This window comes from Triticum dicoccoides, chromosome 1A (genome assembly GCF_002162155.2).
Source record: "Triticum dicoccoides isolate Atlit2015 ecotype Zavitan chromosome 1A, WEW_v2.0, whole genome shotgun sequence".
In the NCBI taxonomy this organism is placed as follows: domain Eukaryota; kingdom Viridiplantae; phylum Streptophyta; class Magnoliopsida; order Poales; family Poaceae; genus Triticum; species Triticum dicoccoides.
Window position 1 is genome coordinate 359,145,158 of NC_041380.1, and position 72,089 is coordinate 359,217,246.

The 72,089-nt window shown below is 47.6% G+C and overlaps 2 protein-coding genes across 2 annotated transcripts; one reads left to right on the forward strand and one right to left on the reverse strand.

The window, feature by feature from the left end:
- The first annotated feature begins 38,987 nt into the window (after nt 1–38,987).
- Nucleotides 38,988–43,378, forward strand: LOC119272967. Its single transcript, XM_037554303.1, has 10 exons — nt 38,988–39,389; nt 40,786–40,890; nt 40,981–41,022; nt 41,104–41,199; nt 41,286–41,378; nt 41,539–41,655; nt 41,762–41,794; nt 42,703–42,753; nt 42,843–42,920; nt 43,012–43,378. Exons 1-10 carry the CDS (start codon nt 39,171–39,173, stop codon nt 43,108–43,110), a joined length of 933 nt encoding a protein of 310 aa, XP_037410200.1. The 5' UTR covers nt 38,988–39,170; the 3' UTR covers nt 43,111–43,378.
- Nucleotides 43,379–67,567: 24,189 nt separating this feature from the next.
- On the reverse strand, nt 67,568–70,569 carry LOC119289517 (translation initiation factor IF-2-like). Its single transcript, XM_037568853.1, has 3 exons — nt 70,032–70,569; nt 69,842–69,928; nt 67,568–67,920 (listed from the first exon to the last, which is right to left on the reverse strand). Exons 1-3 carry the CDS (start codon nt 70,512–70,514, stop codon nt 67,774–67,776), a joined length of 717 nt encoding a protein of 238 aa, XP_037424750.1. The 5' UTR covers nt 70,515–70,569; the 3' UTR covers nt 67,568–67,773.
- Between the last annotated feature and the right edge of the window lie 1,520 nt (nt 70,570–72,089).

Sequence of the window (72,089 nt, forward strand, 5' to 3'; positions counted from 1 at the left end):
AAATTGTCCGGTGCCTCCGGTTGGACGGAGGTCACCAGCTCGGTAGGCTTGCTCCTCTTGGAAGGAGGCTGCCTACCAAAGTCCGGAACCGTTGAAGGTTCCGGCGCGGTGTCCGGCTCAAGGCCGGACTTGGAGCCCTCGGGGGTTCTATCCCCTTTACGCCTGGAGTCCGGGAGGTCGCCTTGCGGCGCCTCCAGGACCACCTCCTCCTGGCTTGGAACCTGTTGGGACGCCACCTCGGCGTTGTCCGTAGGGTTGGGGGAGGTAGCCGTCGGAAGCGAATTCACATCCGACGAATCTAGGGAGCCGCTCGACGACTCGTCGAGCCCGGCCTTGGGCAGACTGCACGGTCATATTCGGCGTAAGGAGGAGCTGTGCAAGAAAAGAACACTATGAATCGCTCTGGTGTCCGAATACTTACAATCTCGCCAGGGGCTTGGCCCTGTGCGGCCACTCCTCTTCGCCGTCGTCGGTGTTGGTGGAGCAGTCCGAAGGAAGGGTCTTCCCCTTCTTGGACCCTTCGGCCTCCCCAGTTGGGGCGGCCTTCCATTTCTTCTCTCCTCCCGCTGGAGGGGGAGAGGCCTCTTCTTCCTCCTCCTCGTCTTCACGGGAGGAGTGCGTCTTGGAGTCGTCGGATGATGAATCCGACACCGCTAGGCGCTGGGCACTCTTTCGAGTCCCCGTGGCCTTCTTCTTGGCCTTCTTCTCTGGCACCACATAGGGTGCCGGAACCAGCAGCTTCGCCAAGCGAGCGTCCGTTGGGCCTTCGGGCAAAGGAGCCAGACAGTTGATCTGTCCGGACATCTCCAGCCAAACCTGTCAAAGGTAAGGGAGCTTAGATCCCGCATGGAGTCAAACTATGAAAAACTAATACCCTGTAAAAGGTAAAAACGGCTTACCGCACTAGCGTGACGCTGCGTGCTAAATCCGCGATCCTTGGTAGCGGATGCGGGGGCCTCGGTGCCCTTGAAAAGCACATTCCAGGCATCTTCGTACGTCGTGTCGAAGAGCCTACTCAGAGTTCAATGTTGCGCCGGGTCGAACTCCCACAGGTTGAAAGCCCGTTGTTGACACGGGAGGATCCGGCGGATGAGCATAACCTGGACTACGTTGACAAGTTAGACCTTCTTGTCCACCAGGGTTTGGACGCATGTTTGGAGTCCAGTCAGCTCTCCTTTTTTACCCCATGACAGGCCCGTCTCTTTCCAGGAGGTGAGCCGCGTAGGGGGTCTGGAACAGAACACGGGGGCTGCGACCCATTCAGGGTCGCGCGGCTCGGTGATGTAAAACCACCCCGATTGCCACCCCTTTAGGGTCTCCACGAAGGAGCCCTCGAGCCATAGGATGTTGGGCATCTTGCCCACCATGGCGCCTCCGCACTCCGCCTGGGTGCCGTGCACCACCTTCGGCTTGACATTGAAAGTCTTGAGCCATAGGCCGAAATGGGGGCGGATGCGGAGGAAGGCCTCGCACACGATGATAAACGCCGAGATGTTGAGGACAAAGTTCGGGGCCAGAACATGGAAATCCAGGCCATAGTAGAACATGAGCCCCCGGACAAATGGGTAGAGAGGGAAGCCCAGTCCGCGGAGGAAATGGGGGAGGAACACCACCCTCTCATGGGGCCTAGGGGTGGGGATGAGCTGCCCCTCTTTGGGAAGCCGGTGTGCGATGTCGTTAGACAAGTATCCGGCCTTCCTCGGTTTTTTGATGTGTCCCTCCGTGACGGAGGAGACCATCCACTTGCCTCCCGCTCCGGACATGGCTGGAGAAGGTTGAGGTGGGGTGTGCGGACTTGGGCGCTGGAGCTTGAGTGCGCGGAAATGGATAGGCAAAGGAGGAAGAAGGCGTGGATGAAAAGGTGGATCCTTATCCCTTTATATGGGCGGACGCGACTATGCGCCCCCACCAGCCTGGTAAAACTCGCTTATCTTCCAAGAGCCGTAATCAATGGCGCGGTTGGGTTACCCACACCCGTATTGATGAGAATCCTGGAATAAGGGGACACGATCTCTGCTTTGACAAGACGTGCCAAGGAAACCGCCTCGCTAAACGCGCTGAGGTGGGACAGTAAAACGATTCGAATGAAGACTTGGCCGTGGTGTGATGTCACGCTAGGGAATATGTCAGCAGATTAGATTTGTGTAAATATTATTCTCTCTATGGCAATGTGTGGAAACTTATTTTGTAGAGCGGGACACTACCATTGTTTTCAAAATCTTCTATGAAGTACTTGGAGGAGGAACCCGCCTTGCAATGTCGAAGACAATCTGCGCGCCGGACTCGTCGTCATTGAAGCCTGGTTCAGGGGCTACTGAGGGAGTCCTGGATTAGGGGGTGTCCGGATAGCCGGACTATACCTTCGGCCGGACTCCTGGACTATGAAGATACAAGATTGAAGACTTCGTCCCGTGTCCGGAAGGGACTTTCCTTGGCGTGGAAGGCAAGCTTGGCGATACGGATATGTAGATCTCCTACCATTGTAACCGACTGTGTGTAACCCTAGCCCTCTCCGGTGTCTATATAAACCAGAGGGTTTTAGTCCGTAGGACAAACAACAATCATACCATAGGCTAGCTTCTAGGGTTTAGCCTCTTTGATCTCGTGGTAGATCTACTCTTGTACTACCCATATCATCAATAACAATCAAGCAGGACGTAGGGTTTTACCTCCATCAAGAGGGCCCGAACCTGGGTAAAACATTGTGTCCCCTGCCTCCTGTCAGTGTCAAAACCGGCGGATCTTGGGTAGGGGGTCCCGAACTGTGCGCCTAGGCCGGATGGTAACAGGAGGTAGGGGACACGATGTTTTACCCAGGTTAGGGCCATCTTGATGGAGGTAAAACCCTACGTCCTGCTTGATAAATATTGATGATATGGGTAGTACAAGAGTAGATCTACCACGAGATCAGAGAGGCTAAACCCTAGAAGCTAGCCTATGGTATGATTGTTCTTCGTCCTACAGACTAAAACCCTCCGGTTTATATAGACATCGGAGAGGGCTAGGGTTACACAGAGTCGGTTACAATGATAGGAGATCTACATATCCGTATCGCCAAGCTTGCCTTCCACGCCAAGGAAAGTCCCTTCCGGACATGGGACGAAGTCTTCAATATTGTATCTTCATAGTCCAGGAGTCCGGCCGAAGGTATAGTCCGGCTATCCGGACAACCCCTAATCCAGGACTCCCTCAATAGCCCCTGAACCAGGCTTCAATCACGACGAGTCCGGCACGCAGATTGTCTTTGGCATTGCAAGGCGGGTTCCTCCTCCAAGTACTTCATAGAAGTTTTTGAAAACAAAGGTAGTGTCCGGCTCTGCAAAATAAGTTTCCACATATTGCCATAGAGAGAATAGTATTTACACAAATCCAATCTGCTGACGTATTCCGTAGCGTGACATCACACTACGGCCAAGTCTTTATTCGAATGGTTTTACTGTCCCACCTCAGCGTGTATAGCGAGGCGGTTTCCTTGGCACGTCTTGTTAAATCAGAGATCGTGTCCCCTTATTCCGGGATTCTCATCAATACGGGTGTGGGTAACCCAACCGCGCCATTGACTATGGCGCTTGGGAGATAAGCGAGTTTTACCAGGTTGGTGGGGGCGCATAGTTGCGTCCATCCATATAAGGGGATAAGGATCCACCTTTTCATCCACACCTTCTTCCTCCTTTGCCTATCCATTTCCGCGCACTCGAGCTCCAGCGCCCAAGTCCGCACACCCCACCTCAACCTTCTCCAGCCATGTCCAGAGCGGGAGGCAAGTGGATGGTCTCCTCTGTCAGGGAGGGACACATCAAAAGACTGAGGAAGGCCGGATACTTGTCTAACGACATTGCGCACTGGCTTCCCGAAGAGGGGCAGCTCATCCCCGCCCCTAGGCCCCATGAGAGGGTGGTGTTCCTCCCCCATTTCCTCCGCGGACTGGGCTTCCCTCTCCACCCATTTGTCCGGGGGCTCATGTTCTACTATGGCCTGGATTTCCATGATCTGGCCCCGAACTTTGTCCTCAATATCTTGGCGTTTATCATCGTGTGCGAGGCTTTCTTCTGCATCCGCCTCCATTTCGGCCTATGGCTCAAGACTTTCAATGTCAAGCTGAAGGTGGTGCGTGGCACCCAGGCGGAGTGCGGAGGCGCCATGGTGGGCAAGATGCCCAACGTCCTATGGCTCGAGGGCTCCTTCGTGGAGTCCCTAAAGGGGTGGCAATCGGGGTGGTTTTACATCACCGAGCCGCGCGACCCTAAAAGGGTCGTAGCCCCCGAGTTCCGATCCGGACCCCCTACGCGGCTCACCTCCTGGAAAGAGACGGGTCTGTCATGGGGTAAAGAAGGAGAGCTGACCGGACTACAAACATGCGTCCAAACCCTGGTGGACAAGAAGCTCAAACTTGTCAACGTAGTCCAGGTTATGCTCATCCACCGGATCCTCCCGTGTCAACAACGGGCTTTCAACCTGTGGGAGTTCGACCCGGCGCAGCACCGAACTCTGAGCAGGCTCTTCGACACGACGTACGAAGATGCCTGGAAGGTGCTTTTCAAGGGCGCTGAGGCCCCCGCATCCGCTACCGAGGATCGCGGATTCAGCACGCAGCGTCGTGCTCGTGCAGTAAGCTGTTTTTACCTTTTACAGGGTATTAGTTTTTTCATAGTTTGACTCCATGCGGGATCTAAGCTCCCTTACCTTTGACAGGATTGGCAGAAGAAGGCCGAACAGATCAACTATCCGGCTTCTTTGCCCGAAGGCCCAGCGGACGCTCGCTTGGCAAAGCTGCTGATTCCGGCACCCTATGTGGTGCCGGAGAAGAAGGCCAAGAAGAAGGCCACGGGGACTCGAAAGAGTGCCCAGCGCCAGGAGGTGTCGGATTCATCATCCGACGACTCCAAGGCGCACTCCTCCCGTGAGGACGAGGATGAGGAAGAAGAGACCTCTCCCCCTCCAGTGGGGGGAGGGAACAAAAGGAAGGCCGCCCCAACTGGGGAGGCCGAAGGGTCCAAGAAGGGGAAGACCCCTCCTCCGGACTACTCCACCAACACCAACGACGACGAAGAGGAGTGGTCGCACATGGCCAAGCCCCTGGCGAGATCGTAAGTATTCAGACACCAGAGAAATTCATAGTGTTCCTTTTTTGCACAGCTCCTCCTTATGCCGAATATGACTATGCAGTCCGCCCAAGGCCGGGCTCGACGAGTCGTCGAGCGGCTCCCTGGATTCATCAGACGTGAATTCACTTCCGCCCGCTACCTCCCCCCACCCTACGGACGACGCCGAGGTGCTGTCCCAACAGGTTCCAAGCCAGGAGGAGGTGGTCTTGGAGGCGCCGCAAGGCGACCTCCCAAACTCCAGGCGCAAAGGGGATAAAAACCCCAAGGGCCCCGAGTCCGGCATTGAGCCGGACACCGCGCCGGAACCTTCAACGGTTCCAGACTCCGGTAGGCAGCCTCCTTCCAAGAGGAGCAAGCCTACCGAGCCGGTGACCTCCGTCCAACCGGAGGCACTGGACAATTTGCTGGAGGTGCTTAAGGGCGCCTCCATCAACGAGGAGCACCGCACTATTATGAGTGCGGTGATCGAGAAGGTTCAGTCCGCCAAGAGCGGACTGAATGAAGCCTGTGCCAGCCTTCTAACAGGCTTTGAGGTAAGTAAAGAATAAAAATATTACCGCATAGACAGTAGCCCCTGATGCTCTGTTGGTGTTCGGAAAGAAAAGCCGAATAGAGGATCTAATAACATTCGCAGGAGTCTAACATAATCAAGTCAATATGCATATACAGGCTTCGGTGCTGGCCTTCGCCGCACTGACTGCCGGAGGTGGATACGCTGAAGCAAAACCTCGCGCGGTCCGAGAACGAGCTCGGCCATGCTAAGAGGCAACTCGAGGAGAAGGAAGGTAAGTAATACCTTGCGCAAGTATATAGAGAAGATGTGGTTGCAAAAATGACATGATCAACGTGCTATTATAGGGGCCACGACCGAGGTGGCAACCCTTAAGCAAGCGTTGTCTGAGGCCAAAAAACAGAGCGTCCGCGGAGCGCATCGAGAGAGGGAAGAAGGAGGCGCGGGTGGAGGAGGTGCAGAAAGAGCTCCAGGCTCTCATGAAAAAACACGAGAGTTTGGAGCTTGACTCAAAGATGCAAGCATCCGAGCTTGCGGCAGCCCTCAAAAGCGCGAAGTCTGCCAAGGCCGAAGCCCAGAAAGCCCTCCAAGAAATGAAGCGATGAAGAAGATAGCGGCGGGTAAGGCATTCATTATGCAAAGCAAGCACGTGAAAGTGAATTACTTGTTACTTACCCGGGTCCGGAGCTCTCCAGGAGCATTTGCAAATTTGCCCCGCAGTGCGTCTGATGCCACCGCCTACTACCGAGCCGAGGAGGGGAGCTCGACGGAGAAGGTGTTCTGGTCTTAGTATGCTGAGGCCAGACACCTAGTGCCTTTGAGCGACCAACTAAAGCAAATGGTCGAGCTCCACAAGGTGGCCGAACAGGCCATCAAGGGCCTCGTAGTTCGGCTTTGGCCTGGAGAGGATCTTCCTGGGAGCTACTTCGGGCTGGTGAGGCGGCTGGTGGATGCCTGTCCACGGCTTGAAGTAATCAAGCGCACCATCTGCATCGAAGGTGCCCGTAGGGCGCTTGCCCGTGCTAAAGTGCACTGGGGCAAGATGGATGAGGAGAAGCTGGTGAAGGACGGGCCGCCGCCGGGCAAGGAGCATCGCGTCCCGGAAGCGTATTATGAGGGCGTCCTGAAGGGTGCCCGCCTTATAGCGGATGAATGCTCCAAAGATGTAATTTTTGAGTAAACTCGCATTTGTGATCCTGTACGCTGAAAACTTGTTCATATGCGCTAAGCAACGCTTTTGAATTTAAAATATTACCTTCTGTGCGCCCGCCCGTTTATCAAATTTGAGAGATGGCGAGTCGTCGGCTTCTGCCCCCATGCCACGAGTGTTGGGGTGTTCGGGATAAACATGAGCGCTCTTTTTCCCATTCTTGGGTCCTTCGAGGGAGGCGCTCAACACAACGAACAAGGCAATTGGACTATAATGCTTGAACACTCTCACTTAGCCATAGAATTCTATAATTTTAAATTTCGGCGAAGCCCCTAGTGTTCGGAAGACCGGGTTCGGGGCGCTATCCACGCCTAGGCCGGACAAAGCCGACTCCTCGCTCTAAGCGGCATAAGTCTTTAGGGACTCGAAAACCTCTCGAACAGCGACCAGCTCTCGCCTCATCATGACGGTCAGTTTTAGCTTTCTCTACTGAGGTGCTTAGCCCAGCTCAACTGGGGCACAATCGCAGTAGTTCTCCTAGTGCTACCTTAGCCGATATAACAGAATGTAAGGTACTAAAAGTGACGACACAGAGGAACTCTCAATGAAAGCACCAATGTCGGTGTCAAAACCGGCGGATCTCAGGTAGGGGGTCCCGAACTGTGCGTCTAGGCCGGATGGTAACAGGAGGCAGGGGACACGATGTTTTATCCAGGTTCGGGCCCTCTTGATGGAGGTAAAACCCTACGTCCTGCTTGATTAATATTGATGATATGGGTAGTACAAGAGTAGATCAACCATGAGATCAGAGAGGCTAAACTCTAGAAGCTAGCCTATGGTATGATTGTTCTTCGTCCTAGGGACTAAAACCCTTCGGTTTATATAGACACCGGAGAGGGCTAGGGTTACACAGAGTCAGTTACAATGATAGGAGATCTACATATTTGTATCGCCAAGCTTGCCTTCCACGCCAAGGAAAGTCCCTTCCGGACATGGGACGAAGTCTTCAATCTTGTATCTTCATAGTCCAGGAGTCCAGCCGAAGGTATAGTCCGGCTATCCGGACACCCCCTAATCCAGGACTCCCTCACCGACACCCACCCAAACACAAGCGACCTTTCCCATATCAGGCAAGAGCCCCAGGAAACAGTACATCACTACTGGGCCAGATTCCTCCTTGCGATGAACAAGGTTAAGGACTGGCGCGAGGAAGACGCAATCTTATTTTTCCGCAATAATTGCATGGACAAGGGAATCCTTAACGCCATAAATCACCGTGAGATAACACACTTCGCTGACTTGGCGTCCATAGTACGAAAGTACTGTGCGATGGAAAGTGCCTGGAAAACCGAAACAAACTTTTGGGATAATCCGGCCCTGAACACAAATCCAGTCCGAAATAAAAGGGTGCATTATCACAATACACCCGGGTTAACTACCAAAAAGAAAAACCCTCTACGGGGCAAGGAACCGTACTGGAGGGATGGCTCGACGGACCCTGCAAAATTCATAGTACGGCGGATACAATACCAATGCACAGCCTTAGAGCATGTTGGATACTCCGGCAGGTGGCCAAAAGTGGTGAGGATCTACTTCTCCCAAATACCACAGAGCACCATCCCGTGGACAACAATACGGTGTTAATGGTCTTTGAGACCTTCCCGTCGAATAATAGACGCAAGCGAACACTCCGCAGCATGGCCGAAATCTGCCACGTAGCAGTAATAAATCCATGGAGTGACACGGCTATTACCTTCAATGCCAGTGACGAACCTAAATTCTGAACAGCCCGAGCACTAGCCGCACTGGTCCTCAGTCCAATCGTGGATGGCTTTCGACTCACCAAGGTACTCATGGATGGCGTCAGCGGATTAAACCTCATCTATGAGGAAACTCTTCAAAAGATGGAAATAGACTGGAGCCGCATTGAGCAAAGTAGCACAACCTTTAGAGGAATCATCCCCAATCAGGAAGCACGCTGTGCTGGGAAAATCACACTAGATGTGGTATTCGGCACGCGGATAATTACAGGTCCGAAGAAATTACATTCCAAGTGGCCCCGTTCAGTAGTGGTTATCACACTCTTTTAGGACGGGAGGCATTCACAATCTTCCAAGCCGTACCCCATTACGGGTACATGAAGCTCAAAATGCCCGGGCCCAACAGAATCATCACTCTCGCCAGTGATCCGGACACAACACTCCACGCCGAAAACAAAACAGCCACATTGGCCCTCGAGGCACTATCCGAAGACCTCTCGGCCGAGGAATTAACTATGCTACGCTCCATAGTGGACAGGGACGACGTGATACTCGACAAGAGATCCAGGTCCATCTCTTTTAAACCAGCGGATGAAATAGTCAAATTCCAAGTCCGCCCAACGGACCCTACCAAAACAGCCTCCATCGGGGCATAGTTAAACCCCGTTGTGGATGCTGCACTATGAGAGTTCCTGCGCCAGAATTGGGACATATTCGCCTGGCATCCTTCAGACATGCCAGGAATCCCACGCAGGCTGGCCGAGCATAGCCTCAATATCCTAAAGGGATTCAAGCCGGTCAAGCAAGCTCTTCGGCGTTTCTCCGAACCTAAGAGACAGTCCATGGGAGAAGAACTAGCCAAGTTATTGGAGGCCGGATTCATCAGAGAAATAAAACATCCGAACTGGCTAGCAAACCTAGTGATGGTACCAAAGAAGGACAAATCCTGGCGCCTTTGCGTCGATTTCAAAGACCTCAATAAAGCTTTCCCAAAGGATCCCTTCCCCCTCCCACGCATCGATCAAATCATTGATGCTACCGCAGGACACGAGTCATTGTGTTTCCTCAACGCATACTCGGTTACCACCAAATCAAGATGGCGGAGTCCGACCAAGCCGCAATAGCATTCATCACACCATACGGTCCCTTCTGTTTCAACACAATGCCTTTTGGGCTCAAAAATGCCGGCGCAACATATCAGTGCATGATTTAGACATGCCTAGAGAAACAAATTGGCAAAACAGTAGAGGCATACGTAGATGATGTGGTCGTCAAAACCAAACACGTCGACTCTTTGATAGACGACTTGAGGCTCACATTCGACAACCTCCGAACATATGACATCAAGCTCAATCCGGAAAAATGCGTCTTCGGCGTACCAGCCAGAAAGTTCCTGGGATTTATTGTCTCCAGTAGAGGTATCGAAGCTAATCTGGCCAAAATCCGAGCGTTGTCACAGTTGGCTACCCCAACAGACCTCAAACAAATCCAGAAGCTAACTGGATGCGTGGTGTCTCTAAGCCGCTTTATCTCCCGCTTGGGAGAAAAGGCTTTACCCCTTTATCGCCTCCTTCGGTGCACCGAACACTTCGAGTGGACAGACGCGGCCACAGCCGGATTGGAAGAAATAAAGGCCATTCTGGAAACCAACCCGATCCTGACCGCACCAAACATCGGCGAACCAATGATGTTGTACATTGCGGCAACTCATCAAGTTGTAAGCTTGGTGCTCGTTGTCGAACGGGAAGCGGACGGACACAAATTCCCTCTTCAAAAGCCGGTATACTATGTATCCACTGTCCTCACTCCATGCAAATCACGGTATCCGCATTACCAAAAAATAGCATATGCGGTATTCATGGCATCGCGGAAATTGCGATACTACTTTCAAGAGTGTTCGATTGTAGTAGCCTTGGAAGTGCCACTTAATGATATTATCAACAACCGCGGTGCCATGGGCCGGATTGCCAAATGGGCCATTGAGCTCCTCTCATTCGACATAACATACAAACCTCGCTGAGCCATTAAATCGCAAGTACTAGCCGACTTCGTCGCCGAATGGACGGAGGCCGAACTCCCTAAAGAGTACGGCGCATACTCCAATTGGATCATGCACTTCGACGGTTCTAAAATGCTGGCCGGTCTAGGGGCTGGCATCGTCCCGACGTCCCCAACCGGAGATACCGTTCGGTACATACTGCAAATATTGTATACAGATTCCAACAATGTAGCCGAATACGAAGCTCTGTTGCATGGTCTTCGGATGGCAGTCTCCATGGGCATTCAACCCCTGGAGGTGCGTGGGGCTTCAAACCTCGCAATATCCAAAATACACGGAGATTTCGACGCCAAGGATCTAAAAATGGCGACCTATCGAAATGCCGTCCTAAAAATGGCAGCTCGATTCGAGGGACTCGAATTTCACCATGTGGCTCGGGAAAACAATCAGGCGGCGGATATCCTCGCCCGCATCGGCGCAAAACGCGACGCGGTCCCCCCCCCCAACATATTTCTGGAAAGGCTCTTCAAGCCATCCGTAGCATGGGAAGGGGACACTGGTAACAATAGTCTGGACCCGGCCAAAATACCCGATTCCGAACTCTCTGACATAATCGGAGGCTCCGCCACCGAAATAATACCTTCAGCCCACGAAATAATGGCCATTATTGCCCCGTGGACAGAACCATTCCTGGCCTACCTAACTAGACAGGAACTTCCGGAGGACCAAAATGAGGCACGCTGCATAGTGCGGCGGTCCAAGGCCTACAGGGTCCATGAGGGAGAATTGTACAAGAAAAGCACTACCGGAGTCCTTCAAAGGTGCATCTCCGAAGAGGAAGGGCGGAATCTTTTGGCAGAAATTCACGCCGGACTCGGCGGTCATCACGGCGCAGCCCGAGCTCTTGTAAGCAAGGCCTTCCATACAGGATTCTATTGGCCAACGGCCCGGGCAGATGCACAGGACTTGGTCCAACGTTGCGCCGGTTGCCAGCTCTTTGCAAACCAAAGCCACATGCCACCCACCGCCCTCCAAACAATCCCCATTACATGGCCCTGTGTGGTCTGGGAGCTTGACATGGTTGGACCCCTTAAACAGGGAACCCACAATAAAAAATACTTATTGGTCATGGTGGATAAATTCACCAAATGGATAGAGGCAAAACCGGTTAAAACAGCCGAATCCGGACCGGTGATAGATTTCATATCCGAGGTTGTACACCGTTACGGCGTCCCCCACAGCATCATCACTGATAACGGCACGAACTTCACGGCCGACGAGGTAAAACTCTGGTGCAACAAAATGGGCATCAAGCTCGATTATGCTTCAGTCTATCACCCACAAACCAACGGTCAAGTCGAACGAGCAAATGGTCTTGTAATGAGCGGCATTAAACCCAGATTAGTGCGTTCCTTAACGGAGTCTGACACGCACTGGGTAGAGGAGCTCGACTCCGTACTCTGGGGGCTGCGGACCACGCCGAATCGTAGTACCAGATATACACCGTTTTTTATGGTGTACGGCGCAGAGGCAGTCTTGCCCTGTGACATAATTCATGACTCACCTCAAGTGCGCATGTACGAAGAAAGAGAAGTCTAGCTCGATCGACAGGATAGTCTGGACACCTTGGAGGAGGAGCGCGACGTAGCCAAAGCCCGTTCCGCATTTTATCAAAAACATGCTCGCAGATACCAAACCAGAGAAGTACGGTCCAAAACTTATAACGTTGGCGAACTAGTTCTACGCCTGCCGGATAAGAAAAAGAACAAGCTCGAGCCCAAATGGGAAGGTCCCTTCATTATTGACCAAGTTCTGACCGGTGGAGCGTACCGACTGCGGGATGCATCGACTAGTCGACTCGAGCCGAACCCATGGAACGCGGCCAGGCTCCGAAGATTCTACGCCTAGCACCGGACTCTATGTTAGTCCCCTCCCTTTGTCCATTTTCTGCATATACATCATTTGTCTTGTTTACCTTTCTTTCTTTCTCTTATTATTTCTCTAGGCCTTCAAGGGTCAGCTTGTGCCTCACTTGTACATTACAGACGTGCTAGCCACACTCTCCATACCTGGGGGCTTCTTTCACAGAAGCTTAAATTATTTACCTGGGCCTCACGCCCAACACATGTGTTATACTTCCGCATGTACCTTTTTTCACCATTATATGCATCGATATGACTTAAGTTTTGGCCAAGCTGGGTTGCCTGGCTCTTGTATTTATGCCCTACGTTCCCGTTAATTCGGCTAGGGCATAAGGGGAGCACCTCTGCGATTGTTAATGCTGGGTCAGCTGGATGTGTACCTCAGACTGGGTGAAGCCTAAAGTTAGCGTTCTTAAGGGAATATTCGGTCAGTGAACAAAAGATAATTCTTATTTATTGTCCATATCTGCCCCCAGATGCTTTTTCTGTGTTTCTTATCGCAGTCCAGACATGCACTTTAGGGCATGCTTACCCAGGGAAAGGAACCCTTAACGGAACTATTCTCCCTGGAAGATGTTTCTTACTACCCATGTAATATAACATAACTAGTTGGGCACTTGTTTGATAAAGCACTAATGACCCCTACGCCTAGTCTCCACACATACTCCGGTTCTTATATAACTGAGCGGGTATTCGGATTCACTCCGGACTATCGGGCCCGGAGGTTGAAGCGAAAAGGTCCGCAACGACAAATGATCTACAATCCGGCTAGAAGGCATTATACATGTCACTGTAATTACATAGTCATGCAGACTGACTAAACTCCTCCTCTATACCATCCAACAGGCGGTCTAGCTTACAATCCTGTTGGGAATACTTTGCGGCTAATCCTACTTGCCCATAAACTAAGCTAACATGGATCTCTTTTCCGTCGGGCCCCACAGGTCCGACCTCGGCCATGTGATTTGGGTCTGCCTTGGTATACCGAGTCTTCACCATGGCCCAGGCCTCTCTGGCACCCTGTCGGTAGGCCAATATCTTCCATAATCGGAGGCGCCGCCGTGCTCCCTTGAGCTTCTCTGTAAGCTCTGCAACGCCCTCTAGCATGGAGACAGATGGCCACAAGGCCTGGGCAACACCTTGCATCACCTGCCGAACTTGTTCGTGCAGATGTGACAACTCGAATAGAAGATCACCCGCAGACCCGGGCATTTCCTCCGCGAGACGACCCGTCAGCATACCTACAGACATAACGCTATTAGTCGGCTTCTTCGCCGAATTCCTTTAACAGGATTCGTTCAAGCACTTACTGAAAATGCCGCGCCGAAGCCGCTTATTCTCCTTCTCGGAGTCGGCAAGCTGGCCCCGAACGTCTTTTAGTTCCACGCTCAGCTTAATATTGGCGTCTTGGAGATTATTTTCTCCCGCCTAACCTCAGTCAGCACGCGTTTGCCAGCCTCTAGCTATCGCATAACATGCTGGTCCTCCGGATTTTCTCCGGATTCATCTACAACATCTGTCGTTAGATCTGCAGCCATGCCACACATTATATGGTAACCATTACTCTTTAAAATAAATGTTACCAACAGGTGACTTTTTCGGTTCCTGCAATGCGGCCACAGCAGCCCGCAGTTGGGTCTTGCATTCCTCTAGCTCCTGTGGTAGCCTAGTATTATTCTTTGTAAGAACCTGCACAAATAAGATGATCCTTAAATCAGTTCTGCTAACTGTTTCAAGTCTCAGGGGCTACTGATACATATGAACCGTCAGATTCACTTACCCGTACATCCTTTACATATTGATCCGTGGCTTTGGCTAGGCCATCTTGAGCAGCACGGAGGTACGCCTCTCCGGAATTGAAGGCATCAAATGCCTCTGGTGAGAAACAAGCGTCCTGGAGTACGGCCCGGCGGCGCCTATGGTTCATGGCGCTTTCCACTTATGAGTTAGTAGCGGATAACCTATCCGCATCCTTCGTAGAGGGATTATCCGGCGCCTGCCCCATATCGGCTTCCGCCTCTATGTCCGGTCCTGGCGCCCGGCTGGTGGAAGCATGATTAGTATCATCGTCGGACATATTCCGGCGAGCGTTTTTTCTGTTAAAGAAATGCGGGCATCATTATATTTCAAGAGAGACGGCAACCATGGAGTGGGGTTTGTTATACCTTTGCGCTGGCGTCTCCGTCCTGACCGCCTTCCTTTTTGGCCTGCCCGGCCTCGGTGCCTCCTGTTGGCGCGTTGCCATGGGCTCGGCAGGGCGTCCCGAATGTCTTCCCTGTAAAATGCCATGTGTATATGGTGGGTGAAGTGTCTAAAAGGGATCCTAGTTTTGGAGTTGGGATTTTTTGGTTTTTTACGTGCGATGCAGGGAGCAGTCCGGGATAGTCGGCCGTAATGGCCACCATGGCATCATCGCAGCTTAACTGATAGAACTACCGGTTTATCAACTCCACGGATATGACCGAATCTTCTTTGAGTCCGGAGTCGAGGGCCCAGTCAGGGTCCTATGGTTGTGGAGAAGGGCTGCTGACCTCCTTTATGGCCTTTCACAGTTCCTGCCGCAAAGTGGCAAGGTAAATACTTACGACAATGAATGCGGGAAAAATGGGAGCAGGGAGATATGACTTACCCAGCTTGGAGGATTGTACATGGAGAATCCATCCCGTGGTTTGATGTGGGTGAACTCCTCCTCCTCACCCTTGAACAGTTCGGACAGAATCTTCACTAGAGCGGCAGCATTGTCCGGACCCTTACGCCCGCAGCGGGTGGCGTCATCCACCCCGTTATAACACCACAAGGGATGCCCACGATATTGAAGTGGCTGCACTCCCCGCATTATGCAAATTGACATAACTTCAATTATTGTCAATCCTGATTGAGCCAATGCTTTGATCCGGTTCATCAGATAGAGGACTTCTCCGTTGTCTTCTGCCTGGGGGCTCCGTGGGCGCCAACTTCGGCGTTTCTTCAGAGGAGCATTGTTGAACTCAGGTAGACCCCGTCGAACAGGGTCCGGAAGGGGGACGTCCTCCATATAAAACCATTCCGAAGGCCAGTCTTTGGACGGCTTCTTCGGGGTACCGGACAGGTATCCGGTGTCGGCGATGCGCCATATTTCGGCTCCCCCCACTTGATAAAGTGATTCCCTCTGTGTGTGAGGGACAAGGCAGAATAGCCTTTTCCACAGCTTGAAGTGAGCCTCGCAGCCCAGGAACAACTCGCAAAGAGCAACATAGCCGGCGTATGTAGAATGGAGGCAGGGATGAGATTGTGTAATTGGAGGCCGTAGAACTCCAAGAGCCTATGGAGGAATGGGTGAATTGGAAATCCGAGTCCCCTTAGTAAATAAGGAACAAGGCAGACCCGTTCTCCCATGGAGGGACAAGGAAGGCTCTCCGCTTGCGCCCCGCCATTGTAGGTGGCGAGCCCGGCTCGAACGGGCACCATATACGCCGGAGGGAGAAATCCCTTAGTCTGCAGCTCGACTAATCAGCTGTGCGGGACTGAACACCTCTCCCAATCACCGGGCTTAGGGCTACGGGGGTGGGAGGAGGAGCTATAGAGGTCGGCCATGCTAGAATGGATCTTTCCGAAGCACGCTCTGATGAATTCTCACTGGGGGAGGATGATATGGGTCGGATCTAAGAATCCCCATCCCTTTAATAGACAATTTATTTATCTGGCTAGGGGGGCGAATGTAAAAACACCCTGGCGCCTCGTATTTATTCGACGCATGGGAGATAGCCCTTATTGGGCACAAAAGCCAAGAGGTTCAACATTTATGGAACCAGACACTGCTTACGAACACTTGAAAGTTGGAGAAGAGCCCGCCTTGCAATGCCGAAGACAACAATGCGCGCCGGACTCATCGTCATTGAAGCCTGGTTCAGGGGCTACTGAGGGAGTCCTGGATTAGGGGGTATCCGGACAGCCGGATTATATCCTTTGGCCGGACTGTTGGACTATGAAGATACAAGATTGAAGACTTCGTCTCGTGTCCGGATGGGACTCTACTTGGCGTGGAAGGCAAGCTAGGCAATACGGATATGTATATCTCCTCCTTTGTAACCGACCTTGTGTAACCCTAGCCCCCTTCGGTGTCTATATAAACCGGAGGGTTATAGTCCGTAGGACAACATACAATTAGACCATAGGCTAGCTTCTAGGGTTTAGCCTCTCCGATCTCGTGGTAGATCTACTCTTGTACTACCCATATCATCAATATTTATCAACCAGGATGTAGGGTCTTACCTCCATCAAGAGGGCCCGAACCTGGGTAAAACATTGTGTCCCCTGCCTCCTGTTACCATCCGCCTTAGACGCACAGTTCGGGACTCCCTACCCGAGATCCGCCGGTTTTGACACCGACAGATTCCCTTTCCTATTCCAAGAGGGGGAAGGAGAGAAGGAGAGGGAGAGGGAAAGGAAAGAGGGGGCAGCGCCCCCTCCCCCTAGTCCAATTCGTACAGCCTTGGGGGTGCCACCTTGTGGCCTGCCCTCTCCTACTCCCTTATGGCCCATTAGGGCTCATAACTTCCCCGAGGGGCTCCCGTAACCCCTCGGTTCCCCGATAAATATCTGAAATGTCCCGAAACCTTTCCGGTGTCCGAATACCTTCGTCCAATATATCAATATTTACCTCTCGACCATTTCGAGACTCCTCGTCATGTCCATGATCTCATCTGGGACTCTGAACAAACTTCGATCACCAAAACACATAACTCATAATACAAATCGTCATCAAACGCTAAGCGTGCAGACCCTATGGGTTTGAGAACTATGTAGACATGACCGAGACACATCACCGGTCAATAACCAATAGCGGAACCTGGATGCTCATATTGGCTCCTACATATTCTACTAAGATCTTTATTGGTCAAACCGCATAACAACATATGTTATTCCCTTTATCATTTGTATGTTACTTGCCCGAGATTCGATCATCATACCTAGTTCAATCTCGTTACCGAAAAGTCTCTTTACTCGTTCCTTAATGCATCATACCACAATTAACTCATTAATCACATTGCTTGCAAGGCTTATAGTGATGTGCATTACTAAGAGGGCCCAGAGATACCTCTTCGATACACGGAGTGACAAATCCTAATCTTGATCTATGCCAACTCAACAAACACCTTTGGAGACACCTATAGAGCATCTTTATAATCACCCAATTACATTGTGATGTTTGATAGCACACAAGGTGTTGCTCCGGTATTCGGGAGTTGCATAATCTCATAGTCAGAGGAATATGTATAAGTCATGAAGAAAGCAATAGCAATAAAACTAGACGATCATAATGCTAAGCTAACAGATGGGTCTTGTCCATCACATCATTCTCTAATGATGTGATCCCTTTAATCGAATGACAACACATGTCTATTGAGGGAGTCCTGGATTGGGGGGTCTCCAGACAGCCAGATTATATCCTTTGGCCGAACTGCTGGACTATGAAGATACAAGATTGAAGACTTCGTCTCGTGTCCGGATGGGACTCTACTTGGTGTGGAAGGCAAGCTAGGCAATACGGATATGCATATCTCCTCCTTTGTAACCGACCTTGTGTAACCCTAGCCCTCTTTGGTGTCTATATTAACCGGAGGGTTTTAGTCCGTAGGACAAATACAATCATACCATAGGCTAGCTTCTAGGGTTTAGCCTCTCTGATCTCGTGGTAGATATACTCTTGTACTACCCATATCATCAATATTAATCAAGCAGGACGTAGGGTTTTACCTCCATCAAGAGGGCCCGAACCTGGGTAAAACTTCGGGTCCCCTGCCTCCTGTTACCATCCGCCTAGACGCACAGTTCGGGACCCCCTACCCGAGATCCGCCGGTTTTGACACCGACATTGGTGCTTTCATTGAGAGTTCCTCTGTGTCGTCGCTGTTAGGCTTGATGGCTCCTATGATCATCGATACCGGTGTAGTCCAGGGTGAGAGTTTTTTCCCCGGACAGATTTTTGTATTCGATGGCTTTGCACTACGGGCCAATTCGCTTGGCCATCTGGAGCAGACTGAAAGCTAGGCCCCTGGCCATCGGGTCAGGTTTGGAAGCTTAAACTACACGACCAATATTGTAACACCCCGGATGTAATTTAACTTATATGTATCCCAACTCTCGTCGTTTCCGGCGCTAAGTTATTTTATTTTCCTCGGGTTCGGGTTTTTGTCTCCATGTGTTGTTGTCGTTGTCATTCATCTCATATCATGTCATCATGTGCATTGCATTAGCATATGTGTTCGTCTCATGCATCCGAGCATTTTCCCCGTTGTCCGTTTTGCATTCCGGCGCTCCTATCTCCTCCGGTGGTCCTTTCTACCTCTTTTCGTGTGTGGGGGTTAAACATCTCCGGATTGGACCGAGACTTGCCATGCGGCCTTGGTTTACTACCGGTAGACCGCCTGTCAAGTTTCGTACCATTTGGACTTCGTTTGATACTCCAACGGTTAACCGAGGGATCGAGAGGGCCTCATGTGTGTTGCAGCCCAACAACCTTCCAATTTGGCCCAAAATCCACCAAAACCCTCTCCATCATCTAGAGCGTTCGATCACGATCGCGTGGTCGAAAACCGCACTCCATTTGGAGCTTCCTAGCTCCCTCTATGCCTATATATAGATCCTCTCCCGAGATTTTCGGGTCTTCTTCCCCCAAACCCTAAAATCTCCTCCTCGCGCCGCCGGACGAGATCCGGTCGGGCCGGACATGTCCGCCGCCCGCGCCGCCGCGCCCAGCCTGTAACCGCGCGCCATGTGGCACCCATTCCCGCCGCCGCCGCCAAGGCCCGCCGGGCCCAAGGCCGACCCTCTCCGCCCCAGTGACCGGGCCCCACCTCCTCTTCCCGAGCGCCGCCCGCGCCCGAGAGGCCCTCGCCGCGCCGCCGTCTTCGTTCCGTGCGCTGACCGCCTCCGCCACGCACTTCGCCTGCTGGAGCCGAGCTCCGTCCCGCACCGGCCGCACCTCGCCGCCTCCACCGCGGCTACCTCGCCGCCGACGTCCGCCGCCATCAGCGCCGCCTCCTCGTCCCGGCAAGCCGGCGCCGCCCCGACGAGCCCCTCCATGCCAGCGAGCTCCCTCAGCACCGGTCACCGCGCTGCCATCCTCGCCGACGAACCTCGGTGTGCGCGCCACCGCAATCCAGATCCGAGCTACAGTGAAACCCTAGAGGGTTGACTTTTCCCTCTCCCTAGTATATTTTTTGCATTCTTGCTCATGCCTTAACTCCGCATCCGTAGCTCCAATTTCCGCGTGTAGCATATCAAAATGTTCGCCTCAGAGAGTACATCATTTCATCTCTTCGCATCATTTTCATTTGAGCTCATCTTGATGCCCGAAATGCTGTTGGAAGAGAGCTATATGGTTAAATTGTCAGATCTGCTGCATCAAATAGCTATTTGTCATTTTTGCCATGATTAATGTGTGCATGATATGCTCCTGATCTCTACATGAGTTTTGTTATATGCCATGCCATCTTTATAGAGGTGCTTACCATGTATTTTTGTGATATGTGTGGTGACTAGCACAAGCTTGCAAAGTAGTGCATTCGTTAATGCTGATTTCAGGGACTTAGAATTTCACCAAGTCCTTGATCTGATTTTGTCAATATGCCATATGTTCATATTGTTTCCTAGTGATCCGTTCCCACCGCCGCCGCCAAGGCCCGTCGGGCCCAAGGCCGGCCCTCTCCGCCCCCATGACCGGGCCCCGCCTCCTCTTCCCGCCCGCCGCCCGTGCCCGAGAGGCCCTCGCCGCGCCGCCTTCTTTGTTCCTGCGCCGGCCGCCTCCGCCACGCACTTTGCCGGTTGGAGCCGAGCTCCGTCCCACGCCGGCCGCACCTCGCCGCCCCCACCGTGGCTACCTCGCCGCCGACGTCCGCCGCCATCAGCGCCGCCTCCTCGCCCCGGCGAGCCGACGCCGCCCCGACGAGCCCCTCCACGCCGGCGAGCTCCCTCAGCTCCAGTCGCCACGCTGCCATCCTCGCCGATGAACCTCAGTGTGCGCGCCACCGCGATCCAGATCCGAGCTACAGTGAAACCCTAGAGGGTTGACTTTTCCCTCTCCCTAGTATTTTTTTTGCATTCTTGCTCATGCCGTAACTCCGCATCCGTAGCTCCGATTTGCGCGTGTAGCATATCAAAATGTTAGTCTCAGAGAGTACATCATTTCATTTGAGCTCATCTTGATGCCCGAAATGCTGTTGGAAGAGAGCTATATGGTTAAATTGTCAGATCTGCTGCATCAAATAGCTATTTGTCATTTTTGCCATGATTAATGTGTGCATGATATGCTCCTGAGCTCTACATGAGTTTTGTTATATGCCATGCCATCTTTACAGAGGTGCTTACCATGTATTTTTGTGATATGTGTGGTGACTAGCACAAGCTTGCAAAGTAGTGCATTCGTTAATGTTGATTCCAGGTACTTAGAATTTCACCAAGTCCTTGATCTGATTTTGTCAATATGCCATATGTTCATGTTGTTTCCTAGTGATCCATGCCTCTTTTCAGGATGATCAGTAAGGATGATTTGTTAACATTGTGGTTCTCTATCCATCCATGTCTTTGTTTGCATTTATGGAGCACCCTAGCTTGAGTCAATCGAGCTCTACTTTTGCTATTTCGTGAATCCTGGCAGATTGTTTACTTGTTAGCGATTTTGCCGAGGATGTTTTTATTGATCCGTGCATGCTACGTTGTTGTTCTTACCATGTTTAGCTTCTATGTTATGTATTGTTGATGGGTGTATGCTTAGTTTGTCATGCCTTGCTCTGTAGTGAGTGCATCAAGCTCGTAAACATGCCTACTCGTTAACAGATTTGCATGCTCCAGTTTTTCACTAAGTCTGAGATCTGTTTATGTTTTTGCCATGTTCGCATGCTTGCAATTGTATTTTCTGATCCCTTTTGGCTCAAGGTCACTAAGGGACTTTTGTTAAGTGCTTTGAGTAGCTTCATGCCATGCCTTACTTTGCCATGTTAAGTTCCTGTAGCATATAGTTCTCATGCTCCAAAGTGTGCTACCTGATGTTAGATCCGAGACTTGTGTTAATTTCACTAAGTCTGAAACCTGTTATCATTTGCATTTTTGCCATGCTTGTTTGAACCTGTTAATGGATGATTTAGCCGTAGCTCAGTGTTCATCTTTTGTCAAGTATTATGAGTGAATCCCTGCCATGTATTTTGTTGTCATGTTTGAGTGATGTAGCATAATTATCTTGGTGCTTTTAGATGGCTACTTGCTGTTTATCGCAGACCGGTGCCATATTTTTTTTGCTTGCCATTTCCAAACCGTGCATCCGATTCCGGTGATCTTTATATTGATTTCAACAGAAATCACCTCATCTTTCCAGTGGAACTCTTGGATTTCCAAGTTGAGGCCAGGTTCAATCATTCCTTGTCAAATCTTGCATATGCATCACATATCGCATCCCGCTTAGCATACCATGTTTGCATCATGTTTGTTTGAGCTTTGCACGTGGTTGATTGTGTTCCTTTTGCTTGTTTGTCTTGTTTGGGTAGAGCCGGGAGACGAGTTCGCTAACGAGGAGCCCGTTGAGTTTGCTTACGAGGATCAAGTCAACTCTGGCAAGTTTGCAGGCAAGATGATCATTCCCTCGAAATCACTTCTATCTTTGCTTGCTAGATGCTCGCTCTTTTGCTATGCCTATGCTATGATGCCTACCACTTGCTTATCATGCCTCCCAAATTGCCATGACAAACCTCTAACCCACCATGTCCTAGCAAACCGTTGATTGGCTATGTTACCGCTTTGCTCAGCCCCTCTTATAGCGTTGCTAGTTGCAGGTGAAGATTGGAGATCGTTCCTTGTTGGAACATTGTTTATTGTTGGGATATCACCATATTATCTTGTTATCTTAATGAATCTATATACTTGGTAAAGGGTGGAAGGCTCGGCCTTTTGCCTAGTGTTTTGTTCCACTCTTGCCGCCCTAGTTTTCCGTCATATCGGTGTTATGTTCCCGGATTTTGCGTTCCTTACGCGGTTGGGTGATAATGGGAACCCCTTGACAGTTCGCCTTGAATAAAACTCTTCCAGAAATGCCCAACATTGGTTTTACCATTTGCCACCTAGCCTTTTCTCCCTTGGGTTTCGTGGACTCAAGGGTCATCTTTATTTTAACACCCCCCCCGGGCCAGTGCTTCTCTAAGTGTTGGTCCAACTGAGCGATGTCCGGGGCTACCAGGGGAAACTCTGGGCTGGCCTACCCGACGTCTTGCTCATCCGGTGTGCCCTGAGAACGAGATATGTGCAGCTCCTATCAGGATTTGTCGGCACATCTGGGTGGTGTTGCTGGTTTAGTTTTACCCTTGTCGAGGATGTCTTGTAGAACCGGGATGCTGAGTCTGATCGGAATGTCTCGGGAGAAGGAATATCCTTCGTTGACCGTGAGAGCTTGTGATGGGCTAAGTTGGGACTCCCCTGCAGGGATTTGAACTTTCGAAAGCCATGCCCGCGGTTATGGGTAGATGGGAATTTGTTAACGTCCGGTTGTAGATAACATGAATCTTAACTTAATTAAAATGAATCAACCGCGTGTGTTACCGTGATGGTCTCTTCTCGGCAGAGTCCGGGAAGTGAACACGGGGTTGGAGTAATGTTTGACGTAGGTTGTTCTATAGTTCTTCGTTCGTGCTTTGCCTTCTCTTCTCACTCTCTTTTGCGAACAGGTTAGCCACCATATATGCTAGTCGCTTGCTGCAGCTCCACATATTACCTTGCCTTACCTATAAGCTTAAATAGTCTTGATCGCGAGGGTGCGAGATTGCTGAGTCCCCGTGGCTCACAGATTACTTCCAAACCAGATGCAGGGACCGACGATACCGTTCCAGATGATGTGCTTGAGCTCAAGTGGGAGTTCGATGAAGCCTCTCATCGTTATTACGTGTCTTTCCCTGATGATTAGTAGTGGTGCCCAGTTGGGGCAATCGGGACCATGTCGCTTGTTGGGGTTGATCTTTTATTTTGGTACCGTAGTCGGACCATGAGTGTATTGGATGATTGTAATGTTATTCATGTATTTGTGTGACGTGGCGAGTGTAAGCCAACTATGTACCTTTTTCCCCTATTATCTATTTACATGGGTTGTTGTGAAGATTACCTTACTTGCGACATTGCTTTCAATGCGGTTATGCCTCTAAGTCGTGCTTTGACACGTAGGAGATATAGCCGCATCGAGGGCATTACAAGTTGGTAATCAGAGCCTTCCCCAACCTTAGGAGCCCCCCTGCTTGATCGAATTAGCTGACGTTGTTGAGTCTAGAAAAAATGTTTTGAGTCTTTTAGGAATTATATATCGGAGAGTTTAGGAATTCTTTTTACTCCCCAGTCCCTTCATCGCTCTGGTAAGGCATCCTGACGTAGAGTTTTGACTCTTCTCTTCTAAAATTTCACTAAAAAAATTTAGGATCACGCGGGTATCTTGGAATCATGCAGATCGATTTGTGACGAGAACATTGTTCTTGGTGCCTCCTGTCATTTAGGGGTTGTGGCAGTGTCCCGGGGAGTTGAGCTCCGAGGTCTTGTCGTCACAATTTTATCATTGCAGTTCTGGAATACCTGAGTTTAGTTTCGCCGACATCGAAAATCTCTTTTATGCAGTTGTTGGTGAGATAACCTCGACGCCACCCAGTACTGGGGCGGGAGTTCGGGAGTATTGCCATAACTTGTATAACGAATGCTTTTCGAAGGTTGACGTAGACGATTTCCGAAGTTTTTCTCGGTTATGTGTTGAAGGATGGATACATCTGGATGTAGGATTTGCTAGATTTGGGTGAGATATTATGCTTCCCCTGTATCCCCAACACCTGATTGCATAACCAGAAAGGTTCGGGAGTTTCATAGGTGGGAATTCTTGTAGCTCTAGTTCCTCTTCCACGGATATTTGGTTTGAGATTGGGTGATCTTTACCGAGTATTCGTTCTTGTTCCATACCTTGTTGCTTTTATTCTTCTACCTAAATTCTAAGTGGCTTCTCAATTTATGGATATGTGACCATTTCAATTGGAATGCGTTCATTTTGTTCGGATGTGAAGACTATATGTTGCAATTTCAAACCGTTTGATTCAGCTTCAATATTTGTCTATCAATGTGCTAATGGATGTCAACCTCTTCAGGATGGCCCCCCCAATGCGCACGACTCCGAATCCTAATCCGCCACCACCACCTCCACCTCCGAAGGCATGGCAAGCTGTGATGGCCGCTACCAATGCAAACACGTAGCTGATCATGCAACTTCTTCAAGAGCGCAACCAAGGGAACCAAGGCAACAATCAGAATCACTTTGCTACACTCAACCAGTTCCTTGCTAACCAGCCAAAGACCTTTAGCAATTGCGTTGAGGCAACTGACGCTGATGATTGGCTCATGGACTTATGCAAGCATTTCGAGTGCAGTAACGTCAGGCCTGAGGACTTTGTCAAGTTCACTTCCTTCCAACTCAAAGACCAAGCTGCAGAATGGTTTCAGCAGTACAAAGATTCCAGAGGAGGCCGTGTGATTACCTGGGATGAATTCCATCAAGACTTCAAAGCTCATCATATTCCTCAGAGCATGGTTGAAAGCAAGCGTGAGGAATTCCGCAACCTGAAGCAAGGCTCTATGTCTATCTATGAGTACAACAAGATGTTTCAGAAGCTTGCCCGTTTTGCTAAGTAGGATGTCCCTGACGAGAAGAGCATGATATACTAGTTCAGGGGTGGTCTCAAAGAAGAAATCCAGCTAGCTCTCGTTCTCTTTGAGCCCAAGAGGTACGATGAGTTTTACAACATGGCATTGAAGCAAGAGACTGCTCAACTGAAGTGCGATGCTTCCAAGAAGCGAGTCAGAGATGCTACTCCTTCTTCCTCAACTCAAGTGGCTAAGCAGCAGAAGTATTGGTTTCCTCCTCCTCCGTTCCGTCAGCCTTATCAGTAGAAGAGCAAAGGGGACAGTGGATCTTCCCACCCACCCAACCCTGGCTTTCAGAACAAGACTTTGTCTCAAGCTTCAAGATCGAGTGCTCCGTATCACCGTCCGCTTTCAGAGCTCATGTGCAACAAGTGTCAACAGAAGGGTCACTATGCCAAAAAATGCTTCAATCAGAGGCGTCTCCCTCCTCCTCCTCTTGTGAGATCGGCAAGTATAGCTATGGTCAAGCATAACCCCAAGTCTGCTAAGGTCAACTTGTTGAACGCAGCTCAGGCAGAGGACTCGCCAGATGTGATTATGGGTAACCTTCCTGTTAATGACATTCCCGCAAGAGTTCTTTTTTATACTGGTGCATCTTTGTCATTTTTATCGAAGCCTTTTGCATCCATGCATGATGTGCATACTGTTGATTTGCCTAAGCCGATAGCGGTTTCTTCTCCGGGTTTGTTCATGAACACCAAAATGATGGCTCCGGATGTTACTATCACATTGGGCGATTACAAGTTTCCTTCTTCTCCAATGGTCCTTGGCAACTCGGATATTGATCTTATTCTTGGAATGGTTGGCTTTCTAAGCACAAGGCGCATCTTGATTGTGCTGCCAGGCAGATTCAACTGACTCATTCGTCTGAGGATGTGATTGTCTTTACCGCTCGTGATGATACCATCCGTCTGTTTTCTCTCAATGAGAAGGGTGAACTGGATGCCATCTCTCAAATTCCAGTCGTTTGCGAATATCAAGATGTCTTTCCAGAAGAGCTTCCAGGAATGCCTCCGCACCGGCCAGTTGAATTCGTCATCGATCTTGAGCCTGGCACGGAACCTATTTGCAAACGTCCTTACAAGCTCGGACCTGAAGAGTTGAAGGAGCTGAAGAAGCAACTCGATATTCAAGAGAGAATGGGTCTCATCCGACCTAGTTCTTCTCCGTGGGGTTGTGGAGTTCTTTTTGTGAAGAAGAAGGATGGAACGGACTGACTTTGTGTTGACTACTGTCCATTGAACAAGAAGACCATCAAGAACAAGTACCCACTTCCCAACATCAATGAGTTGTTCGAACAACTCAAAGGTGCCCAAGTATTCTCCAAGCTTGATATTCGTATGGGCTATCACCAGATTCGAATCTGTGAGCAAGATATTCCCAAGACGGCTTTCAGAACAAGCTATGGTTCATATGAATACATTGTCATGTCTTTTGGCCTCGTCAACGCTCCTCCGACTTTCTCTCACATGATGAACTTCATCTTCAACGCTTACACAAATGACTTTGTTTTGGTCTATCTCGATGACATTCTGGTCTTTTCGAAGAACAAGGAAGATCATGCCAAGCACTTGTGTTTGGTGCTCGATAAGCTTAGGGAACATTAGTTCTACGCCAAGTTCTCAAAGTGCGAGTTTTGGCTCGATGAGGTTCTCTATCTTGGTCATATCATCTCTGCCAAAGGCATAGCGGTAAATCCTAAGAAGGTGTCTGCAATTGTGAATTAGGAACCACCTCAGAACGTGAAGCAACTCCGTAGCTTCCTTGGTCTCGCAAGCTACTGTCGAAGGTTCGTTGAGAACTTTTCAAAGATCGCGAAGCCTCTTTCAAACCTTCTCCAAAAGCACGTCAAGTACGTTTGGTCTCCGGAATGTGACATCGCTTTCAACACTTTGAAAGAGAAATTGGTCACTGCTCCAGTTCTGACTCCTCCTGATGAATCCAAACCGTACGAGGTCTTCTGCGATGCCTCTCTTCAAGGCCTTGGTGCAGTGTTGATGCAAGAGATGAAAGTTGTGGCTTATACCTCTCGCCAGTTGAAGCCCAACGAGAAGAACTACCCCACTCATGACCTCGAGTTGGCGGCAGTTGTGCATGCTCTTTTGACTTGGAAACATCTCTTATTGGGAAGAAAAGTGGACATCTTCACTGACCACAAGAGTCTCAAGTACATCTTCACTCAGCCTAATCTCAACCTCAGGCAGACTCGTTGGGTCGAAATGATTCAGGAGTATAATCCGAGCATCGAGTATACTCCAGGCAAGGCCAATGTGATTGCTGACGCTTTGAGTAGGAAGGCTTACTGCAGCAGTCTGATTCTCAAGCCTTACCAACCCGAGCTTTGTGAAGCTTTCCGCAAACTCAATCTGCAAGTTGTTCCTCAAGGTTTCCTCGCCAACCTTCAAGTCTCTCCTACTTTGGAAGATCAGATTCGTGAGGCTCAACTTCTTGATGCTATGGTGAAGAAGGTGAAGATTGGGATTGCCAAGAGTCAACCCAAGTACAAGTGCTATCGCCTGGATGACAAGGATACTCTCTTCTTCGAGGATCGCATTGTTGTGCCTAAAGGTGACCTTCGTAAAGTTATTATGAATGAGGCTCACAATTCACTCCTCTCCATCCACCCTGGGAGTATGAAGATGTACCAGGACCTCAAGCAGGCTTATTGGTGGACTTGAATGAAGCGCAAGATTGCTCAGTTCGTGAATGAATGTGATGTCTGCAGAAGAGTGAAGGCAGAACACCAACGACCAGCTGGTCTCCTCCAAACTCTTGCCATTCCAGAATGGAAGTTTACCACATTGAGATGGACTTCGTGACTGGGTTTCCAAAGTCCAAGCGTGGCAATGATGTTATATTCATTGTCACCGACAAGCTCACTAAAGTGGCTAACTTTCTGCCTATCAAAGAGTCTATCACTGCAGCTCAATTGGCGGAGCTGTATACCTCTCGGATCGTCTCTCTGCATGGCATTCCACAGTTGATCTCTTTAGACCGTGGCAGCATCTTTACCTCCAAGTTTTGGGATTCTTTTCAGAAGGCCTTGGGCACCAACATCCGCTTCAGCACAGCTTTTCATCCTCAAACTAGTGGTCAAGTCGAGCGTGTCAATCAGATTCTCAAAGATATGCTCAGGGCTTGCGTTATCTCCTTCGGTATGAAGTGGGAAGATTGTCTTCCATATGCCGAATTCTCCTACAACAACAGTTTTCAAGAAAGTTCGGGCAAGGCCCCATTTGAAATTCTCTATGGCAGGAAGTGCCGTACTCCTCTTAACTGGTCGGAGACCGGTGAACGTTAACTTCTTGGAAATGACTTGATCACAGAGGCAGAGGAGATGTGCAAAGTCATTCGTGATAACCTCAAAGCAGCGCAATCGCGTCAGAAGAGCTACTATGATAGTAAGCATCGTGATTTGGATTTCGAGATCGGAGACCATGTTTACCTCTGAGTCTCTCCAATGAAAGGTACTCATCGCTTCAGTATCAAAGGGAAGCTTGCCCCTAGATACGTGGGTCCTTTCAAGATCGTCAGCAAGAGAGGCGATCTCGCCTATCAACTCGAGCTTCCTCCCAACTTTGCAAATGTGCACGACATGTTCCATGTCTCTCAGCTCCGCAAGTGCTTCAAGACCCCTGACCGCACCGTCAACTTCAAAGACTTTGATCTCCAAGAAGACCTTTCTTATTGTGAGCACCCCGTTGCTATTCTTGAAGAGACTGAACGCAAGACTCGCAATAAGTCAATCAAATTCCTCAAAGTCAAGTAGTCACACCATTCCGACCGTGAAGCCACCTAGGAATGCGAGGATCACCTCCGTTCTAAGTACCCGGCGTTTTTCCAGTCCTAGATCTCGGGACGAGATCCTTTCGTAGTGGTGGAGTGTTATAACACCCCGGATGCAATTTACCTTATATGTATCCCAACTCTTGTTGTTTCCGGCGCTAAGTTATTTTATTTTCCTCGGGTTCGGGTTTTTGTCTCCGTGTGTTGTTGTCGTTGTCATGCATCCCATATCGTGTCATCATGTGCATTGCATTAGCATACGTGTTCATCTCATGCATCCGAGCATTTTCCCCGTTGTCCGTTTTGCATTCCGGCGCTCCTATCTCCTCCGGTGGTCCTTTCTACCTCTTTTCGTGTGTGGGGGTTAAACATCTCCAGATTGGACCGAGACTTGCCATGCGGCCTTGGTTTACTACCGGTAGACCTCTTGTCAAGTTTCGTACCATTTGGACTTCGTTTGATACTCCAACGGTTAACCGAGGGACCGAGAGGGCCTCGTGTGTGTTGCAGCCCAACACCCTTCCAATTTGGCCCAAAACCCACCAAAACCCTCTCCATCATCTAGAGCGTTCGATCACGATCGCGTGGTCGAAAACCGCACTCCATTTGGAGCTTCCTAGCTCCCTCTATGCCTATATATAGATCCTCTCCCGAGATTTTCGGGTCTTCTTCCCCCAAACCCTAAAATCTCCTCCTCGCGCCGCCGGACGAGATCCGGTCGGGCCGGACATGTCCACCGCCCGCGCCGCCGCGCCCAGCCTATAACCGCGCGCCACGTGGCACCCGTTCCTCCCGCCGCCGCCAAGGCCCGTCGGGCCCAAGGCCGGCCCTCTCTGCCCCCGTGACCGGGCCCCGCCTCCTCTTCCCGACCGCCGCCCGCGCCCGAGAGGCCCTCGCCGCACCGCCGTCTTTCTTTCGTGCGCCGGCCGCCTCCGCCACGCACTTCGCCGGTTGGAGCCGAGCTCCGTCCCACGCCGGCCGCACCTCGCCGCCCCCACCGCGGCTACCTCGCCGCCGACGTCCGCCGCCATCAGCGCCGCCTCCTCGCCCCGACGAGCCCCTCCACGCCGGCGAGCTCCCTCAGCTCCAGTCGCCATGCTGCCATCCTCGCCGATGAACCTCAGTGTGCACACCACCGTGATCCAGATCCGAGCTACAGTGAAACCCTAGAGGGTTGACTTTTCCCTCTCCCTAGTATTTTTTTTGCATTCTTGCTCATGCCGTAACTCCGCATCCGTAGCTCCGATTTGCGCGTGTAGCATATCAAAATGTTAGTCTCAGAGAGTACATCATTTCATTTGAGCTCATCTTGATGCCCGAAATGCTGTTGGAAGAGAGCTATATGGTTAAATTGTCAGATCTGCTGCATCAAATAGCTATTTGTCATTTTTGCCATGATTAATGTGTGCATGATATGCTCCTGAGCTCTACATGAGTTTTGTTATATGCCATGCCATCTTTACAGAGGTGCTTACCATGTATTTTTGTGATATGTGTGGTGACTAGCACAAGCTTGCAAAGTAGTGCATTCGTTAATGTTGATTTCTGGGACTTAGAATTTCACCAAGTCCTTGATCTGATTTTATCAATATGCCATATGTTCATGTTGTTTCCTAGTGATCCGTGCCTCTTTTGAGGATGATCAGTAAGGATTATTTGTTAACATTATGGTGCTCTATCCATCCATGTATTTGTTTGCATTTATGGAGCACCCTAGCTTGAGTCAATCAAGCTCTACTTTTGCTATTTCGTGAATCCTGGCAGATTGTTTACTTGTTAGCGATTTTGCCGAGGATGTTGTTATTGATCCGTGCATGCTATGTTGTTGTTCTTGCCATGTCTAGCTTATATGTTATGTATTATTGATGGGTGTATGCTTTGTTTGTCATGCCTTGCTCTGTAGTGAGTGCATCGAGCTCGTAAACATGCCTACTCGTTAACAGATTTGCATGCTCCAGTTTTTCACTAAGTCTGAGATTTGTTTATGTTTTTGCCATGTTCACATACTCGCAATTGTATTTTATGATCCCTTTTGGCTCAAGGTCACTAAGGGACTTTTGTTAAGTGCTTTGAGTAGCTTCATGCCATGCCTTTTTTGCCATGTTAAGTTCCTATAGCATATAGTTCTCATGCTCCAAAGTGTGCTACCTGATGTTAGATTCCAGACTTGTGTTAATTTCACTAAGTCTGAAACCTGTCATCGTTTGCATTTTTGCCATGCTTGTTTGAACCTGTTAATGGATGATTTAGCCGTAGCTCAGTGTTTATCTTTTGTCAAGCATTATGATTGAATCCCTGCCATGTATTTGGTTGTCATATTTGAGTGATGTAGCATAATTATCTTGGTGCTTTTAGATGGCTACTTGCTGTTTATCGCAGACCGGTGCCATATTTGTTTTGCTTGCCATTTCCATACCGTGCATCCGATTCCGGTGATCTTTATATCGATTTCAACCGAAATCACCTCATCTTTCCAATGGCACTCTTGGATTTCCAAGTTGAGCACAGGTTCAATCATTCCTTGTCAAATCTTGCATATGCATCACATATCGCATCCCGCTTAGCATACCATGTTTGCATCATGTTTGTTTGAGCTTTGCACGTGGTTGATTGTGTTCCTTTCGCTTGTTTGTCTTGTTTGGGTAGAGCTAGGAGATGAGTTCGCTAACGAGGAGCCCGTTGAGTTTGCTTACGAGGATCAAGTCAACTCTGGCAAGTTTGCAGGCAAGATGATCATTCCCTCGAAATCACTTCTATCTTTGCTTGCTAGATGCTCGCTCTTTTGCTATGCCTATGCTACGATGCCTACCACTTGCTTATCATGCCTCCCAAATTGCCATGACAAACCTCTAACCCACCCCTAGCAAACCGTTGATTGGCTATGTTACCGCTTTGCTCAGCCCCTCTTATAGCGTTGCTAGTTGCAGGTGAAGATTGGAGATCGTTCCTTGTTGGAACATTGTTTATTGTTGGGATATCACCATATTATCTTGTTATCTTAATGCATCTATATACTTGGTAAAGGGTAGAAGGCTCGGCCTTTTGCCTAGTGTTTTGTTCCACTCTTGCCGCCCTAGTTTTCCGTCATATCGGTGTTATGTTCCTGGATTTTGCGTTCCTTACGCGGTTGGGTGATAATGGGAACCCCTTGATAGTTCACCTTGAATAAAACTCTTCCAGCAATGCCCAACATTGGTTTTACCATTTGCCACCTAGCCTTTTTCCCTTGGGTTTCACAGACTCAAGGGTCATCTTTATTTTAACACCCCCCGGGCCAGTGCTTCTCTAAGTGTTGGTCCAACTGAGCGATGTCCGGGGCTACCAGGGGCAACTCTGGACTGGCCTACCCGATGTCTTGCTCATCCAGTGTGCCCTGAGAACGAGATATGTGCAGCTCCTATCGGGATTTGTTGGCACATCTGGGTGGTGTTGCTGGTTTAGTTTTACCCTTGTCGAGGATGTCTTGTAGAACCGGGATGCCGAGTCTGATCGGAATGTCTCGGGAGAAGGAATATCCTTCATTGACCGTGAGAGCTTGTGATGGGCTAAGTTGGGACTCCCCTGCAGGGATTTGAACTTTCGAAAGCCGTGCCTGCGGTTATGGGCAGATGGGAATTTGTTAATGTCCGGTTGTAGATAACATGAATCTTAACTTAATTAAAATGAATCAACCGCGTGTGTTACCGTGATGGCCTCTTCTCGGCGGAGTCCGGGAAGTGAACACGGGGTTGAAGTAATGTTTGACGTAGGTTGTTCTATAGTTCTTCGTTCGTGCTTTGCCTTCTCTTCTCGCTCTCTTTTGCGAACAGGTTAGCCATCATATTCGGCGTTAGGGAAAGCAGTGCGACAAATGAATGTTATGAGTTACTCTGGTATCCGAATACTTACGCCCTCCCCAGGGGCTTGGCCCTAGGCAACCACTCGTCTTCGCCTTCGGCGGCGGTGGTGGAACTGTCCGGAAGTCGAGTCCTTCCCTTCTTGGACCCTCCGGCCTCCCCAGTTGGGGTGGCCTTCCTTTTCTTGTCTCCCCCGACTAAAGGGGGAGCATCTTTTTCTTCCTCCTCGTCTTCGGGGGAGGAGTGTGCCGCAGAGTCATCGGACGGTGAGTCTGATGACGCCTGGCATCGGGAACTCTTTCGGGTTCCCTTGGCCTTCTTGGTCTTCTCCAGCACCGTGTAAGGAGCCGGAGTCAGCATCTTCGTCAGGAGAGCGTCTGCTAGGCCTTCGGGCAAAGGAGCCAGACAGTCGATTTGTCCGGCCGTCTCCTGCCAGTCCTGTCAAAGGTACGGGAGCTTAGATCCCGCATAGAGTCAAACTATGAAAAACAAGTATCCTGTGAGAGGTAAAACATCTTATCGCGCTGGCTTGGCACTTCGCGCAGAATTCGCGGTCCTCGGTAGTGGGAGGGGGAACCTCGGCACTCTTGAATAGCACCTTCCAGGCATCTTCGTGAGTTGTGTCGAAGAGCCTGTTTAGAGTTCGGTGCTGGGCCGGGTTGAACTCCCACAAGTTGAAAGTCCGTTGTTGGCACGGGAGGATCCGGCGGATGAGCATGACCTGGACTACGTTGACAAGTTTGAGCTTCTTGTTCACCATGTTTTGAATACATGTTTGGAGTCCGGTCAGCTCCCCCGAACTACCCCAGGACAGGCCCTTCTCTTGCCAGGAGGTGAGCCGCGTGGGGAAGCCAGATCGGAACTCGGGGGCCGCTGCCCATTTAGGGTCACGCGGCTCGGTGATGTAGAACCACCCCGATTGCCACCCCTTTATGGTTTCCACAAAGGAGCCCTCGAGCCATGTGACGTTGGGCATCTTGCCCACCATGGCGCCTCCGCACTCCACCTGGCGGCCGCTCACTACCTTCGGCTTGACATTGAAGGTATTCAGCCATAAGCCGAAGTGGGGCTTGATGCGAAGGAAGGCCTCGCACACGACGATAAACGCCGAGATGTTGAGGATGAAGTTTGGGGCCAGATCGTGGAAATCCAGGCCGTAGTAGAACATGAGCCCCCGGACGAATGGGTGGAGAGGGAATCCCAGTCCGCGGAGGAAGTGGGTAAGGAACACTACCCTCTCATGGGGCCTGGGGGTGGGGATGAGCTGCCCCTCATCTGGGAGCCGGTGCACGATATCATCGGGCAGGTATCCGGCTCTCCTCAGCTTCTTGATGTGTCCCTCCATGACGGAGGAGACCATCCACCTGCCTCCCGCTCCGGACATGGTTGGAGAAGGTCGAGGTGGGAAATGCGGACTTGGGCGCTGGAGCTCAAGTGTGCAAAAATGGATGAGCAAAGGAGGAAGAAGGCGTGGATGAAAAGGTGAATCCTTATCCCTTTATATGGGCGAACGAAACTAGGAGTCCCCATTAGCCTGGTAAAACTCACTTATCCCCCAAGCGCCGTAATCGATGGCGCAGTTGGGTTACCCATGCCCGTATTGATGAGAATCTCGTGATAAGGGGACACGATCTCTGCTTTGACAGGACATGTCAAAAAACTGCCTCGCGTTATGTGCGGGGCTAGTTAAAGGAAACGGTTCGAATAATCACCGGGCCATGACATAATGTCGTGTTGCCAAAACGTGTCAGCAGATTAAATTTGTGGAAATATTATTCTCTCTACGGTGATATGTGGAGCTTATTTTGCAGGGTCGGACACTATCCTTGTATTCAAATTCTTCCGTGATGTATTCGGAGGAGGAACCCGCCTTGCAATGCCGAAGACAATACTACGCGCCGGACTCATCGTCATTGAAGCCTGGTTCAGGGGCTACTGAGGGAGTCCTGGATTGGGGGGTCTCCGGACAGCCGGATTATATCCTTTGGTCGGATTGCTGGACTATGAAGATACAAGATTGAAGACTCCGCCTTGTGTCCGGATGGGACTCTACTTGGCGTGGAAGGCAAGCTAGGCAATACGGATATGCATATCTCCTCCTTTGTAACCGACCTTGTGTAACCCTAGCCCTCTCCGGTGTCTATATAAACCAGAGGGTTTTAGTCCGTAGGACAACATACAATCATACCATAGGCTAGCTTCTAGGGTTTAACCTCTCTGATCTCGTGGTAGATCTACTCTTGTACTACCCATATCATCAATATTAATCAAGCAGGACGTAGGGTTTTACCTCCATCAAGAGGGCCCGAACCTGGGTAAAACTTCATGTCCCCTGCCTCCTGTTACCATCGCCTAGACGCACAGTTCGGGACCCCCTACCCGAGATCCGCCGGTTTTGACACCGACATCTATGGTCAGGAAACTTAACCATCTTTGATTAACGAGCTAGTCAAGTAGAGGCATACTAGGGACACTCTGTTTGTCTATGTATTCACACATGTACTAAGTTTCTGGTTAATACAATTCTAGCATTAATAATAAACATTTATCATGATATAAGGAAATATAAATAACAACTTTATTATTGCCTCTAGGGAACATTTCCTCCAGTAGGGCGTGCCCTCCACCCTTGTGGCTGGCTAGTGGCCCCATCTAGTACTTTCTTCGTCCAATATTTTTTATTTATGCCAAAAACGTGCTCCGTGAAGTTTCAGGACTTTTGGAGTTGTGCAGAATAGGTCTCTAATATTTGCTCCTTTTCCAGCCTAGAATTCCAGCTGCCGGCATTCTCCCTCTACATGTAAACCTTGTAAAATAAGAGAAATAGGCATAATTATTGTGATATAATGTGTAATAACAGCCCATAATGCATTAAATATCAATATAAAAAGCATGATGCAAAATGGACGTATCATGAGACAAACAACGGCTTGACGATTGTAGCTACCGCATTGATGACTACGTCTGGCACCCTGGACCGGTGCTCCTTAGAGTTGTCCTCAAGCTCCAAATTCGTCGACGACATCACCCCCTCTAAGTTTAGGGAATGACTCACTAGACCCAAAGCCTTCCAGAGAGGCAACACCATGTCGTCAAAGGAGAAGACTGTTGCATGTTTCTCCTTTGGGAAATTGGAAAACTTATTTTTGAAATGCCCCACCACAGCGCAACGTTGTTTTGGAGATTTTTCATATTTTTACGGAGTATCTCAGACCAGTGGTCACTTCCAACAGATTTGCGGTTGACGTGCGGATTGAGTGGTCAATACACATGCATGTCAAGGTGCTTTGTGAAATACAGACACAAGGTGATTTGCAATGATAATCTTGTTCTTCTGGGAGACAGCGACAATGGTGCCGAACTACCATCCCGAAGTCCTGCGCCATGTCTTCGAACATGAGATTGCATGGGATCCATTAGATTTGCCCCAAAATGCAAATGGAGTAGATGCGCACGTGATGTCTTCTGAGTGCACGGGGTTGAGTTGTAGCCTTTTTGAAGTAAGAGTATTGATCCCACAGAGAGTTACAAAATGGTCATTGCCGCTTATAGAGGTTTATTAGAATGTGCCTACATGTTAATTGTGATTCGAAGCAAAAGCGATACGGAATTGGAAATATTGCAAGTGTGTCTCACATAATTGAAGTGCGCAAGAATGGAAGTAGCTAACAAGAGAGTAATGAAGGCATTCTCAGAGAGTGGGATCGCCGCTAAAAATGTATGTTACTTAATAATGCAATTGCACTACTATGGATTTAAATAACTAATCCACTTTTATATGTTTTTATGTGTGGGCAGAGCGAGTATAGCTAAGCGCATACTACTGTGGTTCTGTATCATACACACCATCACTATTCCTCTCCTAACAGATAGATGCAACAATGATTAAGTGTCTCCTCATCGACATGACTAAGGCGATCTTCGTTACTTTCCTGTCCATGTTGTGCAAGGGAGGGAGGTAGCTTTTGTTGTTTGAAGAATCCCTAGAGGTAATAATAAAGTTCTTAGTATTCTATTTCCATGTTCATAATTAAGTTTATATTTCTATTTTAGAATTACATTGGTTCTTGAACATGAGATTAGGAGGAAAATCTAATTGCATGTGCTCAAAGATAAACACCAAAAAGATCCCTAGTCAGGCCTTTGGACTAGCTCATGTATCGTTGATGGTTCAGTTTTCCTAACCATGGACATAGTTGATGTAAAAACGATGATTACAATAATGAGGACACGTTGTTAGAGTAACAATGGTGTTGGATAGACCTAACTTACGAAATACTCCCTCTCTCTCAGTTTATAGGGCGTGTGCATATCCCTAGGTCGTCAATTTGACCAACCTAATACAAGTCATACATTACAAAATATATATCAATATAAACTTCAGATGTTCTATTTTTAAACGGTATATTTTTGTGTTATATAGTTTATATTAGCTAGGGTGATAAAATTAGCAACCTAGGTATACACGCAGGACTTGTAAACTGAAATGGAGGGAGTACAATGAGGCCACGTCGTTGATATGTTATCGGCATTCTCATATAAATTGTTAATGTTTACTTGTGTCTAGTCCTGGCCATGAGCAGACCGGCCCGGTCGGCCCGACCCAACCCGGCCCGAAAAAGCCCAACCCGGCCCGAAAAAGCCCGACCCGGCCTGGCCCGACCCGACCTTGTCCATGGGTCAGGCTTGGGCCTAGGTTTTGAGCCCGAAGCATGGGCTGGGTCGGGCCCAGGCCCATCATTTTTGCTGTTTAAGGAAGAGGCCCGGCCCGAGGCCCGGTGGGCTTTTAACATGATGGGCCGGCTCGGGCCCGATTTTTAGGCCCGACAGCCAGGCTGGGTCGGGCTTGGGTCTGGGTTTTTTGTGTCGGGCTTCGGTTGGCCCGGCCCGAAGCCCGGCCCGGCCCGAGGGATGGCCAGGACTACTTGTGTCCTTAGCCCATGAGAATATAGATACCGGATGATTGCTTTGGGGTTTTGCTCTGTAACTGGGTAATTATAAAGGTAACTTTCGGGTATACCAGAAAAGTATTTCATGATTCTCGGTAGTTCAAGACTGCGATTTGCCCCTCCGGTGATGGAGAGATACACTCTGGGCCCACTTAGCATTACTGTGTCCATCATCATCTGGCCAAACACTGTGGCTAATGATACTAAAATATAGAGAAAAGAGTACAAACTAATAACAAGGATAACCATGTATAGTGATCAAGGTATTAATCATGGGGATATCCTAAAAGTCTCGCCTCAAGTTTTGTAACTTATCGCGAGATAAAGAGAATCGTATATGATAACATATGGTTCGATCGATAACAATCTATGTGGGAACCATTATGAGTGTCCATATTTGGCCAATAATTATTAACTGGAAGGTGTCTTAGACATGTTCATATTATTGAATATATAGGATCACACGCTTAATGATTAGCAGTACATAGAAGTACCATTGAGGCCTCCTTTGGTTTGGAGGATAGGATTCTTATAGGATTTTTTCCTTCAAAGCCCTTTGATTCATATGAATGGATTCCTATTTCTACATAGGACTGGTTCCTATCCTTCACATTTCATAGAAAAATAAAAATGAGCCTAGACTCAATGAAAAAATACTTTTGGTGTCAATCAAATGACATCTCGTTTCTTATTCCTACTTATAAGATTTGAGATACATGTCATCTCATTTTTTATAAAATTTCTATTCCTACGATAATCCTATTCTATGAACCAAAAAAGGCCTAAGATAAAAGAGAATGAGAGAGAAGGGTTTCAAAAGCGTTTCATATAATTTTGGAAGTGTTTGGAAGTGTTTCGAGGTACCAAGTATCCCGTGTCAAATGTTTTGAAAGGTTCCAAAATGATAGATGATGAGTCTGTCCGTAGTCCAAAAGCTTCTAGGATATTTTGAAAGGTTCATAGTGGGCATACCCCGTTGTCATGGGCCCACAGGCCCAAATCGGCAACCACCTTAATTATTCTCAAACGATAAGTGTCACACGTGTGGCATGTAGTAACATCACTCTGACATTTAAAAAAAATGAAACTTGTCATGATTTACAACTAAATTTTTTATCTCTAGGTAATTAAAAATTGCCATAAAAAATGTTAGGGCGGGATTACTTTGTGCCACACGTGTGACACTTATCAGAGTTTTAATTATTTGGGGATAAGACAGGTGGAAAGGGAGGTACTGTCCGGAATATGTCTCAAAAAGAAGAAAAAAGGGACTGTCCGGGAGAGGAGGGATTCCTCCAACAGAGGAGACCGGCGAGAAGGGAAGAAGCGAAATCCCCTTCCGCCGATTACATATTATATAGGGTTTGGATTCGGCGATGATCTCGATTGCCGGCGGAGATGCGGCACGGGAGGACCCCCGTTCAATTTGATCCAGAGTTCGGCTCCGCCGCTGGTGACACTGATGAAGGCCCGTCTCTCACACCGTCAGACGCCACCGGATTCATCACACGAGCTTGCGGACCAGGAGGATTACAGAGTCAGCGAGGAGGATTTCTGCAAGCACCTCGCTGTTTTGTCCAGCAGGCCTCGTCCCACAACCATCGTCGGGCCCAGGATTGACAGTGAACAGCAGCGCGAGGTCTACGAGCGCCTTGCGCTCTACCGCATCAGAGCATCCAAGGTTATTATTTCCTCGCATTCCCCCTATCATCTTGATATCCCATCTTTGTGTGCACATCCGGTCTGTTTTCTGCTAATTTATCTGCAATGCCCCTGCAAGTTTCTGATGAACTTTTATCTCTCACGGCTTGTGTTTCTGTTGCACATGCAGATGGCACAGGGAGTGTCCATGAATGAGCTGGATGACATGACTCTGAGAAAGGAATACCCCCCGGAAGCTCTCGAGGAGACGTGTTACTTCAGTGACTACGACCATGGTGTTAGCGTCCAACTCGATCTAGCCGACACTCTACTTACGTTCTGGACGTTTATGCGCACATGGGCCAACATTCAGGGGAGAGCCCACTCCATCCCAAAAGCCCGGACTGAAAGGAGAAGGGATACTCTCCCTTATAAGTTGGTCATGGCCTTCTCCCATAAGCGAGGTGGGACTAAACCAAGCCAGCCTCCATTGATGGACAGCAGTCCTAACATCCCATCCCTCTGAGAAGCCCCTCAGAAAGGCATGACGATGCTGGCTCTGATACCAGATGTTAGCGTCCAACTCGATCTAGCCCATACTCTACTTACGTTCTGGACGTTTATGCGCACATGGGCCAACATTCAGTGGAGAGCCCACTCCATCCCAAAAGCCCGGACTGAAAGGAGGAGGGATACTCCCTTATAAGTTGGTCATGGCCTCCTTCCGTAAGCGAGGTGAGACTAAACCAAGCCAGCCTCCACTGATGGACAGCAGCCCTAACACATGGTGACACCATTGATTGGTACTTCAACCCTGACCACTCGGTCCACTCCTACTTGAGTGACTACCACCGCCTTGTCCTTAAAAATGGAGATGTAAGTGGCATCCGCTCATACTCATACCGATGACTAGTTCAGCTTCAGCTTCAGCATTTAGTTTATATAGTACGCGTGAATCAATTGCGCATTTCAACTAATCTGGTACTTCTGTTTGGACCAAATAAGATGCCGTGTTCCTTCTAGTTGCAAATACTTGTCAGGGCTTTCAGTTTTGAAGCAATATTGATAATTGATAGCACCTTTGTATGTATTTGGATTGATCATGCAAAAGTGCCATTGTGGTATTCTTCACACAGTAATTTCTCTATATTAAAGTTTTGTGGTTCTGAAAGTGCAAACAAATATTGAAATTGCATCCTGGAGACCGTGGGAAGTATGAAATATCGACACACGGTTACACATTCACTATTTCCCCTGATGTCCAAGCTATGTTTTTGAAGCTTTTGGTTTTCTTCAGAACTGTCCCTTGTTTTAACACTTCAGTGATGATGAACATTGTACGGAAGTTTAATTAGCACAGTGATCTGTTTAATAGCATCGAAACCATTCGTTAAGTAATGTATGTCATCTATTTCTTCTCTCCCTCGGGAGTGCAGGGCACGCGGTACCTTGACTGGGAGAAGTACTGCTCATGGTTTACTACCTACGAAACAGATGAAGAGTATCTCAAGTACTTTGAAGAAATATCAAAGAAAATTAAGGTATGCATCATCAGATGTACTATGAAGGTTTGATCTAAGCTAATTTCTTCATCTTTCTGGGATACCAATAACCTTTATCTTTTGAGACAGTGGATTAAATGTTACATGAAATTTGAACGAGGATCTCCTGAGGTAAACATACCCTAAAGAAAACCATGTGGAGTAAAAGGTACAAATGAAGTATAATACCATGATAACCCCTTTGCTCTTTAGTGGATAGAGATGGAAGCTAGAGGATTTTGGCAAGCAGTGGAGATCGCGGTAGACTTTCCACACATGAGCTTTGATTTAGCTTTGACTGCATACACGGTACAATATATTCTCTTCTTTTTCAGTAATTCCTGAGATCAGCAACAGTTCTTGTTTTATTTGACATCGACACTCTTGTTATTCAGGATCATATTTTTAACACGAGATTTGATTATTTTGACCATGAAGAAATTGATCCTCTTCTTTTTGAGATTTGGAAACGTCTCACTAAGCAAAAGGTTAGCATCGTACCTTGGCATGTATGCTATGGAGCTGTCATTTGTGGTGTACTCATCCAATGAAACCTTGGTGTTTACAAACAAGACCATAGTATCTGTTTGTGTTCATGCCTGTTGTATATGCTTGTTGATGTATGTTCCTTTCTTGAACATTGCTCAGATTACATTCAGACAGACTCTAGACCAAGTCCAGCAAGAGAACATGTTCCCTCGACAGGAGAAGTGTATACAATTTGTACTGGATAATACTAGTATCTATACTCGTTTGCAATCAACTGTAAGTTCTTATTCTAGGCCGAGGTTCTGCAATTTATGCCCTAATCCTCTTGAGTTCTGATTATTGACGTGCATTATCCTTGCTAATCCTTTCAAAAAAATTCCAGTTTGATACTTGCGTGGAAGACATCTCTGATGAGGTATGTATGATATATAAAAATTATATGCAATTTACAGTGAATCACATCGTTGATTGTGCTTTTTTTTAATGATGGCTTACCTCTCGATTCCATTATAGTCAACAATAGAATTAGTTCTAGACAGGTTCAACAGTTGCCACTATCACTAGCAGTTCAAAAGAAAGAAAATTAAAAATCTTAAAGCGAAAACTAGTTACTGACTAGTGTATATAACACACACAAGTCACAACCCAGCAGAAAGTATTAGCAGCTAACAGTTCTAAACTGCAAAACAGAGTCAAAACACATCAGACGTTACATAGCCCATTACATCGGCAAGTTGCTGTGAATTATCCATACAATCATCAGGGCAGGTTTTGGACGCAGGTGTCCCATCTGCTTCTCTAGGCACACCATTGGTGGAGCGCCTCTTGATGTTTTTTTGTGTGTGTGAATAGCCTCTTGATGTTTCAACAGCTTATCCTCTTGGAAACTTAGTCATTGCCTGTTTGGAGCTTTGCCCACTTGTGAAGGATAACAGGACAAACAAATAAATTCAGCTGACAAATGTATTAGTCTGTGCTCGAAGCAATCCCTGTTTCTAGTCTTCCAGATTGCCCAGCGTAAAGTTGCCAATCCCGACACCTGTTTGGAGACACAGCGAACAAATTTTACTATTTACTATTTGGCAATGGTGTGGCTGCATAAAATTGCAGAGAAATCCAATAGTAGGGACTAACTATTTAGATATAGAAGATATCGCGTCATTGTTTTCTTATAATTTTTGTGCTGTATTCGGGTGAGTTTAAACCGTCTCTCTGCTGCGATACGCGCAATATGGGATGAAGATAGTGTGTCATTGTTTTCTTTTAATTTGTGTATACCTTCTTAAATCTCATATCGATGACACAAACATTTGGTTGCTGTAGACTCCAGAGGATGAAGGCCGCAGGTTAATTACAATGGCGGTTTCGAGCAAGGTATGCATGCTTGTTCTGGATTTCTGGTACAGTCTGCAAGTTCCTTTTTTATTCTTGAAGTTGCAACTAAACTTCATTTTAAATTTCAGCTTCACAAAGAGAAGACATGGAATGAGTATATTATGAGGAAGATAGAGATTGCTAAACACATTGGGTTGGATCTCCAAGTATGTATCCATCTTGCATATCCTCGAAATTTCCTGTGACTGTACATGTTTATTCGTCTTAAAGAAAACCGATGCCTCGTTCACCTTGCAGGCTACATGTATCCGAATTTTAAGACCCAGAAGGATGTGGACTCTTGTTGTAGAACAAAATATTGTTCGGTGCCCAGATGCACCTGGGCATGGACAGTAAATTCGAACTTTGAAAAGGAACACTGTTTGGACCCAATTTTGTATTTTTGCCTAGAGGTCCTCAAATTTTCCAAATACCGCGAAACTTTGCATGCTCCTTGTGCAGTTGAGCATTTTTTATGCCAAAAGAGTTTAGAATTTTGTACTTTTTTTTGGATTTACTATTCATCAGGTGCAGATGAGCTTTGGCTTGGATGTGAATTACGGCTTGGCTTGCAACTCATATCTTGGTAAAGACAAATACTGTTGAATGAAATGTTATGATGTTCTACTTTTTGTTGATGTCCTTCATTTTAGGCTGTTCGGCACCCAGGTCGGACCTACTCCAAATTGACTAAATCCATCAAATCGACTGCACTCCTCTTGTGTTCCCCTCCCTTTCTCCGCCGTCCGATTTTGCTGTCCTAGATACTGACACGAAGTACCCTGGCCCCCACTGCCGCCATGGATGATGCCTTGACGGAGTCCATATTGCTCTCGGCTGTCGTCTCTTGCAAAGTGGAGAACGTCGCCTGAAGGGATCGATACAGACAGCAGTGTGTGTTGGGAAGCTGTGGAGAAGGCAACTTTGGTGAAGGTCGCTGACATGGACTTGGGCGCGTTAGGTCTGGCAACTGCCTTTGTGTCTTCCACCGTGACCGTGAGAAGGAAGAAGCTGTCGACCGAGCCCGACTTTGTTCCGACCTCCCAATGGGCGGGCATTCTGGATCGCTGGACAAAAGAGGACGGTGTCATGGGTATGGTGTACGACTTGCCGCAACTCCAACGGAGCGGGCAACGTTAGGAAAGGCCGGCGTCGGGCATGCTGTGTTGTTTGATGATATGGCCGACCAAGATATGGTACATTAATTCTTGCCCTATATGCCATTGGATCAACTAGAGATGGTAGTTTCATTACGATGTATATTGTAGGACACACTCATGATTAACATGATACACGATGGTCAAGAACCTAGGCATTTTGACATGGGTGATATCAATTTCCCTATGTTTGATGTTGGACAAACATCGCACGCTAAAAAAGCGAAGATACCAAAGGCAAGAGGTCCGACATTCACAAGTTATGAATGTATTGTTGTGTGAATCTTTGTTGGCCACAATCATGTATCCCATTTGTCAAAACTGAGCAAAAGGGCGTCAAGTATTGGCAAAAAAGATCTATAAACACTACCATGAGCACAAGAACTATGTGGAGCCACACGCTATCCATACCACCCGCAAAGAGACCTTTCTCAAACATAGATCGTCTTTCACCCAAGAGAGCGTCTACAAGTTCTGCGGTTACTATACACAAATAGTGCCGGAACCAGATCGTCATTGCAGTGAGTAGCCATGTAAGTTTGACTTATTTCACATTGTCATCATTTGTATTTCATTGCGGTTTTGCATTGTTTTGAGTGATTCTTGTTTTGCTAGTTGGGTTTGGGGGACACTTTGTACAACCAAACCGAGGGCAAGTCATCCACTTTGTCGCATTATTGGTTGAAACTGAACGGGAAAGCAAAGTGAACCATCGTTGAAGAGCTCGAAATGGCATCAAGAAGTTCAAGAAAACGGTGGATCAACTTCCCAACAATCTATTGGATTGGATGACAAAGAGGAGCAAAGTGGAGGGGCCGGTGTACATGCAACTGTGCCAAAAAAAGGTACTCCCTCCGTTCCGAATTACTGTCTTGGATTTGTCTAGATACGGATGTATCTAGAATCATTTTAGTGCTAGATACCTCCGTATCTAGACAAATCCAAGACAAGTAATTCAGAACGGAGGGAGTAGGTGAGTGGAAACAATTGAGAGAAGAAAAGGGCCGCACGTGACAACACGACAAGCAAAATGTCTGTCACATGGAAGAGAATTTTTTTTCCGCATGGAATGATGGTGTTGAGCCTATCGATCTTCCCCCATGAGATGCTTGACTTGTTGTACTATGACTATTAATTTCATGAGGCATTTATTTGGTTGATGAGTTCTTTATGATTATTAATCCAAATTTTTGAGTTTTGGGCTTCCGCCTCGATAACCTCCTATTGCTAGCCTCTTCGGTGGCAAGCATTGTCCACTCTCGCATTTAGACATGATTTTACTGACGCATGGTACTCATGTATCAAGATAATATGAAGCTCCTTTGGGACCCACGTCGCCACCTAAGAGCATGCTTAATAATATAGTTGATTGTTGGCTATATCTTGTTGACATGTGATTTATGGACAATTTTATAGTCAACATGTATAGTAGTTGATTGTAAATAGATATCACTTTTTCGCAAAAAAAGATACCACTTTATTAATATCTAACCCATCTCACTCTTTCATAAAGTTTTTTGGATTCCATGCTATAGTCGACTTTTAATCTACAAGTTGCTTCTTTTTTCTCTCCTCCAGCTCAGTATAAATATCATATTTAAATGCTTACATGTTGCTTGCATCACTTTATTATATTTGCTTTAAGGGTTTAAGAGCAGTAAGAGCATCTACAACTGGACCCCCTCCCCATTCTTTTCCTATACATCCAGGCCAAGAACTCGATTAGGGCTCGGACATTTCCTCACTACATGTCCGGGTTGTCCTGGTCCTCTCAAATCCAACCCATATATAAGCCAAATATGGGGAGGCTCGACATTTTTTTTCAAAAAGGTGGGGAGGCTCGACATGTCCGCAATGTCAGCCCAAATTTCATCCAACCCACCTAGCGTCACCTGCAACCTTACATAACTAGTATAACGCCCGTGCGTTGCCACGGGCTCTTCAAAATTTATAATCAGTATCTTTCATTTATCATCCCCTCATATTGGGTGATTATGGGGTGCTCTAATTAGAAACACAACAATCAAATATTAGGAAATTTCACCGAACGAACAACAACGAATAATACGATATCTATCAAACGAATAAAATGAGGTCATATTTTTGGTCCGTCATGCACTTCTGTTGAAAAGTGCCTATCCCTTTTAGAATCAACCCACTGTTTGCTCGCACGCAAAAAAAATACATCTCTAAAGTGGGGAATCGATCGGTGCCAAAAAGAACTCAAACATCTATCCAATCTCGACTTCGTGCTCTTCCACTTCCATTGATAAAGATGGGACGTCAAGGGTTTCATCATGATGACCTCGAGCAGCCGCCGACATCCCTCCCCACATCTACCCCTACCCCCTGCTGCCGCTTGCACTGTCCTTGCTCCTCGAGGGAGCTAGGGACACAATGTTCTCTAGGATGGGCATGACCAGATCCACGAGGAGGCCACATTCTTCCATGGGAACCCAACCAAGCACACCACCCTCCGCAACCATCCAATCCCAGTCTAACAAAGTCAAGACCCGCCATCGATCCACAAATCAGGCTCGCCGCATCCAGGTTCACTGCAAGTCTGCGACGAGTCTGTAGTCGGCATCTTGATTTTGGCTATCCCCACGGAAGAATCATCGGATCCTGCTTACTTTTACCATCACTTCGTCTCTTCCCAAGGCAGCGACACCACCCAGCCAATCACCACCACCGCTTGCGGCTTGCCTACATAAAATCATGAGAAATCTCCACGGCGGTGCTGTAAGATCACCTTGGCGACCTCGACAGTGACCGACTGGTCTAAGATCTAAGCTAGCCGCTCTTTGTAGAAACCAATAGAAGTAGGCATGTGACTCAGATTTGTTCTTTGGTGTGCATGCGTTTCTTGCTGTCCACCAGCTCTTGTCTACAACTCGCCTATCTCTGTACCAGCTCTTGGTCTACAACTCGCCTATCTCCATGCTCGAGACGACCAAGCTCGATGCGCAAGCCGCATACGTCTGCTAGAGCTATATCCAGGCCCTATGATTTTTGGATCACTGGCACTATGGGTGCCAGGACCGGAGTCGCCCTCATCCACCAAGTGGATCAAGGAGGTCCACCACCTAGACTCTACATCGCAACATTTTGTGTTTTCCTATAAAAAGTAAAGAACTTTCTCTAATAAACGTAAATATAACCTTTTGGTTTTATAGTCTCAACTTTCCTACACTCCAATACCAGAAGGATTTCTTGGTTTTATTTAATGACCTTCTTGAATGTCATTCACTTAGAAAGGTAGTAATACAATCTGTGATATTAAGGCAAACTATTGGTCATATTAAAGTGCAAAAGGCCCTATAGGAGTCAAAGCATGACTTTTATGGTTATACTGTAATTTGCAAGATCTGAGATTTATGCAAGTGTACAATTAGAGAAGAGCCAATTAAATAGATTTTCACATTCAGAATAGTACAATTAGCAGTAGCACTTCAATTTTTTCATGTTTGATCAGCTTGCTAGGTGGTTAGCACTAAGCATGTTGGAACGATGAGCATAACCTAACTTAGTTCAGTACGTGTTGCTGCAAATTAGTTCAGTACGTATGAAGCTGTTGCTAACTTCAATGCCTGGCTGTTGCAAGTTTCTAATGAAAAAGTACTTCAGGTCAAAGGTCAGGGAATATACACTTTTGTTATCATGGTTGTTTCCTTATAGTGAACAACTTTGATCACCACTTCAGCAGCTACTATCTATAAGAAGACATTAGCTAAGTAGATACAGGCAAAGAAAGCATGTAGGCAAAACCAGAATTAAAAACATCCTTCTCAATGGAGCTCATGCAGTTCGGAAGACCCTAATCATCGATGAGGGACCCCTCCGATGGTAGCATGGCGTGACAATTGCCGTCAATGACGACACCCAAAGTACCTTGCACAATCCATCGATCCAGTTCGGAACAATCAAGCACATACCTTGCAAAGTGATGTGGATCTGAAGCAGAGGTGGGAAGGTAAAGGCTCAGGTGAGGTGGAATGAGACGTTGATATAGACGTGCACGCATGAGAATAAGGCGGTGCCCAGGATGGATCTCCATCGGAGGAGGCCGGATCCACTGGGGAGGAGGTCGCTGTAGTACCTGCCATCTGTGCGATGGATCACGGGGCTGGCAGGCAGGGGAAGGGGATAGGAGGGAGCGGGTGGGCTAGAGCGCAGATGGCGGGTGCCCCCGACGACGGCTGGGAAGGATGGTGGAGGAGGTGGATGAGGATGGCGGCGGCGGCGTCTGCGGTTGCGCCTCGTCCGCAGCCGTGCTGGTGGTGGTCGATGCGAGAGCCGGATGGCGTCGGCCAGAATCAGGCAGGGGCGACAAAGATTTAGAGGAGAGAGAGAATGGAGGCGATGATCGATGGGAGGAAGGGCCACCGACGATTGGGGTGGCCTCAGATCCGCCCTCCGTGGCCGCCTATTTCATGGGACGAACACCCGTGCTCACCGCCGGGCTTGCCTTCAGCCGCTGCCTCGCCGACATTCACGACGTAGAGCCCCTTCCTCCGATCCCATTTGCCATGGAGGCAGCGCCATCCTTCATCGCAGAGAACGATTCCACACTGAGATCCCAACCAGATCGTGATTGCGCCTCCCCAAACCGCAGCGGCACATCCCACTCCATCAACGACCAACCTATATGAGGCGGAGGGTCAGTGTAGGACGCGAGCGCCGTCACCATGGACGTGGGGGACGCCGTAGGTGGGAAGGAGGCGGCGACGGCGTCTGTGTCAGGAAGATCGCACGACGGCGGCGACGTTTCCTCGAGGGGATCGAGAGGAGCTGCGTTTGGTGCCGGGTGGGTTCTTTGGTGCGCGCGTGGGGCTGGAGATTGTGATAGGTGATCAGTTGAGGGCGTGCCATACCTGGATCGATAGCCTTACCTACCTGGTGGTAATTTAAATTTATTACCATATTTGATATTTCCCGAGTTATGGCCTTACCATACCTGGATTGATAGCCTTTGGGGTAATTTAAATTTATTACCATATAATTACCATATTCAAAATTTCCTGAGTTATGACCTTACCATACCTGGATTGATTTATTACTATACGTGGATTAATTATGATTTATTACTATATGATTTATTACTATACGTGGATAGCCTTACCATACCTGGTGGTAATTTAAATTTATTACCATATTCGATATTTCCCGAGTTATGGCCTTACCATACCTGGATTGATAGCCTTTGGGGTAATTTAAATTTATTACCATATAATTACCATATTCAAAATTTCCTGAGTTATGACCTTACCATACCTGGATTGATTTATTACTATACGTGGATTAATTATGATTTATTACTATATGATTTATTACTATACGTGGATAGCCTTACCATACCTGGTGGTAATTTAAATTTATTACCATATTCAATATTTCCCGAGTTATGGCCTTACCATACCTGGATTGATAGCCTTTGGGGTAATTTAAATTTATTACCATATAATTACCATATTCAAAATTTTCTGAGTTATGACCTTACCATACCTGGATTGATTTATTACTATACATGGATTAATTATGATTGATTACCATAAATATGTTGGGTATTGCCGGTCAGACGAGAAAAGAGAAAAACCGGTGGGAGGGGCTGGTGGGAGGTGGGACGAAGAAAAACCGGTTGAAAATAAACCAGTTGAAAATAAACCGGTTGAAAGTGGGGGGGACTATTCAACCAATTCGTCCATTAGGAGTAGAGATTTTCCCTTTTCTCTCTCTCGTTTTCTAGGACAGAGGAGGAGCTCACGCTCGTGTCCTCCAAGGCCGGAGAGGAGCTCACCCGGGTGTGCTGGCCACCACCCGCACTGCCAGTGGAGCCCATGCCGCTCGTGGTCGAGGCTGAGGCTGCTCGTCGCTCACATCCGTTCCCGAAGCCGGAGAAGAGCTCGCTCACGCCTTCCGCCACCGTTTGCGCTCATCTCCCCTGTCGGCGCCCTCGCGTGTGCTCTGGCTGGCTACTGCGAGTGTGCGTGCTAGACAACTAGCTAGCCGCTTATAGCCGCACGTGCGTGCTAGGCACTGCTCGGGCGAGGCCATCCGATCTCGCGCCCTCCCGGCGGTGGAACTGCTCGGGAATGCACACATCGTCTGTGAGGTCGTCCCGCATTCAGGCGTGCTCTGCCGGTGCCACCCGCGACATGTTCGATGAAATGTGTGAAGTGATAGGACAATTTAGGGGGGTTGTTGTGTGAGAGAAAAAAATGAGGGTTCAAAGAGAATGTGCTTAGGGAAACTTCAACATGGGACGCATTTCATCCGCTCGCGTCCGTTTGAGTCCGCGTGGGTAAAAACCATGGCCCTATGCGGTGACCCATTTGGCAAATCTTTTTGTTTTGTATCCGTATGGACGCAAATCCACCCTAAATTTGGGTCGGTTTTATGTCCACATGAACAGGAGATGAACACATCGTGCATCTGCTTGGTGTCCATCCCAGGCTCACGCGGCTAAATGTCGCGGCTAGGGGGGGGGGGCTTTGGAGATTCGCCGTCGTCGGGATCTACTGGCCGAGGACATCGTCCATGACTTGACAGTTGTCGAGGACTACCCCTACTGGGACACGTGTTTCGACGACGAGCACAACCAACATCGCCAGTCGTGCTTCGCACGTGCTCCAGCGCCGCCGCGTGCGTGTGCTCCGCAACGGGGGACCATGGTGAAGGAGGAGGAGCCTGAGGACGACGAGACCCTCAAGTAGGCCCTCGAGGCCTCCGAGTTGGCCGAGCTCATGTGTAGCCTGGTCTACAAATGGCGCTCCACGCATCAGCGGCGGAGGCCACCGCGCCGCCGCCAGAGCCGTGGCCACTACAAGGGCTGGTGGGGTAAATGTGGACTTCCATGTTCCCTTGCACTCCTGAGCCGGAGGAGAAGCACCAGGATGCGCCAACTACGCCACCCCGCGCACTGACGAGCATGTCCATTGCACCAGCGTGGCCATATCCATGGGCGCCTCCGGTTTACATTGACCTCGTCAGTGACGAGGACGTGGATAAGGATAACAAGTAGATCTAAGTTTGTTGTTATTTTTTAAGTTTAATTCACTACTGGAAAACAGGTTACTAATGGCGCATCTATTTTGGTTACTAATGGCGCACATTAGGTGCGTCATTACTAGCACGCCATTAGTAAGTTTTAGTAATGGCGCACATTTGGTGCGCCATTACTATCCCAGACAGTAATGGCGCACCTAATAGTGCGTCATTACTAACCTTTAGGTGCCCCACTAGTAATAAAGCCAAGTGCGCCACTAGTAACCTTAGAGGTGCGCCACTAGCTAAAAAGCTAGGTGCGCCACCAATAAAGGCTGAAATGCGCCACTAATAGTATATTTGGAAAACAAAAAAAATACAAATTTACAAAAAACAACATTTAAGGAAAAATAATTTAAAAACAAAATATGAAATAGAACCATAATTTTTATTACAGCAAGAATATTACCATGTCTTTACAAGTATCCAATAAAAAGAAAATTGCACAGAAATAAAACAAAATCCTATAACTAATCTTCTACTCCCTCAGTCCAAGAATACCTCTCGCAAGGGGAGGAAATTTTTGTTGGAGAACGTAGCAGAAATTCAAAATTTTCCTACGTGTCACCAAGATCTATCTATGGAGAGACTAGCAACGAGGGGAAGGAGAGTGCATCTACATACCCTTGTAGATCGCTAAGCGGAAGCGTTCAAGTGAACGGGGTTGATGGAGTCGTACTCGTCGTGATTCAGATCACCGATGATCCTAGTGCCGAATGGACGGCACCTCCGTGTTCAACACACGTACAGCTCGACGATGTCTCCCACGCCTTGATCCAGCAAGGAGAGAGGGAGAGGTTGAGGAAGACTCCATCCAGCAGCAGCACAACGGCGTGGTGATGATGGAGGAGCGTGGCAATCCTGCAGGGCTTCGCCAAGCACCTACGGGAGAGGAGGAGGTGTCACGGGAGGGAGGGAGGCGCCAAGGGCTCAGGTATGGATGCCCTCCCTCCCCTCCACTATATATAGGGGCAGGGGAGAGGGGGAAGGCGCAGCCCTGCCCCTTCCTCCAAGGAAGGGGTGCGGCTAAGAGGGGGGAGGAGTCCATCCTCCCCAAGGCACCTCGGAGGTGCCTTCCCCCTTTAGGACTCTCCCCTTTTTCCTATATCTTGGCGCATGGGCCTCTAGGGGCTGGTGCCCTTGGCCCATGTAGGCCAAGGCACACCCCCTACAGCCCATGTGGCCCCCCGGGGCAGGTGGCCCCACCCGGTGGGCCCCCGGGACCCTTCCGGTGGTCCCGGTACAATACCGATGACCCTGAAACTTGTCCCGATGGCCGAAACAGGACTTCCTATATATAAATCTTTACCTCCGGACCATTCCGGGACTCCTCGTGACGTCCGGGATCTCATCCGGGACTCCGAACAACATTCGGTAACCACATACAAACTTCCTTTATAACCCTAGCGTCATCGAACCTTAAGTGTGTAGACCCTACGGGTTCGGGAGACATGCAGACATGACCGAGATGTTCTCCGGTCAATAACCAACAGCGGGATCTGGATACCCATGTTGGCTCCCACATGTTCCACGATGATCTCATCGGATGAACCACGATGTCAAGGACTCAATCAATCCCGTATACAATTCCCTTTGTCTAGCGGTATAGTACTTGCCCGAGATTCGATCGTCGGTATACCGATACCTTGTTCAATCTCGTTACCGGCAAGTCTCTTTACTCGTTCCGTAAGACATCATCCCGTGATCAACCCCTTGGTCACATTGTGCACATTATGATGATGTCCTACCGAGTGGTCCCAGAGATACCTCTCCGTTTACACGGAGTGACAAAATCCCAATCTCGATTCGTGCCAACCCAACAGACACTTTCAGAGATACCCGTAGTGTACCTTTATAGCCACCCAGTTACGTTGTGACGTTTGGCACACCCAAAGCACTCCTACGGTATCCGGGAGTTGCACAATCTCATGGTCTAAGGAAATGATACTTGACATTAGAAAAGCTTTAGCATACGAACTACATGATCTTGTGCTAGGCTTAGGATTGGGTCTTGTCCATCACATCATTCTCCTAATGATGTGATCCCGTTATCAACGACATCCAATGTCCATGGTCAGGAAACCGTAACCATCTATTGATTAACGAGCTAGTCAACTAGAGGCTTACTAGGGACATGGTGTTGTCTATGTATCCACACATGTATCTGAGTTTCCTATCAATACAATTCTAGCATGGATAATAAACGATTATCATGAACAAGGAAATATAATAATAATCAATTTATTATTGCCTCTAGGGCATATTTCCAACAGTCTCCCACTTGCACTAGAGTCAATAATCTAGTTCACATCGATATGTGATTAACACTCACAGGTCACATCGCCATGTGACTAATACCCGAGAGTTTTAGGTTTGATCATGTTGCTTGTGAGAGAGGTTTTAGTCAACGGGTCTGAACCTTTCAGATCCGTGTGTGCTTTACAAATCTCTATGTCATCTCCTAGATGCAGCTACCACGTTCTATTTGGAGCTATTCCAAATAACTGTTCTACTTGGAGCTATTCTAAATTGTTGCTCCATTATACGTATCCGGTATCTCTACTCAGAGCTATCCGGATAGGTGTTAAGCTTGCATCGACGTAACCCTTTACGACGAACTCTTTTACCACCTCCATAATTGAGAAAATTCCTTAGTCCACTAGTTACTAAGGATAACTTTGACCGCTGTCCTGTGATCCATTCTTGGATCACTCTTGTACCCCTTGACTGACTCATGGTAAAGCACACTTCAGGTGCGGTACACAGCATAGCATACTGTAGAGCCTATGTCTTAAGCATAGGGGACGACCTTCGTTCCTTTCTCTCTATTCTGCCATGGTCGAGCTTTAAGTCTTAACTTCATACCTTACAACTCAGGCAAGAACTCCTTCTTTGACTGATCCATCTTGAACACCTTCAAGATCACGTCAAGGCATGTGCTCACGTCAAGATCACGTCGGTATACCGATACCTTGTTCAATCTCGTTACCGGCAAGTCTCTTTACTCGTTCCGTAACACATCATCCCGTGATCAACCCCTTGGTCACATTGTGCACATTATGATGATGTCCTACCGAGTGGGCCCAGAGATACCTCTCCGTTTACACGGAGTGACAAAATCCCAATCTCGATTCGTGCCAACCCAACAGACACTTTCAGAGATACCCGTAGTGTACCTTTATAGCCACCCAGTTACGTTGTGACGTTTGGCACACCCAAAGCACTCCTACGGTATCCGGGAGTTGCACAATCTCATGGTCTAAGGAAATGATACTTGACATTAGAAAAGCTTTAGCATACGAACTACATGATCTTGTGCTAGGCTTAGGATTGGGTCTTGTCCATCACATCATTCTCCTAATGATGTGATCCCGTTATCAACGACATCCTATGTCCATGGTCAGGAAACCGTAACCATCTATTGATTAACGAGCTAGTCAACTAGAGGCTTACTAGGGACATGGTGTTGTCTATGTATCCACACATGTATCTGAGTTTCCTATCAATACAATTCTAGCATGGATAATAAACGATTATCATGAACAAGGAAATATAATAATAATCAATTTATTATTGCCTCTAGGGCATATTTCCAACAGTCTCCCACTTGCACTAGAGTCAATAATCTAGTTCACATCGATATGTGATTAACACTCAAGGTCACATCCCCATGTGACTAACACCCAAAGAGTTTACTAGAGTCAATAATCTAGTTCACATTTACCATGTGATTAACACTCGATGAGTTCTGGGTTTGATCATGTTATGCTTGTGAGAGAGGTTATAGTCAACGGGTCTGAACCTTTCAGATCCGTGTGTGCTTTACAAATCTCTATGTCATCTCATAGATGCAGCTACCACATTCTATTTGGAGCTATTCCAAATAACTGTTCTACTTGGAGCTATTCTAAATTGTTGCTCCATTATACGTAACCGGTATCTCTACTCAGAGCTATCCGGATAGGTGTTAAGCTTGCATCGACGTAACCCTTTACGACGAACTCCTTTACCACCTCCATAATTGAGAAAATTCCTTAGTCCACTAGTTACTAAGGATAACTTTGACCGCTGTCCTGTGATCCATTCTTGGATCACTCTTGTACCCCTTGACTGACTCATGGTAAAGCACACTTCAGGTGCGGTACACAGCATAGCATACTGTAGAGCCTATGTCTTAAGCATAGGGGACGACCTTCGTTCCTTTCTCTCTATTCTGCCATGGTCGAGCTTTAAGTCTTAACTTCATACCTTACAACTCAGGCAAGAACTCCTTCTTTGACTGATCCATCTTGAACACCTTCAAGATCACGTCAAGGCATGTGCTCATTTGAAAGTACTATTAAGCGTTTTGATCTATCCTTATAGATCTTGATGCTCAATGTTCAAGTAGCTTAATCCAGGTTTTCCATTGAAAACACTTTCCAAATAACCCTATATGCTTTCCAGAAATTCTACGTCATTTCTGATCATTAATATGTCAACAACATATACTCATCAGAAATTCTATAATGCTCCCACTCACTTCTTTGGAAATACAAGTTTCTCATAAACTTTGTATACACCCAAAATCTTTGATCATCATCAAAGCATACATTCCAACTCAGAGATGCTCACTCCAGTCCTCAGAAGGATTGCTGGAGCTTTGCATACTTATTAGCATATTTCAGGATAGACAAAACCTTCCGGTTGTATCACATACAACCTTTCCTCAAGAATCGTCGAGGAAACAATGTTTTTGACATCCTATCTGCAAGATTTCATAAATAATGCAGTAATTGCTAATATAATTCCAACAGACTCTTAGCATCGCTACGAGTGAGAAAATCTCATCGTAGTCAACTCCTTGAATTTGTCGGAAAACATCTTAACGACAAGTCGAGCTTTCTTAATGGTGACATTTACCATCATTGTCCGTCTTCCTTTTGAAATCCATCTGTACTCATTAGCCTTACGACCATCGAGCCGTTCTGCCAAAGTATACACTTTGTTTTCATACATGGATCCTCTCTCGGATTTTATGGCCTCAAGCCATTTATCGGAATCCGGGCCCACCATCGCTTCTCCATAGCTCGTAGGTTCATTGTTGTCTAGCAACATGACCTTCAAGACAGGATCACTGTACCACTCCGAAGCAGTACGCATCCTTGTCATCCTACGAGGTTCGGTAGTGACTTGATCCAAAAACTTCATGATCACTATCATAAGCTTCTACTTCAATTGGTGTAGGTGCCACAGGAACAACTTCCTGTGCCCTGCTACACACTTGTTGAAGTAATGGTTCAATAACCATATCAAGTCTCCACCATCCTCCCACTCAACTTTGTCGAGAGAAACCTTTCCTCGAGAAAGGACCCGATTCTAGAAACAATCCCTTATTGCTTTCGAATCTGAGACAGGAGGTATACCCAACTGTTTTGGGTGTCCTATGAAGATGCATTTATCCGCTTTGGGTTCGAGCTTATCAGCCTGAAACCTTTCCACATAAGCATCGCAGCCCCAAACTTCTAAGAAATGACAGCTTAGGTTTCTCTAAACCATAATTCATACGGTGTCATCTCAACGGAATTACGTGGTGCCCTATTTAAAGTGAATGTGGTTGTCTCTAATGCCTAACCCATAAACTATAGTGGTACTTCGATAAGAGACATCATGGTATGCATCATATCCAATAGGGTGCAACTATGACGTTTGGACACACCATCACACTATGGTGTTCCAGGCTGTATCAGTTGTGAAACAATTTCCACAATGTCTTAATTCTGTGCTGAACTCGTGATTCAGATATTCATCTATATGATCATATTATAGATCTTTTATCCTCTTGTCACGACGATCTTTCAACTTCACCCTGAAATTACTTGAACCTTTCAATAATTCAGACTCATGATTCATCAATTAAATGTACTCAACATCCACTCAAATTATCTGTGAAGTAAGAACATAACAATATCCACTACATGCCTCAGCACTCATTGGACTGTACACATCAAAATGTATTACTTCCAACAAGTTGCTATCTTGTTCCATCTTACTGAAAACGAGGCTTTTCAGTCATCTTGCCCGTGTGGTATGATTTGCATGTCCCAAGTGATTCAAAATCAAGTGAGTCAAAACGGTCCATTTGCATGGAGTTTCTTCATGCATATACACCAATATGACTTACGTGGCAGTGCCACAAGTAGGTGGTACTATCATTACTATCTTTTGGCATGAACATGTGTATCACTACGATCGAGATTTAATAAACCATTCATTTTAGGTGTAAGACCATTGAAGGTATTATTCAAATAAACAGAGTAACCATTATTCTCCTTAAATGAATAACCGTATTGCGATAGACGCAATCCAATCATGTCTATGCTCAACGCAAAACACCAAATAACAATTATTTAGGTTTAACACCAATCTCTTTGGTAGAGGGAGCGTGCGATGCTTGATCATATCAAGCTTGGAAAAACTTCCAACACATATCGTCAGCTCACCTTTAGCTAGTCTCCGTTTATTCCGTAGCCTTTTGTTTCGAGTTACTAACACTTAGCAACCGAACCGGTATCTAATACCCTGGTGCTACTAGGAGTACTAGCAAAGTACACATCAACACAATGTATATGCAATATACTTCTATCGACCTTGCCAGCCTTCTTATCTACCAAGTATCTAGGGTAATTCTGCTCTAGTGGTTGTTCCCCTTATTACAGAAGCACTTAGTCTCGGGTTTGGGTTTTACCTTGGGTTTCTTCACTAGAGCAGCAGCTGATTTGCCATTTCATGAAGTATCCCTTCTTGCCCTTGCCCTTCTTGAAACTAGTGGTTTCACCAACCATCAACAATTGATGCTCCTTCTTGATTTCTACTTTCGCGGTGTCAAACATCGCGAATACCTCAAGGATCATCATATCTATCCCTGATATGTTATAGTTCATCACGAAGCTCTAACAGCTTGGTGGCAATGACTTTGGAGAACCATCACTGTCTTATCTCGAAGATCAACTCCCACTCGATTCAAATGATTGTTGTACTCAGACAATCTGAGCACAAGCTCAACAATTGAGCTTTTCTCCTTAGTTTGCAGGTTAAGAAAGTCATCGGAGGTCTTATACCTCTTGACATGGGCACGAGCCTGAAATCCCAATTTCAGCCCTCAAAACATCTCATATGTTTCGCGACGTTTCAAAAATGTCTTTGGTGCCTCAACTCTAAACCGTTTAACTGAACTATCACGTAGTTATCAAAACGTGTATGTCAGATGTTCGCAACAACCACAGACAATGTTCGAGGTTCAGCACACTGAGCGGTGCATTAAGAACATAAGCCTTCTATGAAGCAATGAGGACAATCCTCAGTTTACGGACCTAGTCCGCATAATTGCTACTATCAACTTTCAACTAATTTTTTCTCTAGGAACATATCTAAACAGTAGAACTATAGCGTGAGCTACGACATAATTTGCAAAATCCTTTTGACTATGTTCAGGATAATTAAGTTCATCTTATGAACTCCCACTCAGATAGACATCCCTCTAGTCATCTAAGTGATTACATGATCCGAGTCAAACTAGGCCGTGTCCGATCATCACGTGAGACGGACTAGTCATCATCGGTGAACATCTTCATGTTGATCGTATCTTCTATACGACTCATGTTCAACCTTTCGGTCTCTGTGTTCCGAGGCCATGTCTGTACATGCTAGGCTCGTCAAGTTAACCCTAAGTGTTTCGCATGTGTAAATCTGTCTTACACCCGTTGTATGTGAACGTTAGAATCCAACACCCGATCATCACGTGGTGCTTCGAAACACGAACTGTCTCAACGGTGCACAGTTAGGGGAGAACACTTCTTGAAATTGTTGTAAGGGATCATCTTATTTACTACCGTCGTTCTAAGCAAATAAGATGTATAAACATGATAAACATCACATGCAATCAAATAGTGACATGATATGGCCATCATCACTTTGCTCCTTTTGATCTCCATCTTCGGGGCTCCATGATCATCATCGTCACCGGCATGACACCATGATCTCCATCATCATGATATCCATCATCGTGTCTTCATGAAGTTGCCTCGCCAACTATTACTTCTACTACTATGGCTAACGGTTAGCAATAAAGTAAAGTAATTACATGACGTTTAAGTTGACACGCAGGTCACAAATAAATAAAGACAACTCCTATGGCTCCTGCCGGTTGTCATACTCATCGACATGCAAGTCGTGATTCCTATTACAAGAACATGATCAATCTCATACATCACATATATCATTCATCACATCCTTTTTGGCCATATCACATCACATAGCATTCCCTGCAAAAACAAGTTAGACGTCCTCTAATTGTTGTTTGCATGTTTTACGTGGCTGCTATGGGTTTCTAGCAAGAACGTTTCTTACCTACGCATGAACCACAACGTGATATGCCAATTGCTATTTACCCTTCATAAGGACCCTTTTCATCGAATCCGATCTGACTAAAGTGGGAGAGACAGACACCCGCCAGCCACCTTATGCAACTAGTGCATGTTTGTCGGTGGAACCGGTCTCACGTAAGCGTACGTGTAAGGTTGGTCCGGGCCGCTTCATCCCACGATGCCGCCGAATCAAGATAAGACTAGTAACGGCAAGCATATTGAACAATATCGACGCCCACAACTACTTTGTGTTCTACTCGTGCAAAGAATCTACGCAATAGACCTAGCTCATGATGCCACTGTTGGAGAACGTAGCAGAAATTCAAAATTTTCCTACGTGTCACCAAGATCTATCTATGGAGAGACTAGCAACGAGGGGAAGGAGAGTGCATCTACATACCCTTGTAGATCGCTAAGCGGAAGCGTTCAAGTGAACGGGGTTGATGGAGTCGTACTCGTCGTGATTCAGATCACCGATGATCCTAGTGCCGAATGGACGGCACCTCCGTGTTCAACACACGTACAGCTCGACGATGTCTCCCACGCCTTGATCCAGCAAGGAGAGAGGGAGAGGTTGAGGAAGACTCCATCCAGCAGCAGCACAACGGCGTGGTGGTGATGGAGGAGCGTGGCAATCCTGCAGGGCTTCGCCAAGCACCTACGGGAGAGGAGGAGGTGTCACGGGAGGGAGGGAGGCGCCAAGGGCTCAGGTATGGATGCCCTCCCTCCCCTCCACTATATATAGGGGCAGGGGAGAGAGGGGGGAGGCGCAGTCTTGCCCCTTCCTCCAAGGAAGGGGTGCGGCTAAGAGGGGGGGAGGAGTCCATCCTCCCCAAGGCACCTCGGAGGTGCCTTCCCCCTTTAGGACTCTCCCCTTTTTCCTATATCTTGGCGCATGGGCCTCTAGGGGCTGGTGCCCTTGGCCCATGTAGGCCAAGGCACACCCCCTACAGCCCATGTGGCCCCCCGGGGCAGGTGGCCCCACCCGGTGGGCCCCCGGGACCCTTCCGGTGGTCCCGGTACAATACCGATGACCCTGAAACTTGTCCCGATGGCCGAAACAGGACTTCCTATATATAAATCTTTACCTCCGGACCATTCCGGGACTCCTCGTGACGTCCGGGATCTCATCCGGGACTCCGAACAACATTCGGTAACCACATACAAACTTCCTTTATAACCCTAGCGTCATCGAACCTTAAGTGTGTAGACCCTACGGGTTCGGGAGACATGCAGACATGACCGAGATGTTCTCCGGTCAATAACCAACAGCGGGATCTGGATACCCATGTTGGCTCCCACATGTTCCACGATGATCTCATCGGATGAACCACGATGTCAAGGACTCAATCAATCCCGTATACAATTCCCTTTGTCTAGCGGTATAGTACTTGCCCGAGATTCGATCGTCGGTATACCGATACCTTGTTCAATCTCGTTACCGGCAAGTCTCTTTACTCGTTCCGTAACACATCATCCCGTGATCAACCCCTTGGTCACATTGTGCACATTATGATGATGTCCTACCGAGTGGGCCCAGAGATACCTCTCCGTTTACACGGAGTGACAAAATCCCAATCTCGATTCGTGCCAACCCAACAGAAACTTTCAGAGATACCCGTAGTGTACCTTTATAGCCACCCAGTTACGTTGTGACGTTTGGCACACCCAAAGCACTCCTACGGTATCCGGGAGTTGCACAATCTCATGGTCTAAGGAAATGATACTTGACATTAGAAAAGCTTTAGCATACGAACTACATGATCTTGTGCTAGGCTTAGGATTGGGTCTTGTCCATCACATCATTCTCCTAATGATGTGATCCCGTTATCAACGACATCCAATGTCCATGGTCAGGAAACCGTAACCATCTATTGATTAACGAGCTAGTCAACTAGAGGCTTACTAGGGACATGGTGTTGTCTATGTATCCACACATGTATCTGAGTTTCCTATCAATACAATTCTAGCATGGATAATAAACGATTATCATGAACAAGGAAATATAATAATAATCAATTTATTATTGCCTCTAGGGCATATTTCCAACAATTTTGAACTGAAGTGCATTTTACATTACAACCTGTCATATTTCAAATCAAAATCAATCGAGTCCACGTCCGATCGGCAGCAGCGCCTCGTCCTGGCATCGAGGAGAGCCAGAACTCATCTCTTCGGTAGCTCGTCACCACCCTCCCGGCAGCCTCCGACATCACGTACCCACCCTCCCAGCGTCGATCAACTGCTTTGAGGTAGCAGATTCCTCCTCTGTGTCTGCTCCTGCAATTAACACTTTGAATGCAATTAACAATTTGAATGTTAACATGGGGCAAAGATAAGATGGATCCGTATATAACAATGGAGTACATGCACAATTAGATGTTCAAGCTGTTTAATGTCACTCCCATCATCACAATTTCATCTCAGGAAATGGAGTAGAATAGATTTAATTGTATGTTTGAATGATATGGTTACTTACAAGTGTCAGGGCTATTACGGTCAGTTAAGTAATTGCACCAGATTAAAGAGGAGCCAAAGAATTTACAAGTGGTCTAGTGCATATGCAAGTGCAAGTTACTAAGTTAAAATTCAGTACTCCATTGCCCAAAATAATTCAGTTAAAATTTTGTTAAAAGATCACTGAATTAACCAAGTACTCCAGGTCAGGTCCAGTTACTCAATGCATAATTTCTAAACCTATCATCAATGGAAGGTCGCCAATTTTAATTGAGCAGTAGCTAATTGAGCAAACACACTGAGCTTATGCATAACACATTAGCTGCAGCGGTGATTATTTCACAGGGATAAACCTCCAAATATAACCACTATACCACACTATATAAATTGTGAATCAAGGAACTGCTGCAATTGACATGAGAAGATCAACAATATATGCTCACCTCCAGGAACAAAGTCAGCTCCATATATATGCTAGCTCCAGGGTAAATATGCCACAATATCACACCTTGTGAAAAGAGCATCTTATTAAACAGTCGGTCACAAACATTCTAATTTCTTAACATAATTACAGTAAGTTACTTACTTGCGGTATACACAGGGGATAATTATCATATTAATTACCTTGTTTGAGGTAAATTAATTGCTAAAATTAACATAAAAAATGTAAATTAGATGAACTGTAAACTGTTCAAGGAAACAGAAAGTGCAAACCGAATAACAAACAAAAATAGCAAGATTAGCCTCTTGTTTACCATTAAGTTTGGACTTTGGACAAAACGTGTTTTGATTGATCATACAGTAGATTTACGGGGCATCTCGCTGAAGGACGGGTCCTTGGCGATTTGCCCCGCCATCTCCTTGATGCTCGGGTCCTGCGCCCATGCCACAACAAAATCCACGATTCAAGTTAATTTTCACACAAATTCCCATGAAATCAAAATATGTTCACAGGAAATTCGAGCTTGTATAAATAAATCTTCCCAAGAACTCAACTTTGACAATGGAGAGAACAGAGCAGAGTATTTCTAGTTTTGCAGAAACTGTAAAATGCTTTAGTAGAGCTTGGTTACATTGAGCAAGTTCGAATATGTTAAAATGGACGCGAATATCTTTAGTGAAACCCAACCAAATTAACAACCGATTCAAACATGTAGTATATGTAAAATCCTCCAAGAACTCGCGTTTGGAAATGAACAGAACAAAACAGAGTATGAAACTATAAATGCTTCATTCAGAGAATTCAGTATAAGCTCTTGGTTACATTCAGCAAGTTCATCATGGTGGAGAAGTCGAAGGGGCTGGCCGGAGCAGCCGCCCTGCGCGCGGGCTGCCGCCTCTGCTCCTCCGCCGCAAGTTACAGTCATACACATTAAACTGATATTAAGTTATATTACCTCTCAATGAGTGTAACTGTGAACTACTGAACCCCATTTAGACCAGTAATGCATTTTATTTCTATCGTCTACCTACCACAGTTGGATATTAACCAATCATAACAATATCTATATGACATGGCTAAACAAATTGACGATCCCAAAAAATGCTCGACAAACTCTGAGCGTACTCATTGACAGGGAGCAAAGTATTACATCATATACCTGTATATCCTGGAGACATTAGCACAGCGCCACCCAAAGTCTTGTATAATAGTCTCAAGTTCAGAATTGCTCATATACCCACGAATCATTTCTTCCCTAAATTTGTTGGAAAAACCATTGCGGGGCATGTTTCAACAAATATTCCCTCGCAAGAAGAACATGAATAGAAAGTGAAAGCTCTGATTACGAAGCATACGTGATCTCAGGCTTATCCTGAAGAAGAGTACGCGAATACGACCCATGTTTTTCATCGATGATACCTGGTTAACAATAGCAGATTATTACTTGGGTGAACACCATATGCTAGAAATTGCATGTGAAGTTTATGAAGAATGAATAGACGACCAAATCGATGCTGATTTTTTTTCCTATTCTTATTTTTTCAAGGAGCTGAATTAATCTATGGCAGGAAAGTGGCAGATCGATATGCGGCCGTGACTGATAAAGTGAGTTTGGGGAAACAGAGAAGATATTCATTTGGTAACATTAATTGCGGGAGCTGAATTAACATGTGGCCAGCAAGTGGCAAATGGATGCATAGTCTTGACTGATAGAGCAAGTTTGGTGACAGACAGAGAGAAGATATGTGCCATTTCAGGAATCTAGGTTTACGAATTAGTGTAGGAGTCACTCCAAATCATGCATCCGGAGAGCTCTTGCTGTTCATCACTGCCACTGCCAGTGCACTGACAGTCTGTCTTAACACCAGTCCCAGTCCGTGAATAACAGCGGCATAATCCACGAATTCAAGCCAACTAACGGATCCGCGTCCTATCGAGCTAGCCACATGTACGATATCGGTCGCCGGTCCAGCAAGCGCGGCGTGCGTCGCTGCGCGCAAGGCCCTGGGAAACGGAATCCAGAGGACGGACACGGAGGGTGTGAGAGCGGAGAGAACCTGAGGGAGACGGGTCGAGGCCGCCTCTCGCGGCGGCCAGGATGGGGAGCGAGGCGAAGGCGCGGAGGCGGAGGAGGAGGAGCGGGGGCGGAGCAGGGCGAGGCCGCTGTTGCTGCGGGAGATGGCGGCTGTATCCACGCCGATACGGGGCAGGGGAGGCCACCATGGCTGGTGGTGGAGGGGGTGCCACCTGTGAAGCTCGTGGGGCGGATCTGGCCAGTTCCCGGCGAGTGGAGACGGTGGCGGCTCCACCACTCCCAGATCCAGCGCCGACGCTGCCTTCCGATCCGTCGCCGCCGAGCTCGGGCTCCTTGGCTGCGACTGCCGCGAGGAGGCGCGAAGGGGACCAAAGAGAGAGGAGGGCAAGGGCCGTCGCGCAGTAAGAGGAGGGAGCACTGGGAGGCGGCATGGATCGGGGCCGGGGCGAGGCCGAGAGACGTGTGTGTGTGTGTGTGTGTGTGCGCGCGTGGGGTGAGGAAGGAGAGGACAGGGTTCCGTGCGAGAGAGAGGAGAGAGATGGTGGGCGGTCAGGCTGCGGCACTTACCTATAAAACCACAATGGCGCACCGCAGGGAAACGTGCGCCATTAGTATCAAAAATAGCAATGGCGCATCAGGGAAAAGTGCGCCATTACTATGCTCAGAAGTGGGCCAAAGCTTGGTCAAACATAGTAATGGCGCACTTTTTACTAGGTGCGTCATTACTATTTTAGATACTAATGGCGCACTATGTATAGGTGCGCCATTACTATATAGTATTGGCGCACCGCATGTATAATGCGCCATTAGTGTCTATATCATCTATAGCCTGTTTTCTAGTAGTGATTAATGTAATGGATATATATATATATATATATATATATATATATATATATATATATATATATATATATATATATATATGTATGTATATATTTAATTCAAAAAAGGAAAAAATGCGGCTGACTCGTTGGGCGCGCTGGTGGGACATCGAAGACGGGCAGACTTTTGGTGTTCGCCTGGCCAACCAAACGGACAAAAAACGAGCACATTTGGTGTCCGTTTGGGTTGGCCTGTTGAAATTTTCCTTAGACACCGACCGGATGCGCCCACAAACATTAGGAGGGCGGGGGAGAGACAGGGGCGGAGCCAGGATTTGACCATAGGGAAAATAGATAATCACACAAAATATGTTCACCAAGTCTTAAAGAAATCACATCACATCGTATCTTTTGTGGTATGTTATAGTTTGTGTATGGAAAAATAATACACGCATTAATCGCGAAATGGGCGTGGAAATTTCTTGTTGGTTAGGGTGGCCTTTGGTTAGAAATAGTCAAATCAAAGTACCTTGCGGAGGAGGGGACGGATTTCCGTCCGAATACCAAATTTTCCCAATTTGCCAAGTGTGTGGGAAAAGTTCAACCTTTGTTGCAATTGGGTACTAGATTTTAGGTGAAGAACGGTAGAGTGACCCTCTTTTGGCTGAATAAATGGTGTGGTGAGAAGGCTCTTAACAAGGGACGTGAAGTTTCTGCACCCGAGCTCATATGAGCTCGGGTGAACAGTAAAATCGAAAAAAATTCAAAAAAAATTCAAAAAGTTCCAGATTTTTTTGGGTAGAAACATTGACAAAGGTTTTAAGTGCTTGCAAAAATTCGTCATGAAATCACATTTCTAGAAGGCGTGGCAAAAAAAACAAAATCGGTACTCTGAAAATGCTACTTTCAAAAGCATTTTGGAGGCTGAATTTGTTTTTTTTGCCACGCCTTACATGAATGTGATTTCATGATGAATTTTTGCAAGCATTTAGAACTTTTGTCCATGTTTCTCTGAGAATTTTTTTGGAATTTTTTGATTTTTTTTTTGATTTTTTTTCGATTTTACTGTTCACCGAGCTCAAATGAGCTCGGGAGCAGAAAGGCACTTTCGCTTAACAAGACATATCCTAAGATGTTTGCCATCTCGGACAACCCCGAGGCTGGTGGAGGATGTGTGGGCGAGTAACTGTTCGGTTCCCCGATTTCATAGATCACCTGGAGCCCAAGAAACACATGAGTGGGAGGGTCTGCCGAGATACTGCCGGCCATAGGGTCAGCTCTGGGAGAGACGTGGTCACTTAGGGTATCGATTAATAAGCAATTTCTCTACGGTGTCCTTATATCGGGAGATTTTTGACACGATAACACCATGTGATGTAAACCGTCTAAAATAGAAAAAAAAATGGCAAGTGGCGAGGAATAGGATCCCAGGTGGGGATCAAGTTAGGAAACGACATGGGCCAGGGGATGGCAAATATGTTTGGTGCGGGCAAGACGAAACGACCATATCATTATTCGGTGTATTGTGACGAGATTTGCGTGGAGTGTGCTTCACGAGGCCACAAGGTGTAGATGAAATGCTAGTGCTTTTCCGGACTTAGACTGGTTTATCAAAGAAATGTGTGTCCAAAACCGTAGGTTGGCTTGGGTGAAGTTCACCGCGTTGGCTTGGACTTTATGCACTACACACAATAAAGCTATTATAGAAGGAAAGTTGTTTCGTCACCTGGCTAACTTGATGTATAAAATGGCGATCCTCTTTTACAGGTATGGAAATTTCTGGCGAGACCAAAGGACCGAAGAAAGGTGGAGCAAGTCGCATACAGCCTTCGCGCAAGGTGTATTGAGCTTCAACGTGTGGGACTGAGGGACACTGCAGGCTAGGGAGCGGCCCTCATCTTGCAGACCGTCGTATCTTTGATAGGGATCTTATTAGTCAAGCATGACTAAATGAACAGGGTGAACCAACATTCCCTTGCTACCCCTGTCTACTTTTTCTAAATGGTGTCTCATTCTGTTTCTTCTGAGGAGCTCAAAGTGACACAGGAATGAAGAAAGATGAGCCCTGGTCTCAGCCCCCCTAGCAATACTGTTGCTTTTCTGCTTCAATTGCTCTGACTTCTTCCATTTCTCGAGCTTGATCATCTCCTCCTTCCTAGTTCTCAACCAGCAAGCAGGAGAGCTCCCAAACAGAGAAATACTACTTATCGCATGGACATAAAAGGGAAGGAGAGGGCGTACTTGTTGACAGAAAAAACAAGCTGCAGAATCCCAAATGGAACATCAAGCAAGAATGAGCCTCATGTGGAATCGGAGGCATACAAAGACAGTATGCAATTTATGTCAAACAGAACCTGAACATGTAAATTTGCATGCATCTGCTGATCTCAAGGGGGTAAATTAGTAGAAGAGCTAGCTGTAAGTGAACAGCAAGACAAGAACAAGTAGCATGTTAAAATTGGATGGAACATTAAGCTGATTGCACTGATATTAATATATGCCATATGTATCGGCTGCTAGTTTGTTTGCAATACATTCCGAGCTCACGCGCCAAGTTCTTTATATCATGTTCTTTCCTAATCCAACTCTATACAGGTAATTCTGCAAAGTAACCATACGGCCCGGACAAGTTGATTGATGATTAAAGCATGGTGGACGATCAGTAGGTCTTGCACGGGTTCGCCTTCTTCGCTCCTCTCATGGTTTTCCAAATCTTGTCCTGGTCTGAAGCATGGCAATGCCCATACATGGCATGTCCTCTCCAAGTTGCGCACGGAGCAGCAACGTCGCACACAAAGCAGTAGCACTGCAGCACAGAAGAAACAAGATGAGTGATAATCTAGCATGCAAACATGACCATTTTCAGGCTTCAAATGTAGGCTTGTCAGTGTGATTAAGTGGTACCCGACAGAATGGGACAATTGAAAAGAGAGAATAGCAAAAATAGCGCTAGTCAAAACTGAAAGTTCCAGAATACCACTAGTGAAAACCAAAGTACCAAAATGCCACTCAGTTCAGTAGTTTCATGCCAAAATAACACTAGTATCAAACTGAGGCTAAGAGCATCTCTAGCAGATCCCGCAAACCGCGGTACCGCAAATTTCGTTTACGGGGTACTGTAAACCGAATTCGCGGTACCGCGGACGTAATGAAAGATCAGATCCGATAAACACATACCGCATAATGTAAACTACTAGTTCGCGCCACATACATCTCTGAAGTTCACCACAGAGTTCATACTAGCTTAAAACATAATAAAAACCTAAATCTACTCATCATCATCAACAGGCTTCTTGACCTGGAGATGGTACTCCATCAGCGAGTTGGAGAGGACGAACGCCAGATCGTACTCCTACTTCGCCACCGCCACCCGCGCCATGGCACCTTCTTCTCCGGCGGTGGCCGCCTCCTCACCTCATACCACATGCGCTCCGCCTTGTGGAGTCACTTGAGCACGGCTGCCTCCTTCGCCCCGTACCATGTGCGCTCCGCCTCCTGGAGTCGCTTGAGCGCGGGCCAGAAGATCTTGCCGAGGCGGTCGAACTTGCTCTAGGCCCGCCGGCCACCGCTGCGGGAGGAGCTCCCCGCCTCGCCGTCATGGCGGCGCTTCAGCGGCGGCGAGCCGCCGCAGCCCCCTTGGTCACCCCTCCCACGACCAACGCTCGACATCGGGGCAAGCTTTGGCTGCCTACGCGTGCGGCAAACAGCGGCCGGAGGAAGGAGGATTTCTAGCTGGAGAAGACAATTTGCGACACAGGGGATATGGGAAATGCCGGATGTGAACCCTAAAACGCAGTCGCTCCGATATATATGCGGGAATCGGGGGCGGTTTATGGCCGGGCCGTTTTTACGGTATCTATCCGGGCCTGTTTTTTCACGCGAACTGTAAATCCGCCGGAATTTAGCGGGCCGGCGAGCTTAGCATGTGACCTTGTGAATTAGCAAGACAATAATTGAGTACAGCGATGGATTACTATATATACACTACTTGCTTGAAATTTTGCAGTCATGAATGATGAATTGCCGTATCATTTGCACTTTGAGCTTTGAAATGACTAGCATTGTGTGCTGCAGTTGAGTACAGCGATGGATTACTATATTGTACACTACTCGCTTGAAATTTGGGGTTACAAATGATGAATTGCCGTATCATTTGCACTTTGAGCCTTGAAATGACTGGCATTGTGTGATGAAGTTGAGAGAAAAAAATCACCTAAGGGAGAGACAGAGCCACGGGAGCCTCTGCTCCAGACACAGTGCTGATCCTGCTACGCAGCTGCACAACCGCCACATAGAGAGAAGACCCCGGGAAAGAGACAGGGAGACGGGCAGCACCTGGACACGCGCAGCCGGCCGGTTGAAGTCGGCGTCGAGGGAGCAAGCTTAAACAGGGACGCGGTCGGCAGAGCAGGGTTCCGGCAGCGTGGTTAGCAGAGCAGGACGGGCCGGCGGTCGACGTCGACATCACGGGGCCTAGCCAGGACAAGGGCGCTACACGGTCTGCGGAGAGGGGAACTAAGGGACAGGGAAGCAGCAGGGAGGAGCGAACGCGGGCGCGCGATGCAGCGGTTGGGGCCGAAGCCATGGTCTCCCAGTGAGAAAAATTGACACTTGACCGGAGTGACATTTTTGGCATAGAAAACCGAGATTGTAGTTGTATTATGGCACTAGCGACATTTCGGAATTTTAGATAATCGTAATTCGGATATTCTGTCAATCGAAGATACCTGCTCGCAGTGCTTCTCGTGAGGGGTGGTGGCGAAGGGGAACTTGACGCAGAGGTACCTCGCGTGCGGAAAATCTCTGCAGGCCACCTGCAGACACATCCAAATCGAAATCGCGCCGATCGCGGGCTCATTTGGGGAAGGAACAATCTGAGAGGGGAATGAAAAATTCCGTGAGTGGTGGCGTTCGTACCGGGCCGCGCTCGGCGACAACCGCCAAGTCTTCGTCGTCGGCGGCGGCGGGGACGACGACGGGTCGGGCCTTGTTGGCGGCCAGGGGGTCGGCGGAGAGGATGAGGCAGTCCTCGTCGAATCGGCGCTTCTGCCGCGGCGTCCACATCTCGATCTCGTCGACGTCGAGCGGCGAGGAGGCGGTCGCCCCCGCCCTCTTCCGATCCCTCCTCTTCCCGGAGCTCAACGATGCGGTGGGGAAATCGAAGATTTCGATCACCTCAACGTCCGGCGCAGGTGCCATCTGATTCGCCGTCGCCGGCGCAGGTACCGTCTGATTCGCCGGCGCAGGCGCCGGAGAGGGCGGCCTGGCGGCTGGGGGGGTCTTCTTCGTCCGCGACCGGGGCGCGGCAGGGGTCTTCTTGGTCCGCGACTTGGGCGCCGCCGCCTCCTTGGTCCGCGACGATGCCGCGGCGTTGGGCGTCGTCCGGCTGACCCTCGCCATGGTGGACCGAAACCCTAGCAGTGGATTGAGGGGCCGCGATGGGAGGCAGGCGAGGGATCGGCGAGGGTTTTGATTTTTGAAAATGCGGAGGGCGACGCGAGGTTTTGAACGCGGCGGCTGGCGCGTGGGCCCCGCAGTGCGCCGGGAGGTGTCTCTGACAAGGGTGCCACCTCGTCACGCTCTGGATTTGTTTCTAGAGCTCCCGCTCTGTCCTCTGGTCACGACCTCGCTTTTTTAGGAAAGAGATAGTTTGTTCCCTGATTTCATTAACGAAATCATAGATGTTATTTCTGGAAGTGAACGGAAAGCAGAAATGAAATACCAAGTTGGAATGACCGAGCATTGTCCTAGGACTTACGCACATTTTTTTTTTGAGCATCAGTATAGACATAAGCGCTCATATACACGCGCATACACTCACCTCTATGAACGCACACACGCACACCCTATCCCTATGAGCACCTCCGAGAGAATGAGCCGGCATATCATCTTGAGATTTTACGAAGTCACCGTAGCGCCTCGTAGTCGACGAGAACGTCTTCTCCCACTGAAAGCGTATCGCTGAAATTCCTGAAATAAATCCAGGATAAATGCGAGCACCAGGATTTGAACCCTGGTGGGTTGGGGGGAACGTATCCGGTGTACCCACACTTGTGGTGCTACCGGTGCACCGGATACCGTGCAACATTTCAAAAAATCTGAAAAATATCTAGCACATTAACACAACAACAATGTATATCTCCACAAAATTTCGTATCAAAATATGAAATATTTTTTGAGATACAAAAATGACAAAATTGACATCAGTGTGATAACGGGCCAAATCTGAAGCCCAATTTATGTTATGTACTATTCAATGTTGAATTTATCATTTTTGTTTTAGGAGCTATGCTTCGAATATTTACTTGAAATTTTATGACAATCTACGTTAATGTTGTGTGAATGTGCTACATTTTTTTCAGAATTTTTCATGCATTTAAAATGTGCAACTTAAGTTCGGTGCACCGGTAGCACCACAAGCACCGGTGCACCAGATTTTTTCCCTGGGTTGGGGATACCACTATCCATCTAACCATCTCAATTAGAGGTTGGTTCGCCTTACGGACATTTCATACATCGTCCTAGTTTCTGCCTTCATTGTTGGGTGTGTTTTGTAGAGTGCATGAGGGGTGTATTAGCTAAAAGTTCCTTCCTCAATCCATTTTTAGGTGTTTGGTAGTCTGCAGGGGCCTCCTTAGTATGCACGAGCTCAGCCCAAAAACCTTTTTAGCATATACGAAGAGAGAACATCCCCAGAGCCATCCACTGGTCAGCATGCATGAGCGAAGCGAGCGACAACGTGTTTCAAAAAATGTTCTGAATTTCTAAAAAATAATTTAATTTCCAAAATACCAAAAATTGCTCAAATTTTCAAAAAATGCCCAGATTTTCGAAATTTTCAAAAAATGTTCAGCTTTTCAAATTTTGCTAAGATTTTTTAAAAATATTCAGAATTTTAAATTTTGTTTAATTTTTTGTTGAAAAAAGTTTGCACTTTTGAAAAAATTTGATTTTCCAAAAAAGGTTTAGATTTCA

Bases quoted from the DNA above. Each gene is read 5' to 3' on its own strand.
- LOC119272967 (XM_037554303.1), top strand. From the start codon at position 39,171: ATGAAGGCCCGTCTCTCACACCGTCAGACGCCACCGGATTCATCACAC. The intron at 39,390-40,785 runs GTTATTATTTCC...TCGGGAGTGCAG, and splicing joins ACCGCATCAGAGCATCCAAG to GGCACGCGGTACCTTGACTG. The intron at 41,656-41,761 runs GTAAGTTCTTAT...AAAAAATTCCAG, and splicing joins ATACTCGTTTGCAATCAACT to TTTGATACTTGCGTGGAAGA.
- LOC119289517 (XM_037568853.1), bottom strand. From the start codon at position 70,514: ATGGCGAGGGTCAGCCGGACGACGCCCAACGCCGCGGCATCGTCGCGG. The intron at 69,929-70,031 runs GTACGAACGCCA...ATGTGTCTGCAG, and splicing joins TTGTCGCCGAGCGCGGCCCG to GTGGCCTGCAGAGATTTTCC. The intron at 67,921-69,841 runs GTATCTTCGATT...TCTGTGCTGCAG, and splicing joins ACGAGAAGCACTGCGAGCAG to TGCTACTGCTTTGTGTGCGA.